This window comes from Lepidochelys kempii, chromosome 24, assembly GCF_965140265.1.
Source record: "Lepidochelys kempii isolate rLepKem1 chromosome 24, rLepKem1.hap2, whole genome shotgun sequence".
NCBI classification, from domain to species: Eukaryota; Metazoa; Chordata; order Testudines; family Cheloniidae; genus Lepidochelys; species Lepidochelys kempii.
Window position 1 is genome coordinate 16,620,260 of NC_133279.1, and position 69,106 is coordinate 16,689,365.

Consider the following 69,106-nt stretch of genomic DNA (forward strand, 5'->3'; position numbering starts at 1 on the left):
CTCTGGCACCTAAATACCTTTGAAAAGCCAGCCCTTAGCTCCTAAGGCACTTTTGAAATGTTCACTCCTGGTTCTTGTTCATTTGGATATTATCCAATTCCCCCAAACAGCTTCATCTCACCCTGCCGATATCCAAACGTAGAACCAATAGACTCCCAAAGGAGGGACAAAATAATACATCAGAAGCCAATAAATGTGTGAGGTAACACCACTTGCTAGCACTTTTGTGATTTCAGGATTTTGTGTTGTGAAATGCAAATATAATAAAAAAATCAAGAGACACTCTGTGTGTGTGTTGGGGGAAGAGAGCAGAATGCAGACACATTAGAGTCCAAAAAAAGGAACGTCCCTTATAAAAGAAGCTGCGAATCACCCATGAGTTCTGCACCTTTTGAATGATGAGGAACAGTTGGAAGCCCTGAGTTGAGCCATCCAAGTCCCGTGTGTTTATGTCATTCGGCAGCCTGCAGAGGGCAGTATTAGCTCTGAACACATGTTCCCACCCATTTCCCCTTCCAGAACAAACAGGAAACCCAAGCTCAGTAGCCGGCAAACATACAGAAAGCTGTAACTCTTTAACCGCTAGAGGTGCTCAAATAGGTCTGTTAAGCCCCCCACCCCGCCCCCTTGCAGCACAGCGCCCCCTAGTGCCGCCCCGGGGCACCGGCACCAGCCCTGACAGCCAGGGGAGAACCCCCACCCTGCCCCCTTGCAGCACAGCGCCCCCTAGCGCCGCCCCGGGGCATTGGGGCCAGCCCTGACAGCCAGGGGAGAGTCCCCACCCCGCCCCCTTGCAGCACAGCGCCCCCTAGTGCCGCCCTGGGGCACCGACACCAGCCCTGACAGCCAGGGGAGAACCCCCACCCCGCCCCCTTGCAGCACAGCGCCCCCTAGTGCCGCCCTGGGGCACCAGCACCAGCCCTGACAGCCAGGGGAGAGTCCCCACCCCGCCCCCTGGCAGCACAGCGCCCCCTAGCGCCGCCCCGGGGCATTGGGGCCAGCCCTGACAGCCAGGGGAGAGTCCCCACCCCGCCCCCTTGCAGCACAGCGCCCCCTAGTGTCGCCCTGGGGCACCGGCACCAGCCCTGACAGCCAGGGGAGAACCCCCACCCCGCCCCCTTGCAGCACAGCGCCCCCTAGCGCCGCCCCGGGGCATTGGGGCCAGCCCTGACAGCCAGGGGAGAGTCCCCACCCTGCCCCCTTGCAGCACAGCGCCCCCTAGTGCCGCCCTGGGGCATTGGGGCCAGCCCTGACAGCCAGGGGAGAGTCCCCACCCCGCCCCCTTGCAGCACAGCGCCCCCTAGTGCCGCCCCGGGGCACCGGCACCAGCCCTGACAGCCAGGGGAGAACCCCCACCCCGCCCCCATGCAGCACAGCGCCCCCTAGTGCCTTTCTGGGGCATTAGGGCCAGGCCTGCCTGCCGCAGGAGCGCGCCCCCCACAGCACAGCGCCTCTAGTGTTGCCCTGGTTCATTGCACTGACTGCAAGGGGAGAGCACCCCCTACTGAGTCACTGACCCCACACCCTGGAGCCACCTTAAATTTTCTGGTGTCCCACCCAAGCACTGAGCGCTGCCAGCTCTGCTTGTCTTGAGTCTGTGAGATCAAGGCTGCTGTGTGCCAGGGGAACATCGGGGCAACAACTTTACAGGGATGAAACAGAGCTGAAGTGGTTTAACTTTCACGTTTCTTTGTTAAAACGACTTAACTGATTGAGTGTAAACCCTTGCCTGGACCCTCTTATTTCTTCTTAAAGCAATTAAGAAGCAACTGAAATAAATCAGCTGAAGACATGTAACTTCTGTGTGTGTAGACAAGGCCTCGAGGTTCCTGTCCTGAATCCATAAAGCGCCATCTCCAAACATTAGGGCTTTATCCTTTTGTGGCGTTCGGGACGCGCGTTCCAGGTCTGTGCCTCCTTTAGCTACATTATCTGGCTGCTGCGTGAATTTTGTGCTGTTTCAATAAGCGGTTGCTTGTTTACTTTCACTTTCCCTGTTACTCAGAGGCTGCTCTCGTAGGGGGGAGAGATGGGGCGGGTGCCGGGGAACGAACAGGAATTATTCCCTTTCCCCCAGCACACCGAGAAGATCGGAGGGTTTGATGCCTTTGGGGTGGAAGGTAAGAGATTCCCCTGCCGCCTGGGCCTGATTTCTTGCTGGGATTTTCTCCAGAATACGTTTCGAAGGCCTGCTGAGTGGCACCTCGAAAATGGCTGCTAAACACGGAACTGCACGTTAATAGCTCTAGATCGAACCGACCTCTGCTGTTCTAACGGAGTCACGGCCGTAACAGCTGCACGTGGCCCGCGGATTTAGTCAGGGGGACCCCAGCCTTCGTGGGATGATGGTGCCGAGCAACATGTGGTGATGGGGGAAGACTTTTGTGGCTAGGCAGAAGGGAGGGGGAGAAGCCCTGAATCCCCAGTATGTGTCTAAACCAATGGTCCCCAAACTTTTCAGGGTCACATCCCCCACTTACCCCTGTCGCCCTCCCGCCCCGAATCAGGGCTGGGAACATGGCCACACTTCCGGGGTGGGGAGGATGTGGATGGGGTAAGGGGGCCGAGGCTGGGGCCCGGTAGCAGGCCCGCAGCCAGGGGCTGAGGGTGGGGGTGGGCCTGAAGCTGAGATGGGGGCAGAGCGGGGCTGGGTGTCGCTTCCTCCCCATCCCTGTGGGGGCTGGCCCTGGCCCACTGTGCCCCCCCCCGGGAACGTTCCTCCACACCAGCGGGTCAGTCGGTGTAACTGCGTGGCTCAGCCGGGGGGGGGGATATGTTTCACACCCCTGAGCGAGGTGGTTATAGCGATGTAAGTTTGTAGCCTAGACCTCGCTTCAGTCTCTATTAGTTTACCCTAGGTTTGTAGAGACCTTTCGCTAGGACCCTGCTGAGCCGAGCCGAGAACCAGGTCGTCAGCGTTCAAACAGGCATTTGGGGCAGGATCCAGCCGTTCAGAGCATGTTGCTCCTTCTCTTGCAGATGTCCGACAGCCTTCAGCGTAATGGGAACTGGCCCCACGTTATCACTTCACTCGCTCGCTCTGTGGACCCTCTACGGTAAGTCCCCGGTTCAGTACAGTTCTGATTGTAATGACGCAGGCTCGGACACGTGCGCCTCGGTCTTTGGATCACACCCGGGGAGAGGCTCAGTCCCAGATCTCCCGCACATCACACTCACCGCTCTCCCACGCGGCTCCAACTAGTCCCTCCACCATTCAGTGCAGCTACGCCCCACCCTTTGAAGGCAAGTAGCGCGCACACCGATCATTCTCTTGCTGTGCCAACTCCAGGGGGGCAGAGTTAAGGTTACAGGGGTGTTGACCTTATCTCAATACTTCCTGGTTTTCAGAAGCCTCAGTTTTGTTGAACTCGACATTCTGGTAAGACAGGAGCTATGACTGGGCGTCCTTAACTCTGCATTAACGAGGGTGACCATACGTCCCGCTTTGGTCGAGAGACTCCCATTTTTAAGTCCTGTCCTGGCTCAGTTGGCAAAAGCAAAATGCACAAATGCACAGTTGTGTCAAACAGGTGGGGAGCGACCCCTAGCAGGAGGCGGAGGAACGTGTGGGGAGGGGGGCGAGTGGCAAGGCCAGCCCTGCATGGGAGGGAGGGCTCGGGAGAGCGGCTTAGGCCAGGCCAGCCCCACATGAGCGGGTGACAGGGGGTCTTGGGCTGGCCCCGCGTGCAGGGGGTTGAGGGAGGCCTCAGGCTGGCCCCACGCAGGTGGGCGGTGGGGGCCTTGGGCCAGCCCCATGTGGTGTCCTGTTTTCCCTTTGGGAAAATATGGCCACCCTAGCATTAACAAAATGTTTTGACGTTTGTCCCATCTGGATTTGGAGACATTTTACCTCTGGCCTGGATGATTTTCTTCCCCTGCCCCTGTACTCCCCTGCTTCCAAATGATTTTGGTCCCTGTAACATGCTGCCTTTGTCACACTCGGGGAGAAACATTCATGCTAGCATATGAGGCACTGGGGAGACCTCATCTGGAAAACCGTGTCCAATTCTGCTCAGGGAAGATGAATCCGGACTGAGCCAGGTGCAGAGAAGGGCTGCTAGGATGATCAGAGGAATGGAGAGCTGATCTTATGAGAGGAGACTGAAAGGCTTGTTTAGCCTAGCAAAAGCAGGCCAGGAAATGAGTCTCTCTGGCCTGTGTTGTGCCAATGGTCATAATGGTCCATTCTGGCTTTAACATCTATGCTTCTGGTTCTTGGTTCGCCTGAGCCCCACACTGGCCCTGTAATTTTCACCCACTTTCAGATCCCTTCATGCAGTGAGAGTGGCACAAAGCAGCTTCAGTGTCAATGGGAATCAGGGCTGAAAAATGTACAGGCAGAGAGAGACTGGATCTGAAAGTGAAAGATGTTATATTGACATATTACAACTAGAGAAGTTAGAAACAAACTTCAAATCCACTTATGGAAAGATTATGACATAACACAAACTTATTTCTTAAGAATCCAGAACCCTAACACAGAAGAACCAAAACCAGAGAGAGACAAAGGGAGAGAGGTATAACTCAGCCCATCTTACTCTAGGCTGGCTCTTTGCAGACAGACTGATGATCGCACACTTCCCTGCAGACCCCCAGTTTTTGAGTGGGACCCGGAAACCTCTTACCCGTTAAAGAGATAGCTTGTCATTTTAACACTCTAATACCGACCCTTGCTTTCCTTTCAGGGGTCATTGTGGCACAGTCACCCATCACAGCTCAGTGCGGCAAGGACATTACCCTGAGCTGCACCTTTCCCACACTCGGCTTGGCAGCAAATCAACAAGTGAACGTCACCTGGAAGAAGCCAAGAGCCGAAGAACCAGACCTGCTGGTCCACAGCTACTCTTTGGGAACAGAGAAACAATCTGAGGCTTACAGGGGGCGGACGCAGCTGGATCCAGAAGGATTCGCCAAAGGGGACGCATCCCTGAGACTGAGGGATGTTCACATTCAGGACGAGGGGTTTTATAGCTGCTTCGTCAACTCTGAGCTGGGCCCGTGGTCTGAGGAGATGTCGCTGACAGTGCTGAGTATGTCGCCTCCTACAATGGGCTTTGCTGGCCTCTGAGGCTACAGCTGGTCGAAATGATGCTGTCCAAACGTTTGTTGGGTGGAAAACAGCTTTTCAACTAAATGCAAATTGTCACCCCCCCTAAAAAATGTTTTTCCCATTTTTTGTTGCTTAATTCCCATTGAAGTCAAGGGATTTAGGCACATAGAGGGATTCTCAAAAGCACCTCTCTGCAGCTGTAGGCACCTGAATCCCTTTGGAAATCCTCTCACCCTGTCTTGGTGCATCCATGGCCTTGATACCAAAGCTTCTCTGGCACCCTCCATCACTAACTCCAGTATTAACCACCATCTCCCCTTCTGCGAATCCACTCAGGTTTGGCAGTTACAGATTTTGGGGTGGAATGGAAGATGGGTGCAGGCTGTTTCCCTGAGGAAACACCAACAGAGAAGTGTTGTGTTGTGGTTACCTTTTAGACTACAGCGTATGCAAGTTGTGTGTGCATGAGCCACTGGTTGGTGTCTGAAAAATTCCACAAAAAAATATTGATTTTTCTCTTTAAGGGGCAAGACAACGAGAGTCACCCGTTGTAGTTCAGGAAGGGGAGGACGTCACCCTCAGCTGCTCCTTCGAACCTGAGCAAAACCTCCGGCTGTTGAACATCACCTGGAAGAAGGAAACAGCAGAGGGACGGGATCTCCTGGTTCACACGTACTATAATGGGAGGGACCAGATGCTGAGACAGAATAAGGCTTACTGGGGCCGGACCCAGCTGTATCCGGAGAGATTCCACGAAGGAATCGCGTCCCTGAGACTCGAGAACGTCCGGCTGTCAGATGGCGGGGTCTACACCTGCCACGTCAAACCCGAACTGGGCAGGTTTTCCATGCGGATGAGAGTTACCGTGGAGAAGGGTAGGGCTCCTCTTACAGGGTACCGCACAAGTCCCAGGGTCAGGGTAGCTGGGCCGCTAGGAACTGCTCCACGTGGCAGTGGGTTATCACATCACCATAACCCACTGGGGAGCAGAGTCAGACGGCTCAGCGAGATGGTACATGGGGGGCCAAGGCGATCGCTGGTGAATCTCAGTGGTAGCAAAGGGGAAGAGGTCAGAGGGCCCAAGCACAGGCAAATAGGGTTGCCAACGGTCTTGTTTTTACCCAGGTACTCTGGTTTTTGGCTTCTCTGTCTGGGTGGTTTTCTGGGACCTGGCAACCCTCAGTGGCACCCAAACCAAAAGTCCAGTTACCGCGGGGTGGAGGGAGGCACCGGGTCATTACCCCACCCCAGCCCCTGCTCAACCAAGGCCACCTCCTACCTGCTGGTGGGCCCCTTGAGACGATCCAGCGAGCAATGTGGGGAGAGGAGCAAGCAACGGGGTGGGGCCTTGGTGGGAAGAGATGAAGAAGGGGGCGTGGCTTCCTCGTGGGTCTGGTTACCAGCAGAAAGGTGGGAACCCTACGGGCAAATGGGAGGAGAAGTCTCCAAGAGATGATCTCTCTGTGCAGCTCTGACAATATTGGCCATCCCCCGGACTCGTGGCAGTGGGAAAGGTATCTGAAATTCCCAACCCCTCTTGGGGGGCGTTTCCTGGGACCCTGCTGTGCTCACAGAAGCATTCTGGGTTTTGTGGATTTTTCTTCCCTCCCACCCCCCATTTCTTACAGGCGCCAGTTGTGTCTGGTTCTTTTGGGCACCTCTTCTTCTTCTTCTTGCTCTTTCCCTGTTGGTAATGGTTATCATCATTAAAATGCATCGTCTTCCCGTCCGATGGAAACTGAGGCCATCCAAACACGCCTTCCAATTGGAGGCTGAACAGACAGATATCCGTCTGTCTGATGACTATGAGGAGAAAAATGACAACGTGGAGGGAAGAGCGCAGCCGGAAGCATATTTCTTGTGGGACATAAGAGTGGATACCACCAAACAGACTCGAGAGTCCTGGCAGGTGAGTTTCAAAACATTTTTCTTTCCTTGGTGTGTCTATTGGAAGGCATCTTCGTTACAGATGTGAGGAGGGTTTATGCCGCTTTGAGCATTTTTCTTTTACCTGTTTGAAATCCCTCTGTTTAATTACATTTGCACTCAGCAGTCTCCAGCCACAAAGAAAAAAATTCCCTGCCTCCCCTTCTCCACCAGAATTTTTAAGGCTGATAGTTTTCTGACACCAAATGTCATGGTGCAGGTACCCCGCACCTGGATGGACTGTGAGGAGTTTATAATTGCTCAGGAATGCATAGATTCCGGACAGAGCAGACAAATCTGATCTTCTGGTCTGACCTCCTGGATAACGCAGACCAGAGAACTGCCCCAATAAGATCCTTTAGAAAAACATCCAATCTTGATTTTAAAATTGCCAGTCATGGAGAATTCACCACAATCCCTGGTAATTTGTTCCAGTGATTAATTACTCTCACAGTTAAACCTTATTTCCAGTCTGAGTTTGTCTAGCTTCAATTTCCACCCATTGTATCATGTCAAACCTTTCTCTGCTTGACTGAAGAGCCCTCTGTTATCAATTTTCTATTCCCCATGTAGGTATTTATAGACTGTGATCTTATTCTTATTGCCTTAATTCTGGAGGCTGTACATTTCTCCTTGTGTCCATTTGCTTCCCTCATCAATTTTCTACAATGCCTAGCTTCTAATTTGTAGTCATTGCTATCAACTTCTCCTTTCTTCCAGTTGTTACATATTATTTTTTGAAGCTTTTTCACTTCATCTCTAAGCAGGCTGTTTTTTTAAACTCTTTCTCATCTGGGATTGTAGTTTTCTGGGCATCTAGTAAAATGTTCTTAAACCATTCCTAATTATCATTGACAGTTTTCTCTTTACATTCTTTCTCCCAGCTGATACATATTGTAATTGTTTTCAGAAACTGGCCCTGTTAAAACACCCTGTATCTATATTACCGCTTGGGACTTTATTCTGATTGCACATGACAAATGTGACCAAGTCATGACCACTTGCTTCTAAACAGCCACTCATTTTTAGTTCTGTGATCCATTCCTTTTGACCCGTCAAGATCAGTAGCGGATTAGCCACTGGGTTGATGGGGCCTGTGTGCAGGCGCCCTGGCCAATTGGGGAGCCCTGGAAAAATGGGGCCCCTGTGTTCTGACCCTGCTCCCCTGCAGGAGAAGCCGCAGTGCCTGGACCCCAGCTGCAGCCCCGGGCATAGGTGTAACTTAGGAGGGTGCGGGGGGGGGCGGGCGCATTTCCCTCCCAACAGAGGCAAGACATGTGGGGGGGGGTCACATGCAACTCCCCCACCAATTTCTGTGAACGCTCCCCCCCCTACCCCCCCACCCCGCATGTTTTGGCTCCCGGGGAGCGGAGGGGAAGGAAGCAGCGGAGGGCCCTGCCTTAGCAGCTGGATGCCGCCTCCTTAGTTCCCGTCTGTTTCCTCTACAACCCTGAGTGCCCACGGGGAAGGGGGGGGGCATAGCAAAGGGAGGTGGGGTGAGGGGAGGAGAAGGGGATAGGCGGGGGGAACCAGGAGCCCAGCATGTGGCATTCCCTGCGCAGCAGCAGCCCCAGCAAGGAGGTAACTGGAGCAGTCCCAGAGCAGTCCTGTCCCCTCCACAGCACCGGCAGCCCAGGTCCCACTGTAGGCTGGAGGAGAGAGCCAGTGAACCCAGGGGACTCGCTTCAGCCTGCATGGGCGCAAGTTGTCCCCCGAGATATAGCAGTCAAACTACGCCTAGGGCCCCCGGGACTCCAGCTCCCTGCTGCAGCCTCAGGGCTATGGCAGGGGAGGGGGACAGAGCTTCTCCAGTCTCGGGGCCATGGGGTGGGGGGGAGCAGAAAGGAGCAATGTTGTGTGGCCGCAGTGGGGGGGTAGGGGGAGAATGGGGCTGACTGTGTGTGGAACAGGGTGGGGCCGAAGGGGGTAGGGGCGGAACAGGGGGGGACTGCAAGTGGAAGAGCTCAGGGCCCCATGAAATCTTAATCCGCCTCTGGTCAAGGTGAAGTCTAATTAGAGCTGGTCAAAATGGTACCGTTGAAACATTCTTATGATGAAAAATGGCTTTTTGACCAAAGTTTTCCAGTTTTTAAAACTTTCCAGGTTAAAAAATAAGGGTTTTGGAAACTATATTTTTTTTGTGCTGAAAATGATTTTCAAAAACCACGTTTTTCCCATTTTTGGTTTTCCAGCCACTTTGCCCCCCCCCCTTTTCCAATTGGCAAAAGTTGGTAAACAGTGTGAATGCATCCGATGCAGTGAGCTGTAGCTCACGAAAGCTTATGCTCAAATAAATTTGTTAGTCTCTAAGGTGCCACAAGTCCTCCTTTTCTTTTAGTGTGGAAAAAATACATTTTCAATCCCTTTCTTACTGTTTTCCAGGTTCTAGCTGGAAAACACTAGAAAGGTGGGAGAAGCAGGTTGTCCTTCACTTTATCATACTTTTAAAAAACCTTTCCCCGCCTTTATCCAATGCCAAAAAGGGAAAAAAAACCACTTCCTGAAAATTAAAAAAAGGGAAACAAATCAACATTTTGAGAATGAACATAGTTGGTTTGAATTGAATTTGTTTTGTTTCGAAAATTACAGCAGAAAATTGAAATGTGATAATAAATAATAATAATAGACTCATAGACCCACAGGGTTAGAAGGGACCACAAAGGTCATCAAGTCTAACCCCTAATAATAAAAACCTATTGTTTATTAGGTGCATTACGGTAGCACCCCTAACCTGGCCTGGGACCCCACTGTGCTAGGCACTGTGATATTATTAGTGCCCTTTATTAGGTGTATTATGGTAGCACCCACGCGCCCCTATCCTGCTGCAGGACCCCACTGCACTGGGCGCTGTGCATTATTCGTGTCCTTTATTAGGTGTATCGCGGTAGTGCCCAGGCACCCCTATCCTGACCCAGGACCCCAGTGCACCAGGCGCTGCACAAACACAGAACAGAGTCCCTGCCGCAAAGAGCTTCTAGTCTATGTAGAAGCCAAGAGACGCCAGCTGGAGACGGCCAGATGGACGGGGGAGGGCAAGGAAACAATGAAAGACTATTGTCTAAATAGACACGGTCAGGGAAGGGGGAGAACGCACCAGCGGAGCGAGCAATGGGAGGGCTGGAAACGAGGCGCATTGCATTAGCACAGGGGAAGGGGCAAGGGGGGTACAGGGGGTGCCGAGGGGAACAGGGAGTCAGAGGAGTGAAGCTGAGGTGAAGGGGGGGGGGGGGGCTGCTGGCACGAAGAACCGGCCACCTTAGTCCTTACCGGCCCCACCCAGCCTGTGCCGAGACGGTAACGCACCCAGTAAACACCAGCCTGTGGATTAGGCCTCCCCAGCGCAGCCAGAAGCCATCTGCAGCCAGGCCCAAAGGAGGAGAAAAGGGGCTCCTGCTTCCCTCCCTGTTGAGATTTTGAAGAAACGGGGCACCAGGAGCTTGCTTCAGCTTATGGCTTGCCAGCCTTGCCTCGCTCACCTGCCCCAAGGATTTCGCCAAGGCCTTCAGGCGGAGGATACGGTTTTATGCCTTTCCTACCTTCACTCCTGTTAGCCCAGCAGAGGTGATGCAGAGCGTTCATCCACATTGCAGCTGGGACGTATCATTCCCAGCGTGGGCAGAGATGCACATGCCGGCTCCGATCCAGCTAGCCCCTCGCAGCGGGGCCGTGGAGACGCAAGCCGTAGCCCCCGGGTACAATCCCGTCCGAGATCCTAGACACGTCCTGGGGCAGCTAGCCTGAGACGCTGCCTGTACCCCTGCAGTCACGCCTCTATTTTAAACGAGCTAGTTCAATCAGAGTTGTGCCGATTGCAATGTAAACGCAGCCGTTCTATTCACTCCAATGTCAATCTTTTCTAGACACCAGCCTGGGATGAACGACGCGCATGGGAGAAGCCAAAACAGCCAAAATTCTCTCGTGGAAAGTCTCCTGCAAGGGAAAAGGTTCCCAGAAATATTGCCCGGAAGCCTAGCAAGAAAGGTAAAGTCCCACTTGTAAGCCGTGCTATTTTCACAGAAGAAGGAAAACTAATTCAAAAGAATGATTCTAAAAAACTAATTCAAAAAAACTAATTCAAAAGGTTTATGTCATAGACCTCCCATTATTTCTTAACTCTCTAGGTCTCTGTGGATTATTTCTCACACGTGTTTGCTGTCTTCCCAATTTCATATCTAGGCATGTCACTAACAAGTTGCTCCCTTCTTCCAGAGCAGAATGAAGATGTTAAAGAGATTGGGCGCTCTTAGGGGCAGGGGAATGTCTCTCTCTGGGTTTGTGCAGCGCCTGGCGCCGTGGGGCCCCAGATTTTGGTTGGCATCTGTGCAGCACCCAACAATATGCAGCCCTGATTTCGGTCAGGGTGTGCAGTGCCCAGTGCTACGGGGCCCCCGCTCTGTGTTTGGACTCTAATACAAAGTCAGGGGCTGGTTTGCGTGTGCGTTACTCCACGTCAGAAATCAGGAACTGGGGCTGCGGGTCGAGCCAGGTTACCTGGAGAGGAGCAAGGCAGAAGCAGGGCAGGATCATCACAGCCGTGGGCACATGCTTTGAGCAGCCCCCAAACTGCTGCTTCTCCAGAGCCGGTCTGCTGACTCTTTCAGCTCATCAGGCGGAGTAGCCAGTTAGGGAGCCCACTCCAGGCTGTGCTCGTTAGGTTGCCCAGAGACCAGCTCTGCTGCAGGCCCTGATTCCTGACCATCACAGCCAGCTGAATGGGCGGGAGCCGCCTGTAGACCAGGTTCTGGCTCTTGGTTCCGTTTGTAAGTTTCTTGTCCCCCCAGGAACGGGGGAAGGGCCCGCCCACCTCCCAGGATTTCCAATAAGGCCCCCAGGAACTGCAGCTGGGGGCGAGCTCCTCAGCCCAGGCAGACAGTCATGGGCGAGCTCAGAAGGCTGAAAATAGCTTTCCCCACAGAGCCTGGAGCAGAGATAAAAGCATCAACTGGGTCTGCTGGTGACTGGGACGGGAAATGCTGCTGTGTCCCCCACACACACATTCCAGCCACCCTCCCCCCCTGACCCCCCCCCCCCCACATGCTGTCTCCTGGCCACCCTGGGCTGTGGATGGGGTGTGATCTATGGTAAAATGTCACTTCCATTGTAAATCCAACTTGTGAGTGCGGAAGGCAAGAGGAGGAGACACTAAACAAGGCAGAGACACAGCTCAGTCCTGACCTGCAGCCCCCGCCACCCCAGCCCTGAGCTCCCCACCCCCTCAGCCCTGCCAGTGACCCTTGATCCTGACCTGCAGTCCCCTGCTATTCCAGCGATGGTCTCAGGCTCTCTGCAGACTCAGGCAAGCGCTGCATCAGTAACACTCGGGGAGTTCCTCCTCTCACATCTATTGCCCCAGGTTATCTGTAGACTCATCTCTGCATTTGTTACCCTCAACTCATCACTCTGAGATTCTCTCCACAAGCATAACACTTAGAGAGTTACTTTAAAAAAGGAAAGCCGTGATTCTGGAGAACAAGCGAGCAGCTTTCGGTAGGGGCAGCTACAGATATGGGCATGTACTGGATGTTTCCAAGCCCTGCCTAACGGATGCTGTAAATGACAGAGGCTGGCAATGACCCACAAGGGAATCACGAATGGGCAGCCCACAGCAGCGTCCCAGCCATGCGTGGGGAAGAGCCCTGCCAGCCCCCTATGGAACATCACTGGAGGCTGAAATCAGAGTTGAGAGTTTCATGTTTGACAGGGACTTTTAAAGCCAACTGCAATTGAAACGTTTCTTTTCCTTTTCCAAGGCCGGCGGCTGGGCTCGGATGGGGATAGTGCGGACTCCTGGAGCGACAAGTTCACTTCTGAAGCAAGTGATTTTTCTGAAGTGGACTCTGCGTGGCAGGAGGATGGGGGGTCATCACAAAAGACCAGGTGTAGGATCGCTCTCCTGGGGCAGACGGGCGCTGGGAAATCATCCTTTGTCAATGCCATTAGAGGCCTGGGTGATGAAGAGGAAGGTGCTGCTAAAACCGGGGTGGTGGAGACAACAATGGTACCAACTTCTTACCTGCTTCCCAAACAGCCCAATATTACTATATGGGACCTGCCGGGGTTCGGGCCGACAAAGCGTCAATCAGACACAGACCTTGATCTCTTCAGCTTGAGCCAATACGATGCGTTCCTTATCTTCTCCTCCCATCACTTCACAGCCACCCATGCTGGCTTGGCCCGGAAGATCCAGCGAGCGGGGAAGAAGGTTTATTTTGTGCGCTCCAAGGTGGACCAGGAGTTGCTTCCTGCCCGGAGGCATCAGCCTTCTACCTATAATGAAGAGCGAATTCTGCAGAAAATCAGAGACACCTGCATGACACACTTGCAGAGAGAAGGGGTGACTTCCCCGCAGGTTTTTCTCCTGTCTAGCTTTGAATATGGCCGGCACGACTTCCCTCTTCTAGAGGAAATATTACAGAGAGAATTTGGGAGTCGTTTCCCTGGCTGAGCTCTTGTTCCCCAAAAATCTTGCACAAGGAAAAAGCAGCCAGGCGGAGTCAGAAACCAGCCCTAACTTCAAGTTATAATACCGAAAATATTCATATAAATCTCTAAAAGGACATGGCAGAACTAGAGGGGGTTTAGAGAAGGACCATGAGAATGATCAAGGGCCCGTACCCAGCTGACTTTAATGTCGTTGCCCCTTTTGCCCCCACCCCCTTTCCCCTGGCCGCTGAGCTTCTGTCTTCCCTGTCCCCTAACACAAGAGCAAGGGGGCATTTAATAAAAGTGAAGGTTGGGAATTCAAATCGAAGAAAGGAGCTCCTTTTTCACACAGTGTGGGGAACTCACCACCCCATGATGTCATGAAGGCGAAGAGTTGAGCAAGGTTCAAAGAGGGGTTGGCCATTTATATAGCTAACGAGAACAGCCAGAGCGATCTTAGAAAATGACAACACAATGGTGTTGTTTGCAGTGTTGGTTCCAGGATATTAGCGAGACAAGGCGGGGAAGGGAATAGCTTTTATTGGACCCATTTCTGTTGGGGAGAGAGACAAGCTTTGGAGCTTACACAGACAGGGGTGGCGAGTTGGATGGGCCTGTGGTGCCCTTGCTCCACCAATATTCAGAGCACGGGGGCCCGGCTCCACCAAAGTTCAGGGCCAGGTCTCTCCCCCGGCCGTGCCGGCGGCTGCCTATGCACGCCTCCCGTGGCGCGTCCCCTGAGCCTGCATGCTGCCCCCGGCGCAGGGGGGCCCAGGTGGCTTCCTGCCCACCCACTCCACTCCAGATCCCTTTCCTGCGGCCCCTGGGCAGGGGGTGGGGGTACGGTCTCTCCATGCTGCCCCTGCGGCTACTGGGAGCTGTGGGGGTGGTGCCTGCAGGCAGCAGCGCATGGAGACCCCCTGCGCCCCCCGGTCTAAGAACTGCTGCCGGAAGGGGGTGCGGGTCACTTACAGGAGCTGCCCCAGGTAAGCGCCTCACCCCTCACCCCCTCCCGCACCCAAACTCCCTCCCAGAGCCTGACCCCTTTCCCCCCACACCCAAACTTCTCCCAGAGCCTGATCCCTCACCCCCTCCCGCACACAAACTCCCTCCCAGAGCCTGACCCCTTTCCCCCCACACCCAAACTTCTCCCAGAGCCTGATCCCTCACCCCCTCCCGCACGCAAACTCCCTCCAAGAGCCTGCACCCTGCACACCCTCCCGCACCCCAATCCCCTGCCCCAGCCTAGAGCCCGCACCCTGCACCCAAACTCCCTCCCAGAGCCTTAAGCAGGGGGGACGGGGACTTGGACCTGTTCTGGGCACCACCAAAACTTCTCCAACCTGCCCCCCTGTTAACACAGAGCTCTTCTTCAGGTCTGGGAAAGGTATCAGAATACCACAGCGAAATACAAGCGGGGACAGATCGTATAGCATATTGAGCAATAACAACTACATAGAATATCATAGAATATCAGGGTTGGAAGGGACCCCAGAAGGTCATCTAGTCCAACCCCCTGCTCGAAGCAGGACCAATTCCCAGTTAAATCATCCCAGCCAGGGCTTTGTCAAGCCTGACCTTAAAAACCTCTAAGGAAGGAGATTCTACCACCTCCCTAGGTAACGCATTCCAGTGTTTCACCACCCTCTTAGTGAAAAAGTTTTTCCTAATATCCAATCTAAACCTCCCGCACTGCAACTTGAGACCATTACTCCTCGTTCTGTCATCTGCTACCATTGAGAACAGTCTAGAGCCATCCTCTTTGGAACCCCCTTTCAGGTAGTTGAAAGCAGCTATCAAATCCCCCCTCATTCTTCTCTTCTGCAGGCTAAACAATCCCAGCTCCCTCAGCCTCTCCTCATAACTCATGTGTTCCAGACCCCTAATCATTTTTGTTGCCCTTTGCTGGACTCTCTCCAATTTATCCACATCCTTCTTGAAGTATGGGGCCCAAAACTGGACACAGTACTCCAGATGAGGCCTCACCAATGTCGAATAGATGGGCGAACCGAGACAGTCACTGCGCTCTTTGGACGGATACAAAACCACAATGGCGTTTATCCAATGCATCCCGCCAAAACACCAGAAACTTTTACTTGTACCCACCCCGAGTGGTAACGCTGACTGCAGGGGGGTGGTTTCTAAACCGCTCCGTCATGGGGTGCATTAATTTCTCTGTGTGGGCACGGCTGCTGCACACTAGAGGCTCACTAGTGTTTTTTGCCATAGTTTGAAACAGTCCTACAGTAAACGCGCACTGGGAAACGTTCCAGAGAGAGATTGTTCATTACAGGCATGGAAGGATTTGTTTTTATTGGTAAATGTCAGTAAGCATCAATTTCACCGGACATCCACAAAACATGAAGGAAAAAATATCTCCATTGATAATAACTGAAATGTACAGAAAGGCAGAGTCAGAGAAACACTGCTTGAGAACTTATCGAAGTTTGATTGAAGACTATTTACTTGGTGTATTTTGACGTGGGATATTGACAATTTGTGTTTTAATGGTTATAAAGCTTTTACTTTTTGAATCTCAGCATCTACCATCATTCAACACTTAGTATCTGATCCAGTGGCGTAGCCAGGTGGAGAAAACAGGTGAAGCTCCGGGTCTTCGGCGGGGGGGGGGGGGGGGGTGTCAGGCGGCGCTCCGGGTCTTCGGCAACACTTTGGCGGCAGGTCCTTCACTGGCTCTGGTCTTCAGCAGCCCTGAAGGACCCTCCGCCCACCCAATGCCGCCAAAGACCAGAGCGAGTGAAGGACCCGCCGCCGAAGACCCGGAGCTCTGCCTGACCTGACGGTCACTTCTGCTCGGTGGGAGAGCGGCCGCTGCCCCGCTCCCCGCCAGCCACGCTACTGATCTGATCCCCCTTCATACTTTCCCGCAACTGTGAAATTTAAATAGATACAAATGGAACAAAAGGCTTAAAAACAAACATCACTATTATTAGTTGAATTCTGCCAAGCCCAAGTATATACTATTGTAATGAGCAATGCATATAACGGACATTACTCTTTGGAGTGAGTATTTACAAAATCAAAGTCCAATTTTTGGACCTCTGCAGAGAACTGCAAAATTGCTAAAAATAAACCCTGAGAAATGAAATTAACCCCCCGCCAAAATAGAGGTCCTAGAAATAGCCTTTCCCATCCATCCACAGAGCTAAAACTCCTCCTGGCTCACATCTCGATTGCTGTGACATCCCCTTCTCCAGCCTTGATAAATGCAATCCTGCCCTGCTCAGATGCATAAGAACATAAGAACGGCCCTATTGGGTCAGAGCAAAGGTCCATCTAGCCCAGGATCCTGTCAGTGGCCAGTGCCAGGTGGCCCAGAGGGAATGAACAGAACAGGGAATCATCAAATGATCCTGTCACCCATTCCCAGCTTCTGGCAAAGAGAGGCTAGGGACACCATCCCTGCCCATCCTGGTATTCCGAGATCGCTCCCTGAGCCCACTGCTTTGTCTACGCCACCCCTCTCTTTGCTTTGCAGCCCTGCACTGGCTTCCCCTTCTCCAGCTCCTCAAATGTCAGCTGCTTCTCTTCACTCAGACAGGCCTTCAGGGCCAATCCCCACCCGACCTTTCCTTTCTCATTCGCACTCCCACCGTGGGTCAGCCCTTGCTGCCAGCCTCGATCTCCCGCTTGGTACATTTCCAGACAAGCCCCTCGGTGACACGACACCCCCGCGCTCTCCTTCACGCTTGGGGGGATCTCCCTGTAAACATCTTCTGGGCTACACTGCCTTGTGATTTCCTTGCCCTCCCCTTTCCGTTTGTCTGGCTCCAGCTGGCTTCTCTTCTCTTAGACTGGAAGGTCTTTGGGGCAAGGACTGACTTTATTCTGTGTCCGTGCAGCGCCTGGCGAAATGGGGATCCTGGCCCATGATTAGAGTGCCCTGGAGCTACCGTAATGCACCTAATAAATAAATGAAGTGAGACCCATACAGACCCCTCCAGGTTTAGCCCAAGATGCACCATTTCCTTCTGCCTTTGAGAGAGGCAGCATTGTGCCCAGGATCAGCTCACTAAACATGGCCAGACACCTGTAACCAGCAGCTAACAGGCAAAGGTGAAATCGCACATGTCTTGGGGTTATGAAACCATGACTCCTTGGGAGGAAGCGTGAGCGTCTCCCCATCGGCCCCCCAGGACTAGGGGACTGCCCCTATCCAGCCTTACTCCAGAGAGAGCTAAAGCCATGGCAAGAAGATGGAGGGCACACAAGTGTCCACCTGGTCTGCTAAGAGTGACAGTTCCCTGCCACCTCTCCTGGCCACCCACAAACGACACATCTAGCAAGGCCATCTAGCCCCAGTGGGGCTGGACGAACCCCAATCAGGGCAGGTCTGGGTTTACTTGGTCCTGCCTCGATGCAGGGGGCTGGACGGCATGATCCCATCCAGCCCGACATGGCCATGATTCTCTGGAAACACCACAGAAAGGAGATCGGTGACCCCTAGCGCCCCGCTGGGGCATCGGGGCCAGCCCTGAGTGCCAGGGGAGAGCCCCCTGACCCCACTCCCTGCAGCACAGCGCCCCCTAGCACTGGCCTGGGGCATTGGGGCCAGCCCTGACTGTCTGGGGAGAGTGCCCCTGAGCACTGGATCACTAACTCTGCTCCCTGCAGCGCTCTCTGGATTTTGGGAGCTTTCCTAGCCAAGCACTGAGTACGTGCAAGCCCTCTTAGCTTGAGACTGACCAGTTCCTGCCAAGCTAACCCAGCTCTCTGCCAGGGGACCCCATCAGGGCACGCGTCAACCCTCTGGCAAGAGTCAAAGAGCGTCCTCCCAGGAAATTTGGCAGCGTCACCTTCAGCTCTTTGGCCAGGGCTGCACTACACACTTACACTCAGGGGGGTTGGGAGGTGTGACAAATCCCCACACCCGCAGTGTAGACAGCTGTATGTGGATGGGAGAGTGTCTCTTACGGAGGTGGAGTTACGAAGCAGATGGGGAGAGCTCTCTCCCGTTGGCTTAGAGCGTCTCCCCAGATACTCTAGGGGGTACAGCCATGCCGATGTCCATTTCTAGTGCAGACCTGCCCCAATCTCCCACCGTCTGTGACATTCAGGATTCTTGGTGCAGGTCAGCTTCCCGGCTCGTTTGCTCACTGCTTTCAAAGCAAACAGGAAAAAAAAAACCCCTGCCGGTTGCTTTCACTTTCCAGATCATTCACCCTGCTCGGCGTCGGTGGCAGAGAGGCCATGAGAGCGATAGGAAACCGAACACAAATCACTCTAAGCTCTTTGCAGAGTCGGGGCACCAGAGGCTCCCGGGAGGGAAGCTGGTAAGTGGCCTTTCTTGGCTTTGGGCCTTGTTTTGTTGGCGACTGGTTATTTGAAGGCCAAAGAGGCACTGTACCAGCTGCTGAGGAGCAGCCATTTTAGGTGTCCTGAACGCCACATACCGATGAATAATGGCACAGAGCTGGGCTCTGCTCCTAATGCTCCACACGGGCCATCGAGTTAGCCAGGGTCAGGCCACTCGTTGCAGGACGCTGGGCAGCATGTGGCCATGGGGGAGGCTCTCCGGTCTGATCGGAAGTACACTTTCTCTGGGAGAGGCACAAGCCCTCAGTTCCCAGCACAGAAACATGCCCCCCCCCTCCATTTTCTATTTGTAATAGAAAACAATCCCCTTTCTCTAGGCCAGTGGTTCTCAAGCAGGGGTACGTGTATCCCTGGGGGTAACCAGAGGTCTTCCAGGGGGTACATCAACTCAGCTAGATATTTGCCTCGGTTTACAACAGGCTACATAAAAAATCCTGGCGAAGTCAGTGCAAACTAAAATTTCATACAGACCATGACTTGTTTACACTGCTCTATACACTGTCCACTGAAAATGTAAGTACAATATTTATATCCCAATCGATTTATTTTATAATTATATGGCAACAGCGAGAAAGGAAACACTTTGTCAGTAATAGTGTGGCTGGGACACTTGTACTTTTATGCCTGATTTTGTCAGCAAGTTGTTTTTAAGTGAGGTGAACCTTGGGGGTACACAAGACAAGTCAGACTCCTGAAAGGGGGACAGTAGTTTGGGAAGGCGGAGAGCTGCTGCTCTAGAGGGGTGGTGCTGCATTTCGGCTTCCCCTGGGATGCCGGAGAGAATTGGATTCCTGCTATGGAATTGCATTCAATGTCATTTACACCAGGGAAAAGGGGGGGTTAGCATTAATGAGAAACCAGGTCTGCATTTGTTAAAGGCATTTCCACAGCATCCTGCCAAATCCTTCCACCCCTTTGCTTTCCTGGCTATTAAATTACATAGGATATGAGAGATTGGAACCAGCCGGGAGTTACGCCTGAGCGCTACCGGGGTGAGCGAGAGGGGAATCGCACCCTGTGCCTTCGTTCCTGATGTTCAGCGGATCGCCTGGGGCAGGAGCCAGCCCTTCACAGACTGTCCTGCCTTCGCTGGTAGACGCAGGCTGCTCCATGCCATGGCGCGAGTCAGTCTTGTTTGCTCACTTCACGCGATTGTGCTGTGGACTCTCTGCGGTAAGTATTCCGGCTCTGCTCGCCTCTGTCTTATTGAGGAGTCATGATGCTGGTGATAACGACTTCAGTGCCCAGAAGCCCCCGTCACAACCCAGGACCCCACTTTGCTCGGTGCGGTACGTTCTGATGCTGTTTATTAGGTGTATCACGGTAACACACAAGAACCCCACTCCTGGCCCCTGGCCCCGTTGTGCTCAGTGCTGTGCATTATTACAGGAACTCCTCACTCAATGGCATCCTGTTAACGTTAAGTCGCTGGTCAATTAGGGAACATGCTCGTTTAAAGTTGCGGAATGCTCCCTTCTAACGTCGTTTGGCAGCCGCCTGCTTTGGCTACTGCTTGCAGGAAGAGCAGCCCCTTGGAGCGAGCTGGTGGGGGCTTGGAACCAGGATGGGCTGGCAGCCCCCCCATCAGCCCCCCTAAGCTCCCTGTCCAGCAGCCTCCCAGACTATCAATTGCCGGCAGTTCACCTGTCCCTCCCCCCGCCCCCGCTGCCGTGTGCTGCTCCTGCCCTCTGCCTTGGAGCTGCTCCCGGGAGCCTCCTGCTTGCTGTGCAAAGGGGGGTGGGGAGGGCTGCTAATGTCAGGGTATCCCCCTCTCCCCGCTCCTTTACCCCATCTGCAAAGAGCGGAGGAGGACATGACAGGGCTCGGGACAGAGGGAGCTTGCTGGCCGCAGCTTCTGGAATGCATCCGATGAAGTGAGCTGTAGCTCATGAAAGCTCATGCTCAAATAAATTGGTCCGTCTCTAAGGTGCCACAAGTCCTCCTGTTCTTTTTGCAAATACAGACTAACACGGCTGCTCCTCTGAAACCTGTCTCAACTTGCTGATCTACTTAAAAAGGCAATGGACTTAGAGTGGGGTCAGCGTACTTAAAGGGGCAATGCGCGTCTCTCTCTCTCACCCCCCCCCCCCCCAGCACTTTGGAAAGTGGAGGGAGTGGTGTGTTCCAGTGGGATAGCCTGGGTTCATCATCACGTTCAGTTTCCACAGTGAATGTTTGTAGCCACTGCCCTGCTGTGTCTCCTCCCTCCGTTCGTGCTGCTTTGTAGAGTGCAAGTCTACATTAACAACACCGTGTTAACCCTTGAGGGCTCAGCCCAGTGCTAATTCATCATTCAGCAGAAAGGCATTCCCGCGGAAATATCCCACCCTCTGACTCCACCACCTCAACCAAGCTTCACAATCATTGCTGTGTACAGTATTCAATCGTCTGTTTAAAACTTGTACTAATTATATATAAATACACAGTATACACACACACACACAGAGCTGTGGATGGTCTGCCCAACTCATCAGGTCTCATGCTAATCTTTTATAACTCGAGATTGGCTTAAGCGTGAGGTTCAGTCTCACTTCCAAAATGTATGTTAGCATTAAGTCCTCTAACTCTGAATCTCCTTGTTATCCAGCTAACCATCCAATCCCTGTTTAGATCTTGTCAAGCTCCTGGGCTCAATGACATCATGTGGCAGGGAGTTCCACATGTTCACTGTTCCATGAAAAAGTACATCTTTTAATCAGTTTGGAACATACCACCTTCTCATTTCTTTTTTTCCTCTATTTATTAGCCAATACATTGTTACAAAAGCATTCCTGTAACTAGCTTTACACCCTCCAAAAAGACAAGGTTTGGTGTACATACAAGATCTGGCCTTCAGAAAGCTGTAAGCCTAGGAGGTTGGCCAACTATTAAGGTAGCAGTTTAACACTTCTTTGCTCCCTCCTTAGTATTCAAAACATGTCGGCCCAACTTACAGGCTGGGGGGTCTCTCTCCTGGGGAGCAGCGAATCTGAAAAAGATTCGGGGGTCATGGTGGAGGTTGGAGGACGAAGGACTCTGATGCTGATCTTCACTTTCCTTTAAGGGGTTGCTGGAGAGGAGACAGCCATCACAGCTCAGTACGGGAAAGACGTCACCCTGACCTGCATCTTCCCTTCCAAATTTAAGATAAACTTCTATCGATTGAGCATCACCTGGACAAAGGAAGGTGCCCAGGGCCAGGATTTCCTGGTTCACAAATTCCATCTGAAGATGAACTGGCTGGAGGGACAGGAAGAGGCTTATAGGGGCCGAACGCAGCTATATCCACAGGAATTCCCCCAGGGAAACGCATCCCTGAGACTCAGTGACGTTCGCCTCCACGATGAGGGATCCTACCTCTGCAGCGTCACCTGTGAGCTGGGAAACTGGTCCCAGAAGATTTCACTTACAGTGCTAAGTACGGTTCCTCTTCCTGTACCCCGATCATAGCACCCGTGACAATCGCTCCAGGCCCGGTGTACCATGTGATCACCCAGCAGGGCAAATGGGTGCCTCATTGCAAAGCCAGTGTATCCACCAAAAATGCCACACTCGTCTGGCCTTCATCTTGTCTGCTTTCTGTTCTACCTGTCACCTCCCAGGCAGGGGAAGGAGAACTCCCCCTGCAGTGTGACTTAAAGCGCCATCTAGCCGTATGATTTTCCATGCAGGTTTTATGTGGTGAGGAGAAATGGGTAACATTCAGTGCAGCTCCTGCTTCTCAAAGAGATTGTTTCAGGCTCTCGGCAGATACCGGCAGCCATTGGTTCGTGGTCTGCCTGTCTCTGCTAGATTAACGAGCCCGTTAGTGCTTGGTATTTTCTCCCTGTGAAGGTGCTTATAGATGGTAATCATGCCACCTCTACTTTTGGATAAGTTTCACAACCATAAAGGCTAGAGTGTGACATGTTCTTAAAATGAGATTTTAGATTCTGGACCTGAACAAGGCTGGCACCAGGGGAAGTCTAAGGGGCCATGAGCCAGTTCAATCCAACCCCCATGGATATGTTCTGTGTACGTAATTTCTACATTTCAGGAAAAATGGGTGAAAAAAATTTGGGGGAAAAATGAGGATTTGATTGTAGGCACTTATCACTCTTCCATTTCCATAGGATCTAGCCGTTTCTCAAAGTTTAATGTACTCCTCCTCACAGGGCCTCTGTTTAGTAGGACAGGGCTGTTGTTCCCATTGTACAAATGCGGAAACCGAGGCACAGGGCGATTTAGTGTCTTGTCCAAGTTCACCCAGGGGTTTTGTGGTTGAGCAGGGAATTAAGTCAGGATTCTGGAGTCCCAGGCTCGGGCCCTAACTCCCCCCTTCTGTTTGGATGTTTGTTTCCCTCTCAGGTGACAGTGAAACAGAAAGGCCCATCATAGTTCAGACAGGGGAGGACATCATCCTGAATTGCTCCTTCCAATCCGAGTTAAACCACCAGCCACTGAACATCACCTGGAAGAGGGAAGAAGAGGAGGGACCGGATCTCCTGGTTCACAGCTACTGCTCTCAGCTGGACCCATTGGAAACACAGGATGAGGCTTACCGGGGCCGGACCCAGCTGTATCCAGAGAGATTCCATGAGGGAAACGCGTCCCTGAGACTCAAGAACGTCCAGCTGGAGGATGACGGGGTCTACACCTGCCACGTCAAGCCCGAACTGGGCAGGTTTTCCGTGCGGATGAGAGTGGCTGTGGAGAAGGGTAGGGCTCCTCTCTTAGGGCACCGCACAAGTCCCAGGGTCCGGGCAGCTGGGCCGCTAGGAACTGCTCCACTCGGCAGGGAGTGGAGCTGTGTGCAGAGGAGGGCGGGGGGGGGTCTAGGCGATAACCAGTGAGGTGGGAGGTGAGGTTGAGTGATGGCAAATGGGAAGGGGAGTGGGGTCTGTGGAAGGGCGGGTGTCCATGACACGCTCTCTCTAGGAAGCTGTGATCCACGCTAGGGAAATGCCTGAGAGCCTCCGGCTTCTGTTTGTTGGACATGTCTAACTCCCTCCTCATGTGCCCCTGGGGAATTTCAGGTATCTCATGCTGCATCCCATTGGGTTTATTTTGTGTTTTCCAGCTGCTGAGCTTGTCCAGAGCCCACCAACACTGTATGGTCTGTGGTTGATTGATCTGGGAGTATTACTGGTGATATTAGCATTTGCTCTCCTTCGAATGTATTATCCTTCCTTGCGGAAACTGCTGCTGAACAAAAAGTCGCCTCGCAGTGAGTCCCAACAGACTGTGTCTGACCATAAAAAAGACAAAGAGGAGAGAAGTCATCTACTCCGGGCATCCCCGTTGACCTCTGTGGAGCCAGGAGAGGCCAATCCCACGCACAGTCCACCTGCACATTCCTCCCCGGTATGGCTCCAGACATTTTGTGTCCCTTCTTCGTTTGTGTGTGAGGTTGTTAGTTCGAGGGGAGGAGGCTGGGTCACTAGGTCTCTCTCTTTGGATTTCACACGGCCGTGCTGCCCGTTTGAAATTATTCATTTGTCAGGCAAACGTGGAAAAAGGGATCAGGATTGTGGTTTTGAAGACTCTCATGTTTTCTTTCGTCACAACTCAAAGCCTCTTGGCACAGAGACTTCACATTTGCTTTATTTAAGGGCTTGTTTACACATGAAAGGTAATCCGGAATAAGGTAAAGTGTGAATTTAAAGCAGAGTAACTATTCCAGAACAACACCATAAGGGGATGTTCTTATTCCAGAATGAGAGTGCCTTTTTCTTTTGTCCAAAGTGGATTAAGGGCTTGCCTACACAGGGCATTATTTCTGACTAACCATTCCTGATTAACTCCCTGTGTGAACGCTCTTATTCTGGACAAAGAGTGCTTTATTTGGAGCTAGCCTAATCCACTTCCAAAGCCTCTTCTAACCTCCAGTATACATCTTCCCAGAGCACCATGCAGATGTCAGTGGCAGAGAGCCAGTTAGGCCAGCTTTACAGGACCCTTGTACCAGAAGCCAGCTCACTCCCACACCACCTGCTACCTTTCTAGGTCAGATTTCCAACCAGAGCAGGAGTTGAGGACCTGGCCCTGAAAGTTCTCATCACAGGTGCCCCAGCTAACAAATAGGGGCTGCATTTTCCTACTGGCCTTGCAAACTGCTCCTTAACCTGATTTTGCAAACTGTGTAACCAGCTCACAGACACTCGACTCAGAAAGTTTCTGCTCATACTTAACTCACACTTACTGAAGCCAGAAATATGAAACCTAACTTGTTTGGTAGATCCTTGGTGCTCTAAAGATCAAGCCAATTCTGAAGACAATTGCACCAGCTGTTTGAAAGTTGTGAAGGTGTATGTAGCAGATCGCAGACTCACCGGTGCTATGCCTCCTGCTGGTCATCTGGGAATTAGTTCATCAACCTCAGAGCACTCCCTGCTAGCTGGTGTCTTGCCTGCTTCAGGCCCCATGTCCCTCCCAGACCCCAGTGCCCTTTAACTTTGGGTTCTGCCCACAGCAGTACCCCCACACTCTAGGTCTCCCCTCCTAGGGGAACCCCCTCTCCCATGCCCACCTTGCCTCAGTGGCTCCTGCCAGTCGTCATCTAGCCCCCTTTCTCTGGGGCAAACTGCAGTCTGTAAAGGCCACTCATCACTGGCAAGGGTGTTGGACCTGCTGCCTTTCCCTGCAGCCCCAGTACTTCCCTAGGTCTTTTTGGCCGGCCTCAGCCTGGGAGGTTGCCAGGCCTGAGCTCCCCAGCTCAGCCTGCCCCTTCCCCAGCACTGCTCTGTCAAAGGTACCTTTCACTCCTTCAGGCAGCTAGCTCCACCTCTCTCCAAAGCTAGAGCAAGACTGCCTACCTCCTGCCCCTGCAGCTCTTTTATAGGGCCCAGACTGGCCCTGATTGGCTGCCTCTCCGACTTTTCTGATTGGCTCCCAGCCCTAGCCCTCTCCAAGGGCTGGCTTTTAACCCTTTCAGAGCCAGAGCAGGGTGACCACCCTGCTACAGTGTAACTTTGGTATGTCTTCTCCAAAACTGCCCTGGGTCCCCAAAACAGGCAGAGATTATCAGATTCCAGTTGTGCATCTGGGCTGCATGCTCAGAAAGGATCCTCTGCGAATGTTTCTCACACCTTCCTTGCAGAAAGGGGGCTGGACATACACCTTTATGATAGTGCTGCCACTTCTCACTGGTCCTGGTGAGGGACCTTTGAAGGTCTGATGTGTATAGGGGTGGGGGAAGAAGAAGGACAAAGTGTCCTCAGTCCCCTTCCCACCAGCGATTTGTTCAATTTAACTGCAGCTTGTTGCAAATACGCTTCCAGCCTGCTGTGGTTCTCCTGTGAGCTGATTACATTATAAATGTTGCCCTTGAGAATACATGATCAATATTTGGTCTGGGTTTTTGTGTTTTCAGGGACAGACTGCCAAAGACAGGGGAGAACCAAGGGCTGCTCCTGGAGTTCAAATAGTACCTACATTGATTTCTATAATGCAGCAGAAGGCTTTGGAGTACACCAAGTTAAACATCGCCATCATGGGAGAGCTAGGCTGTGGGAAACTGTCCTTCATTAATGCCATGCGGGGGCTATGTGATGAAGACGAAGGTGCTGCCCCACTCGGGGAGGAAGAAATGATGATGGAGCCAAAAGCTTATCAGCATCCCAAACACCCAAGTGTGACTTTCTGGAGACTGCCAATAGATTTTCAGCCATGTCTCCAGCCGGTGAAATTTGTCCACTACGACTTCTTCGTCATCATGGGTTTAGAGGGATTCACACGTAAGCATGCTGAGCTGGCCCGGGAGATCCAGAAGGCAGGGAAGATGTGTTACTTTGTGCGCTCCAAGGTGGATGCAGATTTGGATTCTGCCAAACGTAGCCGGCCCTCCACCTATGATGAGGAAAATATACTGCATGACATCCATAACCACTGCATCAGGTGCCTGGGAGAGGGAGAGATGATCAATCCTGAGGTTTTCCTCCTTTCCGCATTTGAATTAGACAAGTACGATTTTCCCCGCCTGCGAGACAGCATGGAGAAAGCACTCCCAGGTGCCAAGAAAAGGGCTTTGATACTAGCCCTGCCCAACACCTCTCCGCAAATCTTGCAAAAGAAAAAGGAAGCCCTGCAGAAGCAGATCTGGAAAATAGCCCTTGTGTCCTCTCTTATCACGGTTATTCACATACCCGGTATCTCCACCATTCTTGGCATAACCATCCTGCTGATAGTCATGAGATACCACTGCCTGGTCTTTGGCCTGGATGATGTCTCCTTCACGGCTCTCACAAGGCAATTTGGCAAACCAGCGGAAGAGCTGAAGGCCATTATGAAGCCCCAGCTGGCCAAGGAAATTAGAATTAATGTGGTCTTGCAGCTCCTGTCCTCGGTTGGGTGCGGCATATTCACAGGAGCTGGTTTGTCTCTGTGTCCTTTACAGGTGCTAGGATTCAAGCTGTCTGGAGGAGTTGCAGCAGTAGGATTCCTGGGGGCTGGTGGAATTTCATTGGCTACCACGTATATCCTGCTGAAAACCTCTCTCAACAGTGCTGCTGAAGATGCCCAAAGAATCCTACAGAAGCTCAGTCCATATGACAACAGGGAAAGCTAACGAGACAACTCAAATGAGGAAGGATTTCCAGGACCATAATTTTCAGGGCACACACTTCACGAGCACCATGTGCTTATTCTGCTGTTCTTGTCCCTGTTCTGGTCCTTCCTTTTGGAGCTCCCCTGGTGTAATCCTCCAGCACATAACTCCACCAGCTTCCACTGGACACTGGAACTGGGCTAAGATTGTCACACAAGACGGGCTTAGATTGGAAGAACCAGCATCATAAACCCGGGTCAACGGATGAATAGTGAAATGATTGAATTTAGGTGTGTGGGAAAGATGCTGGCAGAGAGCCTGAGTCCTTCGTGTATTCCCAGCCCAGGCAGCTGGCCCTGTTCTACTTTCCTGCTCACAGTTCTTTCGTTCTTGTATTGTTTCTTTTCCTGTCTATTTATATTACAGCAACACTTACTGGAGACCCCAGCTGGGATCAGGGTCCCGTCGGGCCGGGCGCTGCCCAGACACACAGCCAGAGACAGTCCCTGCCCCTAAGAGTTTACAAAGAGACACAAGGTGGGAGGGGAAATGGAGGCACAGAGCGAGACCCCAAGCAGGCCAGAAACACACCCTGCGTCTCCTCACTCCAAGGCTAGTGGGCTAAAAAAAAACCGCATGCCTCACTTCCTCTCAGTCTTTTAGCTCTGCTTCCTTGTTCACCACTCAGCAGCAGGCTCCGTGCCGCCTGGGACGGGGCGTTCCCGGGGGGCTGCCCAGGTCCTGGCATCTCAGCTCAGCGGCAGCGTTACGGGACGAGAAATCTGGGCCTGGCAGCTGAGCCACCTGTGTGGTCGCTGCGGGAGCTGCTGCTGCTTTCCCCGCAGCCTTAGGGACGCCTTTGCACAGTGGGGGCAGAGCCAGGGGCGTGCAAATTTCTGCACCCTCGTGCTGTTCTCCTCTGTCCCAAGCCTCCTGCCAGACTAGCCTGGGGACCTCGAGAAGACGGTTGCTGATAGAAACACCATGTGTATCGTTATTAATGCTGTAGGTCTCCCGGCTAGGAAATGGGTCTGAGTCCCTCACTCGCTGTTCGGTCTGTGTTACACCTCCCTCTGCACCCTGAGCCAGCCAGTCCCCACCTGGGGCCAGATTGGGGCTGGCGCCTCGTGGAGGGAAAAGGCCTCATTTCCCATTCCCCACTTCCCGAGCCAGTCATTTCAAGCAATAGCATTACAAACCGGGCGAGAGCTGATGGTTTATACCTTTAAAAGGTAATTGCTTAGCCTGCTCACCGTAGGTTAGCAAGACGCGAATACAGTGTGTCTGTTCACTAGCCTGTGTGTTCCCCTCGTCAGACTTGCTTTATACTCCACTAAACAGGCATCTTTCGGGACTGAGCGTTTGTGTTTCCGAACCTCGTCACTCACAGAAGACTGCATTAATTCAGGGCTGGTGGACGGGGCAGTGCTGGATCGCATGCACGGAAGTAAGTGTGTGGTGAGCAGAAAATCTTAGGCCTTGTCTACACTACAGACGTTTGCCATGCGCCGTACTGTCTGGTACCTCTCAAAGGCTTGAGATGCAGGTCTAGTCCACCTACAGCATTGTTTGCCAACCATGCTGACTGCTGCCCAGCATCCTCTGTGCTTCATCAGGTGTAACTTAGCCCCCAGCTGATTCTAAGTCAGCACATTTATCCTTAAGGTGAAAGCATAGCAGAGAAAACACATTCAACACAATAAAAGTGCCCGCGCTAATAATCTCCCCAGAGCTCACCCACAGTCTCAGCAGGGCCCTGGTAGCTGATCAGTCCTGCAACCCCCCATCGGGGGTTTTCTGTGGTTACAAGTTCATCACAGCTGTTAGCGCAGAACAGGAACCCCCAGGAATAGGCCAAGTCCTCCCAACCCTTCCCAGGAAGGACTAGAGCTCTCGGGAGATTGTGCAACCAGAGCGAATTCACCTAATAATCCTCCACCCCAATGTTCTTAGATCCCAAAGGCACTGTGGTTCCCCTCTTCCATGGAATTACATACAATCCCTGCATGGGCCGGGGGTGGAGCCCCCATTTCAGGGAGACTAGCCCCAGCTCCGCCCCTTCTACCTGCCCCCCCACCCCTCCCACGGCCAAAGACCCGAGACCCCCGTCCCCTCGGATGGAGGAGCCCTGATCCATCTGGGACCCCCTCCCGCCTCCCCACAGCCAGTGTAGTGCGAGAAATTGCTATCTCCAATACAATACACCCACACAGCGTATACAGCCTTTGATTCCCCCCATCCTGGAGTTGGTGTGAATTGGCCAGTTGCCAAGGGCAAGTGAGAATGTCTCATTACAGGGGGAGATTCCCAGCAAGACTTACAAGAACTTTGCTGTGCACAGTCTGGCAAAATACCTTGCTCGCCTCAGCAGGCTCCGTCCTTTTTAGCCTTGGAGGCTCAGGTTTGGGGCAAGGCAAATCCTTATAGGTGGCACAGGGTCCTGCTACTCCTCTCCTCAGTCAGTCCCTTGGGCCTGTTTTCCTTCCCTCCTGGGGAGTGAGTGCAGCCTCCCTACTGGGAAGGTCTGGTGTCTTGCTGCAAACAGCCTACTAGCCCTTCCCGGCTCCCCTCACTCTCCCCCTCCTTCCACCAGGGGAGGGGTTTAAAAGGTCCCAAGCAGTTGGAGTCAGCCGAACCGAATCGCTTCCCTAGCCACCCCTTTCCCAGCTGAACCTTATTGCCCCCTGGTTCTCTCTCCTCAGTGGATAGGGAGGGGCCTTTTAATCCCCTGGGACTAATTACTACCCCCCTTTTGTAGCTGTTTGTCCTGGGTTTACCCCGATAGCAACATTACAGCTTTCAGGTTAGCTTTGAGAGCATCAGGGTAATTCAGGCACCTGGCTTGGCAAGGATGTAAACAATATGGTCCCAATAAGGCAATAAAATCAACAAACTTAAACAGCTTAATGTATACATCTTACACACACCAGCCGAGTCTCTCTCTCACTCACACACACACACTAGTTCTATCCATCGTGCGCTTGGCTGGTGTCGATCTTCAGAATGCGTTCCCTTTTCTCCTTTCTTTCATGGGTTGAGCAGTGAAATAGTTCACAGTGTGGCCATTAAAAGCTTTATTTGCAGTTACACTAAAGCCTCTTGAAAGCCCCTTGACACTGGCAGAGCAACCGAAAGTGGGTGTATATTATAGACACCCCCTCTGAGGCCCTTCAGGATCATCCCAAGTGTTTGAGTTCGCGCCCACGGGAATGAACGGGGCAATTCACACCTCACAGCAAGCGTTTCAGGCTCTCTGCAACCTTAGGCTTGGTCTACACTTACAACTTAGCTATGTACAGCCGCGTCTGCACTACAAAATAAACTCAACCTCGCTTCGGTCGGCAAACAGCCGCTGCAGTAAGTTCATTGCTGGGGCATGTCTCCACTTCGCTCCTTGTGCCGGCTGTGTGCGTCCTTGCTACGGGCGTGTCTGTCGACTGCACTGTCAGAGTGGGTGTAGCGGGGCAGTTACCCTGCTCCGGGGGAAAAAGCTCGGCTGATTGGGGGAAGCAGCCACAGCTGGCCCTGATATAAGGGCTGAGGGAGGAGCTGGGTCAGTCTCCCTCCAGCCTTGGAGGGGGAAGGACCTGGCTGCCTGGGAGACAGGGTACCTTGGGCAGAGCAGGGCTGGGGAAGGGCAGGAAGAGGAGCTGGGGTGCTCCAGCCTGGCAACTCCCCAGGCTGAGGCCTAGTTAAAGGCCTAAGGTGGTTCTGGGGCTGCAGAGGGGCAGCCCGGGGACAGGCAGAGGCAGCTGGTCCAACCCCCTTGCCCGTGATGAGCGGCCATGACAGTCTGCAGCCTGCCCCGGTGAGCAGGGGCTAGATGAGGACTGGCAGTAGCCACTGAGGCGAGGTGGGTTTAGAGGGTTGGGGGTTCCCCTGGGAGGGAAGACCCAGAGCGTGGGGACTGCCGTGGGGCAGAACCCCAGGGTCAGGGGCACCGGGATCTGGGAGGGACGCTGAGCGGGAGAGACACCGGCCAGCAGGAGGCGGTGCGCCAGTGAGTCATCGATCTGCTACAGTGGGGCATGGTGGGACGGCTCCTGACAGCGGGTAACCGTGGATGTGAGCAACACAGTGTCTATCCTGTCACTGCATCTACCTAACTACAACGACCTTGACTCTGCACCGCTCGTGGAGGTGGAGTCATTACGTTGGGGTGGCAGGGATGTTATGTCGGCGGGCGTGAAATGTAAGTGTGGACGCTCCCGTGCTTAGGTGGACATAAGTTGCCTTGCGCCGACCTAATTCCGTAGCAGAGGCCCCGACCTTCTGGTTTCCCCAGAGGTGCTCGACCCCTGCTCTGCCCCAGGCCCTGCCCCCCACTCCACCCCTTCCCCCACGGCCCACCCCCACTCGGCCTCTTCCTGCTCCTTTCTGACCCCTCCCCCCAGCGTGCCCCACCCTCACTCCACCTCTTCCTGCCCTCTGCTCCTCCTCCTTTCCCCCAGAGCATCTTGCCTGCTGCTGAACAGCTGACCTGCAGTGGGCGAGCCGGGGGCACCGCGAGGGAGAGGAAGGAGCTGATCGGCAGGGCCCGCCGGTGGGTGCTGGGCCCTGGAGCACCCACGGAGTCGCACCTGTGCTCTGTAGCGAGGTCTCTGTAGTCAGAAGTTACCAGTGCAGCACTCAGCTCGTGTTGGGCGATGGTAACAGTCGGCTGCGTGCGCGTTCCCCCCGTGTGCTGCCCCGGCTCTGCGCAGATCGCTGACACAGCAGACCCCGAATGACCACAGGCTCTAGTAAGGTATGAAGGCACGTCGGCCAGGTTTATTGCTCAAACGAAGTGCAGGGATAGTTCCCCATAGACTCGACAGGGCATACTATGAATTTGTGCTCCCTGGCAATGGACACAGCTCAGTCAGCAGCGGGACTTTCCGCTGCCCCCTAGGCCGGACAGAGACACCCCCCCCTCAGGGATGTATCTTATACACAGGTACAAACAAGTTACACAACGTTCCTGGCGTATCGAGGTGCAACCCCTTTCCGTAACTATGCACCACCCTTCTACGCAGTGAGGTGCCGCCTCTCACCTTGTCCGTGTTGGTTCGAACAAAACAACTCTCTCCATCATACTAGCCTTTTGCCCCTGTCCTTGTTGTCTATGTGGATGGTATCAGAATGTTCTTGTATCATTTGTAGACCGTCCTGGTATCCAATACACTTTAGATCTATGTTTGTGCAACAGCATATCTTTATGCACCATCAGCCTTTTCCTTGCCAGCTTCTGCGAGCAGGGTCTGCCTCTGGCTCACAGCTTAACTTTGCTTTATGTTAGCAAAGTCTTGACCATTACTTTAGCTCAGGCCTTAGCTCTCATACCTGGCCTCTGATACCAAGGGTTTATGTTTCAGGGCCGCATCTTACTACCGTCTCAATCAGGGATGTGAAAAAGCCACCCCACCCCCCACAGCCAGCATTGCAATGTGTAGATGCAGCTGTGCCAATGGAAGAGCGCTTAGCTAACGTCGTTCGAGGAGGCAGTGTTCCTACAAAAACTCCTGTCAGCATCTACGCCTGGTCTATACTTAAGAGTGAGGTCGACACAGCAACTAGAGACTTAATTTTGTTAAAAAAAAGAGAGAGAGAGACTAAGAGGACAAATGAGAAGTCCTGAGAAAGCCCTGGCTGGGATGATTTAGTTGGGATTGGTCCTGCTTTGAGCAGGGGGTGGGACTAGATGACCTCCTGAGGTCCCTTCCAACCCTGAACTTCTAGGATTCTATGATTCTAAGTCTGCTCAAAAATTTTTATAAAACAATTTCTTTTGTAATATGCAGAATACAGGTTTTATCAGCAAGAGTTTGGAAGGACCTGGATAATTCACACATAGCTTTCCACTCATGCAAAGGAGCAGAGCTGAGACCTCTATGACACATGAATTAAGCTAAATGTAAGGCACCAGTTTAAGGTGTCCTCAGAGGTTTGCTCTAGTCTAACTAAATCAAATTAAAAAAGGGATTTTGGTTAAAGTGGTGCAACTTTTGCCTGTAGACCAGGCCTGAACTTGGTATCATGTTGTCACGCTGCCCGAAGAGACTCAAGGGCATGGGTACCAACCTCAGGGCAAACTGCCAGAAATAGGGCACAACCCCCCAAACTGGGTGTGAGGTCTGTTTCGATTTCACAAAAACCAAATATCAAGTGTAAACTCCTCAGGCACCATAACAGCCCAATCATGGAGTCACAGACAGTCGCCTGGGGTACCCTGCTCGATTTTGCCACCCAGGCAAGCCTGCCTTTGTGATGGATGGTCACTTACACCAAAAATCACAGCAATATTTAGCATCTGAAGAAGTGGGTATTCACCCATGAAAGCTTATGCTCCAATACGTCTGTTAGTCTATAAGGTGCCACAGGACCCTTTGCCGCTTTCACAGATCCAGACTAACACGGCCACCCCTCGGATACTTAGCAATATTTAGGTTTCTCCCAGTTCCAAAGGACCCGTCACTTATACCATGCCAATTGCACTTTAGATCTCGCACCAAAGATGACGCTTGTGGCCACTCCTATAATAAACTCACTAAGAATTGATTCATTAAGAAAAGGAAAGAAGAATTCCTTATTTACAAGATTAACGCAGGTAAACAGACATGCACACACGGGGTGGGAACCGTGGTAATAGGTCATCTCCATACGCTCCTTAGGGTAACCCAGGCTAACCTGGGATTCTTTTGCATGTGTTATGTAGCTCTTTTGCACTTTTAGAGTTCAAGCCACATAAAGATGATGATTTTTCTTGTCTGGCAGTTTTAGTCCCTCCCTTCCCCCAGAGTTTAAGCTGACAGGATGAGCGCTTCTGCCCCTCCCCTCTTCATGGGTGTGCAGGGGAACAACCAACAAAGTCTTTGGTTTATGACAGTGGCTCTCAACCTTTCCAGACGACTCTTCCCCTTTCAGGAGTTTGATTTGTCTTGTGTGCCCCCAAGTTTCCTCTCACTTAAAAATGACCTGCTTACAAAATCAGACCAAAAAATACAAAAGTATCACAGTGCTGTCAAAGCGCACTATTACCGAAAAATTGCTGTCTTTCTCATTTTTATCATACAATTATAAAATAAATCCATTGGGATACAAATATTGCACTTACATTTCAGTGGACAGTCTATAGAGCCGTGTAAACACGTCATGGTCTGTATGAACTTTTAGTTTGCACTGACTTCGCTCGTGCTTTTTATGTGGCCTGTTGTAAAACTAGAAAATGCCTAGATGAGTTGATGGACCCCCTGGAAGACCTCTGCGTATCCCCAGGGGTACATGTACCCCTGGTTGAGAATCACTGGTGTATGATGTCCCACAATGGCCTGTTTGGATCCAATAAGCCTTCCTGATGGGCAGGAGATAACCCTTCCCGGGGCAAACCAGTATTTCACTCTTGATGAGGTTTCTTTCCTGGCTGGGTTTACGGTTTCAGAGCAAACGTTTTACAAAGCCCTCAAGTAGTACCACTAGAGCAGGGGATACAGACATTACAAGTGAAATTAAGGCAGGCAGCAACTCACAAGCATTTCCTAAAGTCTGAACATATTTTTGTAAGCTTAACATCTATATTAACAACCCTCACACACAGACTGGTTTCCAGCTCTGAATTTGTCAGGGCTGAGGCCTAGAGTCTTGTTGCAGTGTAGATGTACCCACTGAGCCCTTGGCAACTGGTTAGCTGGCCAAGCAGCTTTAACCAACTCTGTAAGGGCAGGTCTACACTACAGGCTGGCACCGATGCAGCTGCACCACCGTAAGGCTTCTGGTGAAGATGCTCTCAGCTGACAGGAGAGATCTCCCATCAGCTTCATGGCTCCACCTCTGTGAGAGGCAGCAGCTATGTCAGGGCAGACGATTTCCTTGCTGTCTACACAGGGGGTCAGATTGGTATAAACCAGGTCTCTCAGGGGATTTTTTCACCCCCCCTCCCCGAGCACTGTTGTTAGACCAAAGTAAATGTGTGGTGTAGACAAAATCCAAGAACCAGTTGATGGCCCTATTAACACCTTCACAGCTCTCCAGTCTCTCCTTCCCCAGACCTGGAGAAGAGCCCTGGGTAGCTCCGGAGCTCGTCTCTCTCTCGGACAGAAGTTGGTCCAATAAAAGCTATTCCCTCCCCCACCTTGTCTCTCTAATATCCTGGGACCCACGTGGCTACAGCTACACCACAAACAACATTCTCCCAACAGAACGGAACATGTCGACATCTTAATGACTGATCTCACAGACAGAAAGAAAAGATATATTAATGGGAGGGGGATGGGAAGCATACAGAGCCCCTGGCTTGGGATAGGGAGTCTTTCAAATAGAGGGGGATGCGTGGGGGCACCCAGGAAGCTTGAGGAGAGACAGAAGGTCAGGTATGGCTGGAAGAAGACAAAGTGGGAAGAAATCTACCTTGAACCCAGACTGTAACTTGTTAAGTCTTAGCCGCTAGAAAGCATATTTATTTACTTTTATTTGCTTGTCATCATTTTTGTCTTTATCGCTTGTACCTGAATTCACTGAGCCTAACAAAAGAGAGGATTTCCGTCTACACTATGGCAGGTTTCCTCACACCACCACAGCTGTGCCGCTGCAGCCATGCTCTGTAAGGTACGCAGGAGAGAGCTCTCCTGCCCACGAAATAAAACCACCCCCAATGAAGGGTACTGGGCTGTGGGAGTGGGGGAGATCCATGCATGTTGGGGTCCTGGGCAGGGGGGTCTGCGTGGGGTACTGGGAAGTTGCAGTGGGGCTGAGGATGGGGGCGGGGCTGGATTCAGTGCATTTGTGTGGGAGGGTGCTGGGCATAGCGGGTCCAGGGAGGGCTGGGCAGGGGGGCTGCGTGGTGCGGCATGGACCCACCTCTACAGGGAAGGGGCACGCTGGCAGCACAGGGCTGGGCGGGGCAGTGTGCGTCTGGCGACTGCTGGTTTCTAAACAGTGCCCCCACATTGGGCGTGCCCGCCCCCGCCGTGCCTTGCCCCTGGCCAGCCCCTCGCTCCAAGGACCGACCTCCCTGCGCCATGTTCCATTGCTCCCATCGGGGCCCACAAAAAGTTTATCCAGCCCTGACTGGGTCAGAGCAATGGTTCATCTAGCCCAGTATCCTGTCTTCCAAGATTGGCCAATGCCAGGTGCCCCAGAGAGAATGAACAGAATAATCAGGGAAGCATCAAGTGACCCATCCCCTCTTGCTCTGTCCAGCTCATGGCAGTCAAAGCTTAGGGACACCATCCCTGCCCGTCCTGGCTCATAGACATTGATGAATCTACCCTCCATGAACGTATCTAATTCTGTTTTTAGCCTAATTATATTTTTGGCCTTCACAACATCCCCGGGCAAACAAGTTCCACAGGGTGCCTGTGTGTTAGGTGAAGAAGCACTGCCTTGTGTTTGTTTTAAACCCACTGCCTGTTAATTTGACTGGGTGACCCCTGCTGGTTGTGTTATGTGAAGGGGTAAATAACACTTCCTTCTTCACTCTCTCCTTCCATTCATAGAATCATGGAATTGCAGGACGGGAAGGGACCTCGAGAGGTCGTCTAGTCCAGTCCTAGGCACTCAAGGCAGGGTTACGTAATAACTAGACCATCCCTGACAGATGTTTGTCTAACCTGCTCTTAAAAACCTCTAATGATGGAGATTCCACAACCTCCCTAGGCAATTTGTTCTTGACAGTTAGGAAGATTTTCCTGATGTCCAACCTAAACCTCATGGTTGTACAGACTGACATTCTGGCATGGGTGGCTTTATTGCATCGGCGTAACGGGGCGCTTACGTTGTCCGGAGACAAATTAGCGTGTAGACACGTGCACAGAGAGGTGGACGCAAAGTGACTTATGTCAACCAAATTCTGTAGCACAGACCAGGCCTCAGGCTCTCCTGTTGAAGCTTTAGATCAATAGTTAAAGAGAGACTGGGCCAGACAGAGGGCACGTGAGAATGACTGTAGAGCCTGGTGGTGAGAGCACCCACCTGGAAAACACAGTGTGGAGTTCGCCCGCTCACTGACCCTTCAATTATCTATCCACCACGGAACAGCGTCACCAGGAGAGACTCAGGGAGCCGGCGTCAGCCAGTCACCTTATGCCAGGGGCTACCGCAGCTGCCACTGGCTGCCCCATTTGAGCAGTTCCGGGTTCACCACGGCGCTGGGCCCACACTCAGAAGGGGTCCCGGTGTCCGGACTTGCTGCTTCAGCCTCCAGCGACCAGCCCGATCCCCCGGCCGGCTGAGCTGGCCAGGAAAACTGCCCCTGCCGCCAGTGAGTGCTGGGGGCCAGTTCCCCCCTGCCCCCCAAGTCCCAAGGCAGGAGCCAGGGGAGTAGAGTGGAGCGGGCTGGGGCCAGTTCCCCCCTGCCCCCCAAGTCCCAAGGCAGGAGCCAGGGGAGTAGAGTGGAGCAGGCTGGGGCCGGGTCACTCCACTTCCTGCCGCCCTGTGGCTGCGTGCTGGGTGGAGCTCACAGAAATTAGACTTGAGCTCTGCTGCGTGTTTTTTCAGTAGATTGCGTGGTACTTTCAGTTTCCATATTGCTGCATCACAGACTTACAGGAAGAGAGAGACACAGAGAGAGAGAGAGAGATGGCTGAAACACAAAGGATTACCATATTTCTTTAACTTCCCGAGAAGGTCCCAGGAATGGAAGCACCCAGGGGTGGAAGGTAAGAGATTTTCTGCTCCAGGGTGGGTTGGTGAAATTGATTCCTGGTGTCATTTTAGCAGCTTCTTCATGTCTGTAAATTCAAGGCACAAGTGATTGAAAATGGTTGCTATGAAGGTCTCGCTGAAAATAGCTTCTAGATACTTCCGTATTTACCATTCGACACTCAGCTCCCCCCTGGTCACCCAGCCAAAGACAACTCCAGGGGCTTGTCGTCAAAACAGTTTTGCCCAAAACATTTGTGTGTGGGGGGGGCGGGGGGGCGGTGCAAAAAATGCAGGTTTGGTGATACTGAAATGTTTTGTGAATTTCAGTTGATTTTGCCAAGTTATTCGTTTGGGGGGAGGGGCACCCTAATTGCAGGAAAAAACAGAAATGTTTCCTAATGACATTTTGTAAATGAAAAGTTTTAGAGTGGCTTTTTGTGTCACAATTTCCTGATTTCTTTAATTCCACAATGACTAAAAAAATGGCAGAACTGAAATGAAATGTTTCCTTTGTCCCAAAACAAAACAGAAATTTAACTCGTTAATGAGCTGACAGGTTTAAAAAGTTCTGTTTTCAGCTCAACCCCAAATGCTTTTTATTCCCCTGACTTTTCAAAATTGCCAGCAAACTGTGAAATCCATTATTTTCCCAGCTCTAGATTCACAGAGTCATAGGACTGGAAGCGAGCTCAAGAGGGTTTTTAGTCCAGTTCCTAGCACTCATGAGAGGACAAAGTATTATTTACACCCAAGGCCACAGGTCGGGGGGGGTCATGCAGGTCAAGTGTCCCCCCAGCAACTGGCCCAGGTGGGGAGTGGACCAATGCCTCTTCCCTCTGCTGGGGTGTTGACTGTCACTAAAACCTGTTTGTGTTAATTTATGTAGCTTTGTATGCAAAAGCATAAAGGGGCCTATTCAAGGTGCTGCGTGCCCCTGCCATAAGTTACAAAATCAGAAATAAAATTAACCAGCTCACTAACCCCGGGCTATTTTCTGGGAGGGCCTGTGTGTTCCAGAGTGGACAGTCTTCAGCCCACTCCCTTTGCTATCAGAACTCAAATGCAGGGCCGGATTAACTTTTTGTGGGCCCAGCACCATACATATTTGTGGGCCCCCATGGGGCAAGGTGCAGGGGGGCGGGATGGTCAGTCTCGAGAGTGAAGGACGGGCTGGGGGCAATGAGGCTCAGCGCAGCGGGAGCAGCCCTGGTCCACACAGCCCAGCAGGAGGGCACGGTTTACAAATCTGCAGCTGCCAGACGCACACCGGCCTGCCCAGCCCTGTGCTGCCAGCATGACCCTTCCCCTTGAGGGTGGGCCCGCACCACACCGCCCCCCTGCCCAGTGCCCCACCCTTATGCCCAGCGCCCCCTGCCCATAGATCTCCCCACTGCCCCCCACTTTCCTCACAGCCCACCATCACAGCTGCACAGCACCCCATATTCCTGAGGGGATTCTGCACCAAAAAAAATAAAAATTCTGCGCGTAATAGTTTAAAATTCTGCAAATTTTATTTGTCCAATAAATAAATGTGGAGGCTCCAACATGGCAGTGAGGAGCACAGGCCACTGGTTGCATGGAGGTGGGAGATCCCTGCAGCCTCCCCCCACCCCACCCCGGGACAGGGACTCAGCAGTGAGGCTGCACCCGACCCTGACACAATGCAAGGGCCAGGCCTGTCCCAGCAACACCCTGGGGCCCTGCCCCCCTGTGCCAGGCGCACAAGGTGTGGGTGAGCAGGCTCAGCCCAGCAGCAGGATCCAAGTGCAGAGGGACTTAGTGTGGGGGGATCCAGGTGGGGGTAAGAGAGTTCGCTGTGGGGCAATCTGGGTGCGGGCGGCTCAGTGGGTGATCTGGATGCACAGAAGCTCATTGGGGGGTTCCAGGTGCAGGGGCAAATGGGACTCTGCAGGGGATCCAGGTGAAGGTGTCTGGGGTTCAGCAGGGGGGTCTAGTGCAGGGGAGGTGGGGTTCATTTGGGTGGGGGTCCAGTTGCAGGTGGTTGGGGCTCAGTGGGGAGGGTGTCAGGGGGGTTCATCGGGGTGGTACAGATGCAGGGGAGGTGGGGCTTATCAGGGTGAGGGTTCGATGGGCCTGCTGAACAGGGGAGCCCCAGCTTCTGCCAAGGGGATGCCACAGGCTGGGCTCCAGCTTCCTCCATCCCCTTCTCTTCCCCATCCCCTGCCCCTTCCCCACTGCCCCATCTCCTCCCCACCTCACCCTCTTCGTTCCCCACTGCCTCTTCCCCCTGCCTCCACTTCCCCCTCCCCTTCTCTTCCCCATCCCATGTCTCTTCCCCACCGCTCCATCCCTGCCCCAGCTCCCACTTCCCCCTCCCCTTCTCTTCCCCATCCCATGCCCCTTTCCCACTGCCCCATCTCCTCCCCACCCCACCCCCTTCATCCCCACTGCCTCTTTCCCCCATCCCCCACTTCCCCCATCCCCTTCTCTTCCCCATCCCATGTCCCTTCCCCACCGCTCCATCCCCGCCCCAGCTCCCACTTCCCCCTCCCCTTCTCTTCCCCATCCCATGCCCCTTTCCCACTGCCCCATCTCCTCCCCACCCCACCCCCTTCCTTCCCCACTGCCTCTTTCCCTGCTTCCCCTGCTTCCTTCTCTTCCTCATCTCATGCCCCTTCCCCACTGCCCCATCTCCTCCCCATCCCACCCCCCTTGTCCTCACTGCTTCTTTCCCCCAGCCCCTGCTTCCCCTGGCCCCTTTTCTTCCCTTCCCCATCCCAGGCCCCTTCCCCACTGCCCCATCTCTTTCCCATCCCACCCCCCTTGTCCTCACTGCCTCTTTCCCCCAGCCCCCGCTTCCCTGGCCCCCGCTTCCTTTGCCCCCTTCTCCTCCCCACCCCACCCACTTCCTTCCCCCCTGCCTCTTTCCCCCTAGCCCCAGCCTGCCCCTGCCCTTCCCCCCCATAGGCACTCACCATCGTAGGGAAAACAGGATGGCTCCCAGCACACAGAAGGGGAGCTCAACCAGCAACACTGCTGGGGCCAGTCAGGGACCCTGTGCCCCCCGGAAGCGGCACAACCAGCCAGGACCAGCAGGGCCATCCCTCGACATTGTGGTGCCCTATGCAGCGGAAGGAAGGGGTGTCCCCAGGCCTCCGCACGGCGGGGGGACGGTACCCAAGGTCTGTGGGGGGCAGGAGCAGGCAGGCCCGACCCCGCAGTCACGGGGCGACGGGAAGTGGAGTGACCCAGCCCCAGCCTGCTCCACTCTACTCCCCTGGCTCCTGCCTTGGGACTTGGGGGGCAGGGGGGAACTGGCCCCCGGCACTCACTGGCGGCAGGGGCAGTTTTCCTGGCCAGCTCAGCCGGCCGGGGAATCGGGCTGGTCGCTGGAGGCTGAAGCAGCAAGTCCGGACACCGGGGCCCCTTCTGAGTGTGGGCCCAGCGCCGTGGTGAACCCGGAACTGCTCAAATGGGGCAGCCAGTGGCAGCTGCGGTAGCCCCTGGCATAAGGTGACTGGCTGACGCCGGCTCCCCGAGTCTCTCCTGGTGACGCTGTTCCGTGGTGGATAGATAATTGAAGGGTCAGTGAGCGGGCGAACTCCACACTGTGTTTTCCAGGTGGGTGCTCTCACCACCAGGCTCTACAGTCCGTTCTGCTTGTCCAACGGACAGACAAACAAACAGAGAAATGCCATCAAGTTGCATGTAGGACCTCACTTTGCTTGGCCAAAATAGAAGAGTACTAATAACACAGTAATGAAGGGGCAGCTTGCCAGCTTGGGTCAAGGGGCCGTAGCTCCCCTGGGGTGATTGGGGACAGATTCCCAGCTGGGATAAAACAGCCGTAGCTCCAGGATCTGGCCCTAGGTCTTGAGGACTTATGGGAGATATAATGGCAGGGTCATAGGGGAGATTAATTCCATTTATTTTTAATAACTGAAATATTTGTTCTCTTTTTCAAAGACAGGCAGCTTAGGTCGATTGAGCGGCTCACAGGAAGTCTCAGTAAAAGTCCATTGACCCAGTAGTGGTTGGGAAAAAATCTCCCACTATGAGCGAAGAAGAATTCAAAGCTGCTGTCCAAGAAGGAAACCTTAAAAAAGCAGCTTCGATAGCACAGCGGATGATCAAGTCACCCAGATTATTCGAAATTGCTGTCATCGGGGAGTCGGGCTCTGGAAAGTCATCGTTTGTCAATGCCTTCCTGGGCTTAGCTGATGGTGATATAGGAGCCGCTGAGGTCGGGGTGGTGGAAACGACAGTGTGGTCAACCATGTATTCACATCCTGAATACCCTAATGTTTTCTTATGGGACCTTCCAGGAATCGGAACGCCAAATTTTCAGTCAATTGAACACAAGATGACTGATAAATACTTGTCAGGATATGATTTTTTCCTTATTGTCACTGCTACACGCTTCAGAGATATTCATGCCAACCTTGCAGAGAAGATCCAGGAGAACATGAAGAAGTTTTATTTTGTGCGCTCCAAAGTGGACCAAGACTTGGGGGCGGAAAAGAGAAAAATAAACTATAGTGAGGTGAGAACCCTGCGACAGATCAGAGAGGACTGCAAAGCCCATCTGCAAAGAGCAGGGGTGAATGACCCTCAGGTTTTTCTCCTCTCCAGCTGGGAATCTGACAAGCACGATTTTCCCCTCCTGAAGGAAACTCTGGATAAAGAACTCTGCCATGCTATGTTGCAAAAGCTGCTCGATACCTCATGCTCGACCCTGCAGGAGAAGAAAACAGCTATGCAGAAGACCACATGTAATCCAGCTACCTTGTCGGGCGGTCCTGGTGCTATTCCTCTTCCAGGTCTCTCTCTTGTTGCTGACATGTCTATCTTGGTGGGTTGCATGAGAGATTACTGCAAGAATTTTGGCCTGAATTCTGACTCCCTCACTGCACTCGCTGAACAGGTTGGGAAGCGGGAGGAAGATCTGAAGGCCGTGATAAGTTCTCCACTGGTTACCGAAATAACAACTGACCTTGTACTGAAGCTGCTGGAAAAGTCTGCAGGTGAGGGAGTGATGTATCTGACTTACTTTGCCTGGAGTATGCCAGTGGTCGGGTCACTGTTTTCTGCACAGGTTTCTTTTGGCACAACAAAGTTTATGCTGGATAACTTTATAAGCGACCTTGCTGAAGATACCCAAAGAGTCCTGGCAAAGGCTTTGGAGGGAGAAGAGAAAAAGTCAAAACAACATCACCAAGAAATCAATTTGCCTGTAATGCATGAAAAAACCCCAACCAATCCAATCTCAGCTGGAGGCAGGTGTGACGCTGGCCGACCAGGTGCCAGCTCATGCCAAGACTCTAGGCCTCAGCCCTGACAAATTCAGAGCTGGAAACCAGTCTGTGTGTGAGGGTTGTTAATATAGATGTTAAGCTTACAAAAATGTGTTCAGACTTTAGGAAATGCTTGTGAGTTGCTGCCTGCCTTAATTTCACTTGTAATGTCTGTATCCCCTGCTCTAGTGGTACTACTTGAGGGCTTTGTAAAACGTTTGCTCTGAAACCGTAAACCCAGCCAGGAAAGAAACCTCATCAAGAGTGAAATACTGGTTTGCCCCGGGAAGGGTTATCTCCTGCCCATCAGGAAGGCTTATTGGATCCAAACAGGCCATTGTGGGACATCATACACCAGTGATTCTCAACCAGGGGTACATGTACCCCTGGGGATACGCAGAGGTCTTCCAGGGGGTCCATCAACTCATCTAGGCATTTTCTAGTTTTACAACAGGCCACATAAAAAGCACGAGCGAAGTCAGTGCAAACTAAAAGTTCATACAGACCATGACGTGTTTACACGGCTCTATAGACTGTCCACTGAAATGTAAGTGCAATATTTGTATCCCAATGGATTTATTTTATAATTGTACGATAACAATGAGAAAGGCAGCAATTTTTCGGTAATAGTGCGCTTTGACAGCACTGTGATACTTTTGTATTTTTTGGTCTGATTTTGTAAGCAGGTCATTTTTAAGTGAGGGGAAACTTGGGGGCACACAAGACAAATCAAACTCCTGAAAGGGGAAGAGTCGTCTGGAAAGGTTGAGAGCCACTGTCATAAACCAAAGACTTTGTTGGTTGTTCCCCTGCACACCCATGAAGAGGGGAGGGGCAGAAGCGCTCATCCTGTCAGCTTAAACTCTGGGGGAAGGGAGGGACTAAAACTGCCAGACAAGAAAAATCATCATCTTTATGTGGCTTGAACTCTAAAAGTGCAAAAGAGCTACATAACACAGGCAAAAGAATCCCAGGTTAGCCTGGGTTACCCTAAGGAGCGTATGGAGATGACCTATTACCACGGTTCCCACCCCATGTGTGCATGTCTGTTTACCTGCGTTAATCTTGTAAATAAGGAATTCTTCTTTCCTTTTCTTAATGAATCAATTCTTAGTGAGTTTATTATAGGAGTGGCCACAAGCGTCATCTTTGGTGCGAGATCTAAAGTGCAATTGGCATGGTATAAGTGACTGGTCCTTTGGAACTGGGAGAAACCTAAATATTGCTAAGTATCCGAGGGGTGGCCATGTTAGTCTGGATCTGTGAAAGCGGCAAAGGGTCCTGTGGCACCTTATAGACTAACAGACGTATTAGAGCATAAGCTTTCATGGGTGAATACCCACTTCTTCGGATGCTAAATATTGCTGTGATTTTTGGTGTAAGTGACCATCCATCACAAAGGCAGGCTTGCCTGGGTGGCAAAATCGAGCAGGGTACCCCAGGCGACTGTCTGTGACTCCATGATTGGGCTGTTATGGTGCCTGAGGAGTTTACACTTGATATTTGGTTTTTGTGAAATCGAAACATAGACCTCACACCCAGTTTGGGGGTTTGTGCCCTATTTCTGGCAGTTTGCCCTGAGGTTGGTACCCATGCCCTTGAGTCTCTCCGGGCAGCGTGACAACATGATACCAAGTTCAGGCCTGGTCTACAGGCAAAAGTTGCACCACTTTAACCAAAATCCCTTTTTTAATTTGATTTAGTTAGACTAGAGCAAACCTCTGAGGACACCTTAAACTGGTGCCTTACATTTAGCTTAATTCATGTGTCATAGAGGTCTCAGCTCTGCTCCTTTGCATGAGTGGAAAGCTATGTGTGAATTATCCAGGTCCTTCCAAACTCTTGCTGATAAAACCTGTATTCTGCATATTACAAAAGAAATTGTTTTATAAAAATTTTTGAGCAGACTTAGAATCATAGAATCCTAGAAGTTCAGGGTTGGAAGGGACCTCAGGAGGTCATCTAGTCCCACCCCCTGCTCAAAGCAGGACCAATCCCAACTAAATCATCCCAGCCAGGGCTTTCTCAGGACTTCTCATTTGTCCTCTTAGTCTCTCTCTCTCTTTTTTTTAACAAAATTAAGTCTCTAGTTGCTGTGTCGACCTCACTCTTAAGTATAGACCAGGCGTAGATGCTGACAGGAGTTTTTGTAGGAACACTGCCTCCTCGAACGACGTTAGCTAAGCGCTCTTCCATTGGCACAGCTGCATCTACACATTGCAATGCTGGCTGTGGGGGGTGGGGTGGCTTTTTCACATCCCTGATTGAGACGGTAGTAAGATGCGGCCCTGAAACATAAACCCTTGGTATCAGAGGCCAGGTATGAGAGCTAAGGCCTGAGCTAAAGTAATGGTCAAGACTTTGCTAACATAAAGCAAAGTTAAGCTGTGAGCCAGAGGCAGACCCTGCTCGCAGAAGCTGGCAAGGAAAAGGCTGATGGTGCATAAAGATATGCTGTTGCACAAACATAGATCTAAAGTGTATTGGATACCAGGACGGTCTACAAATGGTACAAGAACATTCTGATACCATCCACATAGACAACAAGGACAGGGGCAAAAGGCTAGTATGATGGAGAGAGTTGTTTTGTTCGAACCAACACGGACAAGGTGAGAGGCGGCACCTCACTGCGTAGAAGGGTGGTGCATAGTTACGGAAAGGGGTTGCACCTCGATACGCCAGGAACGTTGTGTAACTTGTTTGCACCTGTGTATAAGATACATCCCTGGGGGCGGGGTGTCTCTGTCCGGCCTAGGGGGCAGCGGAAAGTCCCGCCGCTGACTGAGCTGTGTCCATTGCCAGGGAGCACAAATTCATAGTATGCCCTGTCGAGTCTATGGGGAACTATCCCTGCACTTCGTTTGAGCAATAAACCTGGCCGACGTGCCTTCGTACCTTACTAGAGCCTGTGGTCATTCGGGGTCTGCTGTGTCAGCGATTTGCGCAGAGCCGGGGCAGCACACGGGGGGAACGCGCACGCAGCCGACTGTTACCATCGCCCAACACGAGCTGAGTGCTGCACTGGTAACTTCTGACTACAGAGACCTCGCTACAGAGCACAGGTGCGACTCCGTGGGTGCTCCAGGGCCCAGCACCCACCGGCGGGCCCTGCCGATCAGCTCCTTCCTCTCCCTCGCGGTGCCCCCGGCTCGCCCACTGCAGGTCAGCTGTTCAGCAGCAGGCAAGATGCTCTGGGGGAAAGGAGGAGTCATTACGTTGGGGTGGCAGGGATGTTATGTCGGCAGGCGTGAAACCTTAACTAGGCCTCAGCCTGGGGAGTTGCCAGGCTGGAGCACCCCAGCTCCTCCTCCTGCCCTTCCCCAGCCCTGCTCTGCCCAAGGTACCCTGTCTCCCAGGCAGCCAGGTCCTTCCCCCTCCAAGGCTGGAGGGAGACTGACCCAGCTCCTCCCTCAGCCCTTATATCAGGGCCAGCTGTGGCTGCTTCCCCCAATCAGCCGAGCTTTTTCCCCCGGAGCAGGGTAACTGCCCCGCTACACCCACTCTGACAGTGCAGTCGACAGACACGCCCGTAGCAAGGACGCACACAGCCGGCACAAGGAGCGAAGTGGAGACATGCCCCAGCAATGAACTTACTGCAGCGGCTGTTTGCCGACCGAAGCGAGGTTGAGTTTATTTTGTAGTGCAGACGCGGCTGTACATAGCTAAGTTGTAAGTGTAGACCAAGCCTAAGGTTGCAGAGAGCCTGAAACGCTTGCTGTGAGGTGTGAATTGCCCCGTTCATTCCCGTGGGCGCGAACTCAAACACTTGGGATGATCCTGAAGGGCCTCAGAGGGGGTGTCTATAATATACACCCACTTTCGGTTGCTCTGCCAGTGTCAAGGGGCTTTCAAGAGGCTTTAGTGTAACTGCAAATAAAGCTTTTAATGGCCACACTGTGAACTATTTCACTGCTCAACCCATGAAAGAAAGGAGAAAAGGGAACGCATTCTGAAGATCGACACCAGCCAAGCGCACGATGGATAGAACTAGTGTGTGTGTGTGAGTGAGAGAGAGACTCGGCTGGTGTGTGTAAGATGTATACATTAAGCTGTTTAAGTTTGTTGATTTTATTGCCTTATTGGGACCATATTGTTTACATCCTTGCCAAGCCAGGTGCCTGAATTACCCTGATGCTCTCAAAGCTAACCTGAAAGCTGTAATGTTGCTATCGGGGTAAACCCAGGACAAACAGCTACAAAAGGGGGGTAGTAATTAGTCCCAGGGGATTAAAAGGCCCCTCCCTATCCACTGAGGAGAGAGAACCAGGGGGCAATAAGGTTCAGCTGGGAAAGGGGTGGCTAGGGAAGCGATTCGGTTCGGCTGACTCCAACTGCTTGGGACCTTTTAAACCCCTCCCCTGGTGGAAGGAGGGGGAGAGTGAGGGGAGCCGGGAAGGGCTAGTAGGCTGTTTGCAGCAAGACACCAGACCTTCCCAGTAGGGAGGCTGCACTCACTCCCCAGGAGGGAAGGAAAACAGGCCCAAGGGACTGACTGAGGAGAGGAGTAGCAGGACCCTGTGCCACCTATAAGGATTTGCCTTGCCCCAAACCTGAGCCTCCAAGGCTAAAAAGGACGGAGCCTGCTGAGGCGAGCAAGGTATTTTGCCAGACTGTGCACAGCAAAGTTCTTGTAAGTCTTGCTGGGAATCTCCCCCTGTAATGAGACATTCTCACTTGCCCTTGGCAACTGGCCAATTCACACCAACTCCAGGATGGGGGGAATCAAAGGCTGTATACGCTGTGTGGGTGTATTGTATTGGAGATAGCAATTTCTCGCACTACACTGGCTGTGGGGAGGCGGGAGGGGGTCCCAGATGGATCAGGGCTCCTCCATCCGAGGGGACGGGGGTCTCGGGTCTTTGGCCGTGGGAGGGGTGGGGGGGCAGGTAGAAGGGGCGGAGCTGGGGCTAGTCTCCCTGAAATGGGGGCTCCACCCCCGGCCCATGCAGGGATTGTATGTAATTCCATGGAAGAGGGGAACCACAGTGCCTTTGGGATCTAAGAACATTGGGGTGGAGGATTATTAGGTGAATTCGCTCTGGTTGCACAATCTCCCGAGAGCTCCAGTCCTTCCTGGGAAGGGTTGGGAGGACTTGGCCTATTCCTGGGGGTTCCTGTTCTGCGCTAACAGCTGTGATGAACTTGTAACCACAGAAAACCCCCGATGGGGAGTTGCAGGACTGATCAGCTACCAGGGCCCTGCTGGGATTGTGGGTGAGCTCTGGGAAGATTATTAGCGCGGGCACTTTTATTGTGTTGAATGTGTTTTCTCTGCCATGCTTTCACCTTAAGGATAAATGTGCTGACTTAGAATCAGCTGGGGGCTAAGTTACACCTGATGAAGCACAGAGGATGCTGGGCAGCAGTCAGCATGGTTAGCAAACAATGCTGTAGGTGGACTAGACCTGCATCTCAAGCCTTTGAGAGGTACCAGACTGTACGGCGCATGGCAAACGTCTGTAGTGTAGACAAGGCCTAAGATTTTCTGCTCACCACACACTTACTTCCGTGCATGCGATCCAGCACTGACCCGTCCACCAGCCCTGAATTAATGCAGTCTTCTGTGAGTGACGAGGTTCAGAAACACAAACGCTCAGTCCCGAAAGATGCCTGTTTAGTGGAGTATAAAGCAAGTCTGACGAGGGGATTACACAGGCTAGTGAACAGACACACTGTATTCGCGTCTTGCTAACCTACGGTGAGCAGGCTAAGCAATTACCTTTTAAAGGTATAAACCATCAGCTCTCGCCCGGTTTGTAATGCTATTGCTTGAAATGACTGGCTCGGGAAGTGGGGAATGGGAAATGAGGCCTTTTCCCTCCACGAGGCGCCAGCCCCAATCTGGCCCCAGGTGGGGACTGGCTGGCTCAGGGTGCAGAGGGAGGTGTAACACAGACCGAACAGCGAGTGAGGGACTCAGACCCATTTCCTAGCCGGGAGACCTACAGCATTAATAACGATACACATGGTGTTTCTATCAGCAACCGTCTTCTTGAGGTCCCCAGGCTAGTCTGGCAGGAGGCTTGGGACAGAGGAGAACAGCACGAGGGTGCAGAAATTTGCACGCCCCTGGCTCTGCCCCCACTGTGCAAAGGCGTCCCTAAGGCTGCGGGGAAAGCAGCAGCAGCTCCCGCAGCGACCACACAGGTGGCTCAGCTGCCAGTCCAGATTTCTCATCCCGTAACGCTGCCGCTGAGCTGAGATGCCAGGACCTGGGCAGCCCCCCGGGAACGCCCCGTCCCAGGCGGCACGGATCCTGCTGCTGAGTGGTGAACAAGGAAGCGGAGCTAAAAGACTGAGAGGAAGTGAGGCATGCGGTTTTTTTTTAGCCCACTAGCCTTGGAGTGGGGAGACGCAGGGTGTGTTTCTGGCCTGCTTGGGGTCTCGCTCTGTGCCTCCATTTCCCCTCCCACCTTTTGTCCGTTTCTGAACTCTTAGGGGAAGGAACTGTCTTTGGCTGTGTGTCTGGGCAGTGCCTGACATGACTGGGCCCAGATCTCGGCTGTCTCTGGCTGTGTGTCTGGCAGCAGTGCCATTTTAGATTGGGCGGGGGCAACTTTAACTTTGATTCGAGGAGCTACTCAGGCACCTGAAAACTCAAGTGTTTTTGGGAGATAACAACTTAGAAATTAGCTGACGGGAGCACTGCACCTAATTCCTATATAAAGAAAGGAAAAAAATATAAATACAAACACCAATTAAAGCCATATTTTATGTTTATATATACATTTAGAACAATCCGGAGATAATACAGCAAGATATTCCTAGCCAAGCCTGGAAATATCATAAGAACGGCCAGACTGGGTCAGACCAAAGGTCCATCTAGCCCAGTATCCTGTCTTCCCACAGTGGCCAGTGCCAGGTGCCCCAGAGGGAATAAAAAAAACAGTGCTGGCAAACAGAAGCTAGGGACACCATCTCTGTCCATCCTGGCTAATAACTGTAGATGGACCTGTCCTCCATGAATGCATCTAGTTCTTTTTTGAACCCTATCATAGTCTTGGCCTTCACAACATCCCCTGGCAAAGAGTTCCATGGGTTGACTGTGGGTTGTGTGAAGAAATACTTCCGTTTGTTTGTTTGTTTGTTCCTCCTGCTGCCTATTAATTTCACTGAGCGACCCCTAGTTCTCGTGTTATGTGAAGGAGTAAATAACACTGCCTTACTCACTGTCTCCACACCCATCAGGACTTTATAGAGCTCTATCATAACCCCCATTAATCGTCTCTTTTCCAAGCTGAAAAGTCCCAGTCCTGTGAATCTCTCCTCATACAGAAGCCGTTCCTTACCCCCAATCATTTTTGTTGCCCTTCTCTGTACATTTTCCAATTCCAATATATCTTTTTTCAGATGGGGTGACCAGACCTGCACATGGTATTCAAGATGTGGGTGTATCATGGATTTCTATAGAGGCATTATGATATTTTCTCTTTTATCTTTCCCTTTCCTAATCATTCCCAACATTCTGTTTGCTTTTTTGACAGCCGCTGCACCTTGAGTGGATGTTTTCAGAGAACTATCCACAATGACTCCAAGATCTTTCTTGCATGGTAACAGCTAATTTAGACCTCATAATTTTGTATGTATAGCTGGGATAATGTTTTCCGATGTGCATTACTTTGCAGTTACTTTCCTTTACCAGTTTTGGAGCCTTAATACAAGAACTAATAACTTTAACCAGCAAATAACATTCATGCAGAATATTTGCTCAATATCATTGTCATTACCACGTCACACCAATCTCCCACAAACACCCGCACACTTGTTTATTTTCATTTATATTACTTTTGCAAAAATTATAAGCAAGCAAATATATGCACTTTTAATTTGTGAATCTCATTTCTTATGAAAAAGTTATGAAGTCTAAAGTAGTTGTGTTTCTCCTCAAACATGCTTCTGAAACATGGAATGACTAACAAATTGAAGAACGAATTCGTTTTGGCACTATCTAAACAAAAAGGATAGTCAAAAAGCTTTTAAAGTGATAATTGGAAAGAAAATATTACAATAGATTGGCCAACACGGGTTTCCCATCAGCTCTGACACACCTGAAGGTGTATTTCCAATATATAAAAATATGACTTTTTCCAGTGGCCATGTGTTTTCTTTTCTTAAGTTACTCAGTAACTAGAAATAAAGTCTTAAACATTGTAATCTATTTCTACAATGCATTTGATATTTCTCCAGCGTAAAGGAAAATGAATTTAAAAATTGAACTTTTAGCCTCTGGAAACTCTTCAGTTCTATTACGTAATATAGGAATCCTAAGTATGTATCTACAGTGATGTTAGAGGGGTTTCCTTTCACCCCCTCCCCTGGTTCTTGTCTCGCATGCAAAAAGCAGAAGACCAGAAGTCCGAAGTGCAGCCAATGCAATGTTTATTGGCATTAGTTCCAAGCAAGCATATCCATAGCTCTACATGCCGGCAGAGTCTGTTTCCCCCTTCCCAGCTCTGACGCTGCAGAGCCGGACCTGTGTCCCTGTTCCCCATTCCCACCATCTCCTTCTTAGCAGCCCCAATATACCTGCTGTGCTCAACCCTAGTCACACCCCTTACAACTTATGGTCATGTTCCATTTTGGGGTGTCGTGAGTCTGGGATCTTCGTCCCACCTCTTTTGTATCCCATGGGAGGGGTAAGGAGTGAGGTTGTTTTCTGGCCAAGGCCAGGCTTTTAGTGTTTCTTATGTCTCCCGCATCCCTCTTGCCTCTCCTAACTAATTGCTTGACCTTGGCTTGAGAAATGAGCCAGGCAGCCTTTCAGTGTATGCGCATATATTACTCTCCCACCATGCCTTGTAACGATTTAGCTCTATCCCTTATCTCTTCCCGTTATACTGCCAAACCCATTTGTCCAGACAGAAGCGACACACATTGTCTTTGTTCGCACATATTAGTAAGGGTATAAAAGTATCAAAAATCAAACCCAAAATTCTCTCTCATGCTGACAAACCAGCTATATACTAACAATGACCCAACTGGATCATTCTTAACTGTGCCTTAATGAAAATACAATATGACACTAGACCTCTTAAATGTTAAGAAAATTTGCCCTCTAAACAATGTCCTTTCTAGCGCATACTCACATATTAAGGAAGTTAGGAAAGCAACCACTTCTAAGGCTGTAATAACCAGGGAGGATTAAGACCCCTACAGGAACCGTTTAAAAAAAAAAAAAAAGTCCCAGAGGTCCATAGAAGAATTTCAGAAAGAAACCATTTGTATTTGCTGATGGAGACGCCAAGGTACGGACAATAACGTCCTCTGATTTCCACCAGGAGTGACTGAACGTCTCAGGGCAGCACCGACGGTGACAGTGGAAATAAAACGGCCCAGCTTTGTGGGGGAGACTCGTGGAGATCAGCACGTACCAGGTCCCTTCTCTGGGCCAAGGCTGGACAGGACTTGCCCTCCCCTGGCTCCCATCCCACCAGTGGGGGAACGAGGAGCTATTTCCCCACAGGAAGGGCTTTGAGTGCCCTCTGGTGCCGGGTTGCTAGCGCTGATGCTGGCTGGGGGGGCTGATGGGCGCCCAGGCTCTCAGCCGCCCAGCCGGAGGGGGCATGTGGGGAACTCATTATACCCGCTCTGCTCCGGGTGGGGGTGCACAGAGCCATACGGACAGTTCTCAGCTGCGACGACAAAGCTGGGGAATTTACAGTTCCCACAGCCCGGAGTGGGAGAGGCGGGGTGGGGGTGGGGACAGCCTTGTGCCAGCAGCAACTTCTCAGCCCCCACCCACGGCCTTCGCAGTTCCTCTCCTGTTTGCACGCCATTGTGATACGGACCTGGGGTGGGGGGTGGGCAGGTGCCCGCCCTCTGTAAATAGTGCACTTGCCAAGCGGGCATGTCTATTCTTAGCCCTGCAGTGCACATCCAAGTCAATTGACCCGGGCACTAAGAGCTGGTGCCTTGGACCCTTTTTTTTTTTCCTTCCTTTGTATTTTCTCCCTTCCCTCTGGACAGGGACGATAAACCTGTTTTGTTTTGTTTTGTTCTCCCGTAGGCTGCAGCTCTTTAGCAGAGCTAGTGCGGACGAAGTGCCATGGCTGAACGTCAAGTGCCTTCCCGGCGTGTTCCGGCTGCGTGCACTGTTGGCAGAGGTGGATCTGGCTTTCTACGACAGGGTGATGCAATTTCATGCTCCACCCAGAATTCAGAAGGTCTGTAGACATCTTCCCAGACCATCACACCAACCCTCCAGAGGAGCGGGGAAGGAACTGTGACTCCCTGGCCAGTGGACTCCTAATAAAGCGTAGGCACTTGATTTTTCTGGCAGAAGGACACAAAAATGGGACATGGGTCAAATTCTCTGATGGCGTAAATTGGAGCTACCTGGGTAGAGTTTGGCCCCATGTTGGCTCCTACAATGTCACTTTTATCTTTTGCAAAATGGGTAAAGAACTCTTTGAGAGAGCCCGCTGCAAAGCACACGCCCTATGATTGTGGAATTCCTTGGCTAACGTTTGCTGCAGGTGTGGGAAATCAAACTTGTCAGGGTCCCAGCTGGATATAAGGAAAACATCTTTCTCTCCTCCCAGGCGCGATATACAGTCCTCTCTGATCATCTGCAGGGCGCTCGCCTCACGGCCGTTTCTTCTCTGTGCAGACAACACGTCCGAGTCCACTTTGGAACGGACAAAGTAAAACCTCTTGCCCAGCATCTGAATCTCCTCCACAAGTCTGGTGTCGGTATCTGTGAAGCGCTCACAGGAGATGACAATGAGCAAGTCGTACTGTCTGAAGTGACGCTGCGTAAGGAAAGTGTCTGAGGGACAATTCCTTGTCCCGATCCCTGGCAGGTCCCATAGCGTTACGTTGGGGTGTTTGGGATGTGAATAAGCCTTGGGCTCCACCATGATTCCTCCTATCACCCCAGTATCAGCAGCACCTGTATCCTGTTCTTTCAGACCCCGGGTGGCATTGACAAAAGATGACTTTCCAGATCCCGTCTCTCCGACTACAGCAACTTCGAGCTTTGCATTCTTGATGGCCTCACTGACTTCTTGCAGCGCGGAAGCCAGCCCTGACGGGTTATTTGTTGCAACAGCAGCTTTCAGTTCTGCAATGTCTCCTTCAGAGAGCATGTCGAAATCTTCCCAAACCACATCTGTAGCAGCTCTTTCCTGTTGTTCATGCTCCTTTGGCTGCCGGTCTTAAGGAAAGGGAATGACACATTTCAGTTATGGATCGATTCGTTTCCACAGGCAGTATACAATCAGAACCAACAGCTACACTCAATATGATCTCTAGTCAATAGGCAACAAGATTCTGATGACATTTAAGGAAGGCTGCTTTTGTCACATGCGAAAGCTCCAGCTCATTATGACCTTGATTCAGCAAAGCACTCGAATCTTTACTGAATTCTCTAGAAGCTCTGGATTTGTGGGGCCTGGTTGTTCTTTCACCAGGCCTGGCACATTTGTCCCCCTTCCCACCCCACAAAGAAAAACAATTTTCAAGGGCCCCCAACCCATCGTCAGGACGGCCCTTTTATGTACAAAGTTACCCAGTGCTAAGCAGTGGAATTACGGCAGATTGAAGAGGCTTCACCCTTTACATAAATCACAGCAAAATACCAACACTGAGGCCAAATTTTACTTTTTTAAATTCTTAATTTCTAAGATTTCCCAGGGATTGAGTTAGCCTCTGGACTCCTGGAAAGTGGTTTGTTTTTTAAAAATAGCAATATCCCGGGGGGCCCAAATTACTCAATTCTCCCCCTCCCCAATAATTGGATGGTAGAACTAGTCCTGCCTGTCACTTAAATCAGTTCTGCTTTCCCTGAGAATCATGGGGAATTAGGTTCCAAAGTGCCGCAGTCATCCTACAAAATGGGACTCAAGCGCCTAAGTCACTTTGGCACATTTGAAAATTTTAATCGTGATCTCCTGACTTGCTCTCCCGAGCATACTGAAGTGCCCAGGGTCAGATCCTGAGCTGGTTTAAATCAATGTAGTTCCAGATCTGGCACATTGTCCTCTATCTTCTACCAGCTTGAACAATTCCTCATCCTAATAAACGAGTGGCTTTGTCCCGTCTTAATTCAGCTAACTATCAAGTCCTGCTAGGGCCAGAGGCTGATTTGGGTATAAACCCCCAAAGCATGAAAAACACAGTATTTTACCCAAGGAGCTGGAAGACTGTGTGTCACCATGTTCCATTACTCGAGAGCCTCCAGGGCATCTGGTGGTAACCTCTCCATAGGGCTGTGAGTTCAAGTCTGTTGCCTAGAAAAGATTCACATTTGGGGAGAGGAAAGAAAATCTGTGTTAGGAGCTATGGATCCCCAGCTGTGCTGTGCATGACATGTGGCTTGTTTGGAATCATAGCAAGGGGACTTTCTATGAAACTAACACCTTGTTACAGCACCAGACTTCCCTCCTGGCTATCTTTGTGTATTTCTCTCTTCCCCGATGACCTAAATGCATCACATGTGATGCAGCTGCTCTGGGTACATGGGTGGTCTATCTGTTCTGTGCCAAATAGGGCAACTACATAGCCCTCCTTCTCAGTAGCAGCTGAGCATCTCCCAGTCATTCACGAAATTACCCTTGCAACCTCTTGTGAGATACGGTCCACGTTATTAATGGAGTTGAAGGGCAGGATTTCCAAAAGCATCTTAAGGACTGAGGAACACAATTCCTATTGAAAGGCCCTTTTGAAAAGCCTTTCCAGAGGGGTTTGCTCTGTGTGGCAGAACTGGGAACCCCCAACATATGCAAACAGGAAGGAAACAAACATGTCTTGTGCCTCACCTGTAAGGAGTAGCCAGGTGGTGGCAGGAGTGTGTTTGGCTTTTCTGACTCACTGGCTGTCAACAAGTTTGACTCAGGCTGGTCTCTGCCCTCCTGCTGTTTCTGTTGGGGCCAAAACTGAAAAGTCCTTAATTTCCGCAGCAGGGAGGGATGGTGCTTCTTAATAATAATACATGTTATAATTGCTAACGGAAGTAAACACAAGAAGACCCAGTACACAACTGATGATGGCTGGTCACTCACAATGCCTGTAAAAGACAAACAGAAAACAAAATAAAAACTTTTGGATGCTATTGGCATAATCTTAGTATTTTCCTTCCCATCTCTTGTGCAGCCTAGCGTCTGGTTCGTTTTTCCCCTGCCACTGCATGTTAAGCAGCAGCTTTAGTTGAGGTATCCGCAAGGCCTCTTGCTTGTGTGGCTATGGCGGGGTTCAGAAGCCAGCAATGCGCATATGGCTCATATTAACCCTATGGGGAAGCAGGGACAGCCTGGACCAGATCTATGGAGCTAGAACCTGACAAGGCTGGGGAAAAGGTTAAGGTTACATCGAGGTAGCTAACCTCAAGCACTTTTCTCAAGTGTAGGAAAACCCCTCAGGGCTTGTACTATACACTGTCCCGTACCTTCGACTGTAACTTGCATCCGCACAGAAAACCGTCCCAGTTCCGGCTTGACATGGCAGATGTAGAATCCCTCATCCTGGCTGCGAACTCTCCTTAACGTCAGGGACGCATTTCCCTCAGGGAATCTCTCCGGGTGGAGCTGTGTTCTGTTCCTGTAAGTGACCTCTTGTCTCTGCAACGTGTCCATCCCGTTATAATAGCTGTGAACCAGGAGATCCGGCCCCTCGGCTTCTTCCTTCTTCCAGGTGATGTTCAACAACTGGCGGTTTAATCCAACTTCAAAGGAGCAGTTCAGGGTGACGTCCTGCCCCAGCTGAGCCACGATAGGGGACTTCATTTCACGCTTCCCTTATGGAGAAACCAGGCTCAGAATTATTTACCCCAGCTCCAGAGGCAATTGTCGGTCACGTTTTCCGTTCTATTTTATAGAAACCAACCAGCCATAGTAACCCATACGAACATGCCACACTCGTAACATGCACACAACACAACAGACACCCCGCACACCCACTACACACAGTCACGCCGCCGTCACAACTCTCCAAGCCCACCACACTTACATGACACACACGCACAATGCTCACACAGCACACGCCGAACAACACACACAGACCTCCCACGTTACCAAGAAGACCAACAGGGTTATACACCTTCGCGTTTTCTCTGCAGTAAAGCGTATGCACCCACGTACCATTTCCTTCAAAATTCACACCCACAGAAAGGCCTAGAACATTACCAGTGCTCCGCCTGGGCTGTGAGGGGGATTTGAACCCGTGACCTTTGGAACCAAAAGCACGCACCGCTGTCACATGAACTGAAGGAACAACTCCAACAGTGGATACCGCTAGGAGGCTATTGTCTCTTTAGGTGATAGGGCCGCTGGCGGGGGACAAAGGCAAGCACTGCGCTTGTGTGGGCTAAACCTATGGGGAAGAACACAAGGCTACACAGTGGCTGAAAGTCAAGGCCAAACGCTGCTACCACAGACATGGCCTGTGTCTGCACTGTGGGGTTGTGGGGCGTTAACCAGACCTGGCTCTGCTGGGGATCACATTGTACACAGCGAGTGAGTGGGTCTCAGATGACACAGGCAGAGGAAACCTACTTAGCACTGCCAGTGAAATCTCCTGGGACCAGGCTCCCAGCTCAGAGGTGATGTAGCAGAAGTAGGAGCCCTCGTCCTGGACGCGCACGGCCCTGAGTCGCAGGGACGCGTTTCCTTTCTGGATTCCCTTCGGGTACAGCTGTGTCCGGCCCCCGTAAGCTTTGTCCTGTCCCTGCCACAGGTCCGTCTTCCCATAGTAGCTGTGAACCAGGAGATCTGCTCCCTCGGCTCTTTGCATCTTCCAGGTGATGTTCAGTCGATGGAGTTTTACCTCCAGTATGTGGTCGAAGGTGCAGTCTAGGGTGATGTCCTCGCCATCCTGAGCTGTGATGGATGGCCGTGCTCCAGTGACTCCTTAAAGGGAAGCAAAGGTAGGTGTGGGAGCCTTTCACCTTGAACCCCCATTTCCAAGCCCTCCCCAAATATCGGCATTGACTAGCCTGCCACCATCGGACACGTGCATCCGTGGAAGGTGGTCCCCATTCCCAGAGACACATGGCCAGTGCACAGTTACTAGTTGGTAACAAAAAGCATCAGAGCACCGCCAGGTACAATTCCTCTGTTAACCCAGCTGGGCTGGAGGAAGTCCCTTGTGGACACAGCTATCCCAGCCAATCGGGGTATGGATCTGGCTTGTTGCGCTCACAGGGGATGGTTTTACTGCACTATGCTGTGGGCCGGGCCACACGAGGAGTGCTCTGCTGGGATTGTATCCTGGCCAAGTGCTCCTAGTGCAGACCGAGCCTGCGTCTACACTCGCGGGTTGTAGACGTTAACTAGACCCAGTGTAGGGGGTATAAATAAGCTGCAGGGCCACGGCAGGACAAGTGACGGCAGCAGAGACCCGGCTTAGCCAGGCTGAGTATGTGCCCACTGGCTGCAGCTCTTGCTGTCTGTATGACTGCACGTACCCTGCTTTCTATACTCGCCCCAGCTGTCACTTAACTGCCGCGAGCTGGGGAATGGGACGCCCAGTTCACAGTGTAGACAGAGCCTGTGCGGGCACAAGTGTGTAGTGTAGACATGGCTGCAGTAGTATAAAGGGGTTTCAAACCAGTGTAGCTAGTTCCTGTATGTGAAGGGGAATACCCTAGACCAGTGGTTTTAAACCTATTTTTCTGGGGACCCAGCTGAAGAAAATTGTTGATGCCCACGACTCAACGGAGCTGGGCATGAGGGGTTTGGGGTGTTGGAGGGGCTCAGGGGTGGGGCTGGAGATGAGGGGTTTGGGGTGTGAGAGAGGCTCATCCCCAGCAGAGGGTTGGGGTGTGGGGTGAGGGCTGTGGGGTGGGGCCGGGGATGAGGGGTTTGGGGTGTGGGAGAGGCTCAGGGCTACGGCAGAGGGTTGGGGTGTGGGGTGAGGGCTGTGGGGTGGGGCCGGGGATGAGGGGTGCAGGAAGGGGATCCCGGTTTTGCACGGGCTCAGGGCTGGGAATTGGAGCGTGGGGTTCGGGCGTGGGCTTACCTCCGGCGGCTCCCGGTCAGTGGCGCAGCGGGGGGCTAAGGCAGGCTTCCCGCCTGTCCTGGCACCACGGACCGCGCTGCACCCTGGAAGTGGCCAGCAGCAGGTCCGGCTCCTAGGTGGAGGCACCCAAGAGGCTCCGCACTGTTCTTGCCCGCAGTCACTGCCCTCCCCACCGCAGCTCCCATTGGCCAGTTCCCAGCCAATGGGAGTGCAGAGCCGGTGCTCACGGCAGGGGCAGCGCGTGGAGCCCCGTGGCCCCACTCCCTAGAAGTCGGACCAGCTGCCGGGCGCAGCGTGGTGTCAGAACAGGTAGGGACTAGCCTGCCTTAGCCGGGCAGCACCGCCCACGGGACCTTTAACAGCCTGATTGGCAGGGCTGAGCAGAGCCGCATGGGTCCCTGGGTGCTGGGCAAGGCAACCCAGGGCCTGACACGCTGCGACCCAGTAACGCTGCACGAGACTGGTATTTGGCAGCTTTACATCGTAGTCGGGGCACGCGCTCTAGGGGCTGTCCCAGTATAACTGTATCAATGGAACAGCACATACATAACCGACATACAGCGTGGCCCTGGCGGGGGAGGTTTTCAGGGGCTATAGCTACCCCAAAATTTGCGTTAGCCCCCCCCATCGCCACCTCTCCCAGACCTGGGCACCCTGCCAGGAGCTGCCAGCTGCTCTCTGGCCGCCCAGCCCCCACCGCTGCGGCAGTCTCCCCTTCTTTGGGAAGCAGTTCAGTGGCTCGCCCGATGCCAGAGGTGGCTGTGCCCACGTGGATCTCCGCTGAGCCGGGGCGGGGGGGCAGAGACCCTGTCTGGGCCGGTGCCCCGGGCTCAGGAGTGGGAGCTGCAGCTGCTGCGGGACTGAAAAGTGTTCAGCTCCTGGGTGCTGGTCTTAAGGAGACTTAAAGCACGTGGACGCACTCACGCGGGGCACACACCGCCTCCCTCCCACACTCCCCAACCCACAGTCTCACACACACACTTGTGTTGTTGTTGCAGTTACTTCCTGGTACTTCCTGTCGAAATGCTCAAGGCAGATATATTCTCTGGAATTCTATTCTTCCAAAGTTTAAGGATTACCGTCCTGCGATTTTCGCTGTTTGGCTGCTCTGTGCGGTTCATCATTTTATTTCTCTCTTATGCTTAAATGTAATTCTTTCAGTAGTGAGGTCTGAAATGTCTAACCTGTCCTGGCTGGAGCAATTATCATTATTACTTTTATTACCCTATTGTGCTTTGTCATCCATTGTTCAGTGGGGTACAATCAAATAATAGTTTCCATGGGAGGCACATGCACCCCCCATTCGGGGAGGCTAGCCCCCTTCCCCACCCCTTTCACCCAAGGCCTTGCCCCTTCTGCCCAATGCCCCGCCCCCACTCCGCCCCTTCCACACACACCCCCTCTCACGGAGGAGCCCTGAGCCCAGGCTGCTAGGGGAGCTCTGAGCCCCGCCGCGGCTTGGTCCTGGGGCTATGGCAGTGAGCATTAGTGGGGGTTTGGGGAGGCACCTCCATTACCCACCGCCCATGACAGGACCCTTCTAGAACGTAAATTTAGCTTGTGCTCACCTTTGCCGTGCCAATTTAAAAAAATTAGCTAAACACGTAATTTTAGACACTGTGCAGATTGTACAATTATTTGCAAATTGTATTTTTAATTATATCTGTAAAATAACTTAAAATTCATATGCAAATAAAATCTGTATTGTCTCCTGATTGTTCTAAACTTATATATAAACTTAAGATATGGCTTTAATTGGTGTTGGTAGCTATATTTTTCTTTCTTGTAGAAAGACTTAGATACAGGGCTCCTGTCAGCGAATTTCTAACTTATTATCTGCAAAAAAACTAAATTGGTTAGTCTCTAAGGTGCCACAAGTCCTCCTTTTCTTTTTGCAAAAAACCTAGTTTTCAGGTGCCTACGTAGCCCCTTGAAATCACCATTAAAGTTGGCCCCCGGGGCCCCCCCATTGGAAACGGCGCCATTGGCACAAACTGGGACCAGCTAAAAAAAAGGGGCGGGGGGCAAACCCAGTAGGGAAATGGACAATTAAAGCGATCCCAGATCGCACAAAAGAGGCAGGAGAGTGAAGCAGGAAGTACCTACCATAGAGAGTCCACAGAGCCGTCAAAAGCAATGACCAGCCAGGGCTCATTCCCACTCTGCTTCTGACCATTTTGCATCTGCAAGAAAAGGAGATAAAATGCTCTGATGAGCTGCATTCCAGACACCAGCCCCTCGGGACACGGACACAGACACTGCAGCCCTGGGTTCCCATCCTGCTCACCCCAGCCGGGGCGGAGGGTCCCACGCGGCTCCCAGAAGCAGTGGTATGGCCCCCCTCCAGCTCCTATGCGCTCCAATGGCCCTGCTCCAATGGGAGCTGCAGGGGCGCTGCCTGCAGACGGGGCAGCATGCAGAGCTGTCTGGCCGCGCCTCCGCCTAGGAGCTGGAGGGGGGACATGCCGCTGCTTCCGGGAGCCGCTTGCAGTAAGCGCCGCTCAGAGCCTGCACCCCTGAGCCTCTCCCCACGTCCCAACCCCCTGCCCCAGCCCTGATCCCTCTTCCGACCACCAAACCCCTCAATCCCAGCCCAGAGCACCCTCCTGCACACCAAACTCCTCATCCCCAGCCCCACCCCAGAGCCTGCAACCCCCAGCCGGAGCCCTCACCTCCCCCCCGCATCCCACTCCCCAACCCCAGCCCGGAGCCCCTTCCCACACCCTGAACTCCTCATTTCTGGCCCCACCCTGGAGCCCGCACCACCAGCCAGAGCCCCCACCCCCCCCATGCCTCAACTCCAATTTTGTGAGCATTTGTGGCCCGCCATAGAATTTCTCTTCCCAGATATGGCCCTCGGCCCAAAAAGTTTGCTCACCCCGATCTAGAAGCTGTTTTCAGGGAGCCCTTCATAGCAGCCATTTTCAGTCAGTTGTGCCGTCAACTTACAGACACGAAGAAGCTGCTAAAATGACACCAGCAATCAATTTCACCAACCCACCCTGGAGCAGAAAATCTCTTACCTTCCACCCTTCCTTCCACTCCTGGGACCATCACGAAGAAGTTAAAGAAATATGGTAATCCTCTGTGTTTCAGCCATCTCTCTCTGTGTGTGTGTCTCTCTCTCTCTTCCTGTAAGTCTGCGATGCAGTAATACGGAAACTGAAAGTACCACGCAGTCTATTGCAAGCTCAAGTCTAATTTCTGTGAGCTCCACCCAGCCACTTTTCAATTGATTTTAGGCGTGCCCGATCAGTGTCTGTGAGTCCCGCATCGCCCCCGGGAGCAGAACACGATGGGGCTGCCCCTTCGCCTCCTGCCTCATGCTGCCCTTACCCCCAACCCCCGCCCTCACACCGCCTCTTCCCTGCAAGACCACACGCCCCCCCGCTAGCCCCTGTGAGCCGGCTGGCTGAAGCGGGTGTTGATGCGGGTCACGGGTCGGATGCACGTTGTTTCTGGCACCCGCGGATCCATAATTTTGTGTCCATGCAGGGCTCTGAATATACAGATCACCCCGCCTGCTGTGGGTGCCCGGTCAGGCACATGCCCCTCCACGCCTGCTCCCAGGCAGTCCAGAGCAGAGGTGATCCTACCCCCCTTGCCATGGGGACCCTCGCTGGGAAACCGCCCACAGGACACATTTCCACCCCACACCAGCTCTCCCCCCGCAGAGACGAGACTTACAGGGCAGCTGCAGCCTGCTCATCCCCCCCCAGAGGCGACATGTAGCTGTGTCTAGTGAGGGGACATATTCCCCCCCCACGCACACACACACCATTTCTCCGGACACCTCTTGAAGGGCTAAAATCCATATGCTGTTTATGTTACAACCTGATATATAGACTGTGTCAGCTCTTTTAACAGGCCCAAAATCCAGAGTTTGGTCAAGAAGACAGAGGCCTAGCAAATAGTGAACAATATTAGCTAAGAAGCAGAACAAAGGACAACCTTGCTTTTCGCTAAGATAAGCTTGGTCAGCAAGAAGCCAGGTGGAAATTATAATTGGGGGCTTTATCTCAAAGTTGCGAACAGACCATGGGATTGAAAGGGGCCCTGTTTCTTCTGTAGAAGAGGTGCCTTCCTACACACCAGTCTTGAGTTTATGGAAGAGGTTCAGACATATCAGTATGAGATATGATATCCTCCCTCTCACAGACGTGCACCTCTCCTCCAAGTCATTGCCAGTACCTGCCTTAGAAACACAAATGAATAATTAAAAGACAACCTTTATTGCTAGTTACTTTTCATTTGTCCTTTTGCTTTAACTTCTAGGTGTGTACCTGTTGGACAATCATAGAATCATAGAATATCAGGGTTGGAAGGGACCCCTGAAGGTCATCTAGTCCAACCCCCCGCTCGAAGCAGGACCAATTCCCAGTTAAATCATCCCAGCCAGGGCTTTGTCAAGCCTGACCTTAAAAACCTCTAAGGAAGGAGATTCTACCACCTCCCTAGGTAACGCATTCCAGTGTTTCACCACCCTCTTAGTGAAAAAGTTTTTCCTAATATCCAACCTAAACCTCCCACACTGCAACTTGAGACCATTACTCCTCGTTCTGTCATCTGCTACCATTGAGAACAGTCTAGAGCCATCCTCTTTGGAACCCCCTTTCAGGTAGTTGAAAGCAGCTATCAAATCCCCCCTCATTCTTCTCTTCTGCAGGCTAAACAATCCCAGCTCCCTCAGCCTCTCCTCATAACTCATGTGTTCTAGACCCCTAATCATTTTTGTTGCCCTTCGCTGGACTCTCTCCAATTTATCCACATCCTTCTTGTAGTGTGGGGCCCAAAACTGGACACAGTACTCTAGATGAGGCCTCACCAATGTCGAATAGAGGGGAATGATCACATCCCTCGATCTGCTCGCTATGCCCCTACTTATACATCCCAAAATGCCATTGGCCTTCTTGGCAACAAGGGCACACTGCTGACTCATATCCAGCTTCTCGTCCACTGTCACCCCTAGGTCCTTTTCCGCAGAACTGCTGCCTAGCCATTCAGTCCCTAGTCTGTAGCTGTGCATTGGGTTCTTCCGTCCTAAGTGCAGGACCCTGCACTTATCCTTATTGAACCTCATCAGATTTCTTTTGGCCCAATCCTCTAATTTGTCTAGGTCCTTCTGTATCCTATCCCTCCCCTCCAGCGTATCTACCACTCCTCCCAGTTTAGTATCATCCGCAAATTTGCTGAGAGTGCAATCCACACCATCCTCCAGATCATTTATGAAGATATTGAACAAAACCAGCCCCAGGACCGACCCTTGGGGCACTCCACTTGATACCGGCTTCATTATCTATGGATTCCAAATCAGAATTCAACATATATATATATTTTCTACTAACACACTTTATATGTTGTTTAATGGAAAACACCTGTGTACTAATTAAGTGTCATGTGTTAACCTGAAACCATGGGCGGAGACATTATGTAACCTTTTAGACCATTGGCCACTGTGCTTATCTTCTCTTGCTGCTAGACCTACCCAGGGGTTTGGGACTGCCTACCCCGTCATTTCCCTCCGCCCATGGAAAATCCATATAATCCATTGTAATCAATTGTTTGGCGGTGTCTCTGAGCCTAATAAGCGAGGTGACTCTCCGTCAGCGCTGTGCGTAATAAACCCACGTGCTTGATTCTACACGGTGTCCATATTTGTTCCTTCACCTCTGGCTCGGACGCACAGAAGCGAGGAGCTAACGCTTCCCCAGCGGTGGCACTCACAGTCATCCCCTTCTCCTCTCCCTGCCCCTCTCCCACTCCTCCATCCCCTCCCGCTTCTCTTCCCCCTGCCCCATCCCACTCCCCCATTCCTTCCCCCTTTCCCTTCCTCCCACCCTATCCCCTTTCCTCTCCACACTGTCACCTGCCCCATTCATAGAATCATAGAATCATAGAATATCAGGGTTGGAAGGGACCCCAGAAGGTCATCTAGTCCAACCCCCTGCTCAAAGCAGGACCAATTCCCAGTTAAATCATCCCAGCCAGGGCTTTGTCAAGCCTGACCTTAAAAACCTCTAAGGAAGGAGATTCTACCACCTCCCTAGGTAACGCATTCCAGTGTTTCACCACCCTCTTAGTGAAAAAGTTTTTCCTAATATCCAATCTAAACCTCCCCCACTGCAACTTGAGACCATTACTCCTCGTTCTGTCATCTGCTACCATTGAGAACAGTCTAGAGCCATCCTCTTTGGAACCCCCTTTCAGGTAGTTGAAAGCAGCTATCAAATCCCCCCTCATTCTTCTCTTCTGCAGGCTAAACAATCCCAGCTCCCTCAGCCTCTCCTCATAACTCATGTGTTCCAGTCCCCTAATCATTTTTGTTGCCCTTCGCTGGACTCTCTCCAATTTATCCACATCCTTCTTGAAGTGTGGGGCCCAAAACTGGACACAGTACTCCAGATGAGGCCTCACCAATGTCGAATAGAGGGGAACGATCACGTCCCTCGATCTGCTCGCTATGCCCCTACTTATACATCCCAAAATGCCATTGGCCTTCTTGGCAACAAGGGCACACTGCTGACTCATATCCAGCTTCTCGTCCACTGTCACCCCTAGGTCCTTTTCCGCAGAACTGCTGCCTAGCCATTCGGTCCCTAGTCTGTAGCTGTGCATTGGGTTCTTCCGTCCTAAGTGCAGGACCCTGCACTTATCCTTATTGAACCTCATCAGATTCCTTTTGGCCCAATCTTCCAATTGGTCTAGGTCCTTCTGTATCCTATCCCTCCCCTCCAGCGTATCTACCACTCCTCCCAGTTTAGTATCATCTGCAAATTTGCTGAGAGTGCAATCCACACCATCCTCCAGATCATTTATGAAGATATTGAATAAAACCGGCCCCAGGACCGACCCTTGGGGCACTCCACTTGATACCGGCTGCCAGCTAGACATGGAGCCATTGATCACTACCCGTTGAGCCCGACAATCTAGCCAGCTTTCTACCCACCTTATAGTGCATTCATCCAGCCCATACTTCCTTAACTTGGTGACAAGAATACTATGGGAGACCGTGTCATTCCCCCATCCCCTTCTCCTCCCCCTGCCCCATCCCACTCCCCCATCTCCTCCCCTTCTCTCCCCCACCCCTCTCCCACTCCTCCATCCCCTCCCGCTTCTCTTCCCCCTGCCCCATCCCACTCCCCCATTCCTTCCCCCTTTCCCTTCCTCCCACCCTATCCCCTTTCCTCTCCACACTGTCACCTGCCCCATTCCCCCATCCCCTTCTCCTCCCCCTGCCCCATCCCACTCCCCCATCTCCTCCCCTTCTCTCCCCCGCCCCTCTCCCACTCCCACATCCCCTCACCTTCTCTTCCCCCTGCCCCTCTCCCACTCCTCCATTCCCTCCCTGCTTCTCCTCCCCCTGCCCCATCCCACTCCCCCATTGTTATACCAATAAAATAAAAACCAGCAGGATTTTATTAAAGGGAAAAAGGCAAAATACCACATTTATTGTGAATACAGAAAGAATCCTAGTAAGCAGTTAGTTACAGCTATAACATTCCATTCAGTCTCATATTTATTCACACATTCATTCACACACACACACACACAGGTTCTGCAAGGTTGTTCTCATAGTTACCAGCCTTAGAGTTGCTCATGCCAAGCCACTGGCCAGGTGGCCTGGACATGAGGAGGGAGCAGGGCCTTGTCAGATGCTCATCTGATGCTCCTGGAAGTTGGTTTGCAGAATCAGACCCCAAAGTTCTCACTTTCCAGAGTCCATTTTTATAGGAATTTCTTCCTAGGCCAGTCTATGGAGGTGGCTTCATCATGCTGTTGCTGAATCAGTCAGCAGATGGCACATTCCTGATGGCTCTGTTGCCAGGTGTTATCTTGTTCTTTGGGTCTCCCATAGAATCATAGAATATCAGGGTTGGAAGGGACCCCAGAAGGTCATCTAGTCCAACCCCCTGCTCGAAGCAGGACCAATTCCCAGTTAAATCATCCCAGCCAGGGCTTTGTCAAGCCTGACCTTAAAAACCTCTAAGGAAGGAGATTCTACCACCTCCCTAGGTAACGCATTCCAGTGTTTCACCACCCTCTTAGTGAAAAAGTTTTTCCTAATATCCAATCTAAACCTCCCCCACTGCAACTTGAGACCATTACTCCTCGTTCTGTCATCTGCTACCATTGAGAACAGTCTAGAGCCATCCTCTTTGGAACCCCCTTTCAGGTAGTTGAAAGCAGCTATCAAATCCCCCCTCATTCTTCTCTTCTGCAGGCTAAACAATCCCAGCTCCCTCAGCCTCTCCTCATAACTCATGTGTTCCAGTCCCCTAATCATTTTTGTTGCCCTTCGCTGGACTCTCTCCAATTTATCCACATCCTTCTTGAAGTGTGGGGCCCAAAACTGGACACAGTACTCCAGATGAGGCCTCACCAATGTCGAATAGAGGGGAACGATCACGTCCCTCGATCTGCTCGCTATGCCCCTACTTATACATCCCAAAATGCCATTGGCCTTCTTGGCAACAAGGGCACACTGCTGACTCATATCCAGCTTCTCGTCCACTGTCACCCCTAGGTCCTTTTCCGCAGAACTGCTGCCTAGCCATTCGGTCCCTAGTCTGTAGCTGTGCATTGGGTTCTTCCGTCCTAAGTGCAGGACCCTGCACTTATCCTTATTGAACCTCATCAGATTCCTTTTGGACCAATCTTCCAATTGGTCTAGGTCCTTCTGTATCCTATCCCTCCCCTCCAGCGTATCTACCACTCCTCCCAGTTTAGTATCATCCGCAAATTTGCTGAGAGTGCAATCCACACCATCCTCCAGATCATTTATGAAGATATTGAATAAAACCGGCCCCAGGACCGACCCCTGGGGCACTCCACTTGATACCGGCTGCCAACTAGACATGGAGCCATTGATCACTACCCGTTGAGCCCGACAATTTAGCCAGCTTTCTACCCACCTTATGGTGCATTCATCCAGCCCATACTTCCTTAACTTGCTGACAAGAATACTATGGGAGACCGTGTCAAAAGCTTTGCTAAAGTCAAGAAACAATACATCCACTGCTTTCCCTTCATCCACAGAACCAGTAATCTCATCATAAAAGGCGATTAGATTAGTCAGGCATGACCTTCCCTTGGTGAATCCATGCTGGCTGTTCCTGATCACTTTCCTCTCATGCAAGTGCTTCAGGATTGATTCTTTGAGGACCTGCTCCATGATTTTTCCAGGGACTGAGGTGAGGCTGACTGGCCTGTAGTTCCCAGGATCTTCCTTCTTCCCTTTTTTAAAGATTGGCACTACATTAGCCTTTTTCCAGTCATCCGGGACTTCCCCGGTTCGCCACGAGTTTTCAAAGATAATGGCCAGTGGCTCTGCAATCACAGCCGCCAATTCCTTCAGCACTCTCGGATGCAACTCGTCCGGCCCCATGGACTTGTGCACGTCCAGCTTTTCTAAATAGTCCCTAACCGCCTCTATCTCCACAGAGGGCTGGCCATCTCTTCCGCATTTTGTGATGCCCAGCGCAGCAGTCTGGGAGCTGACCTTGTTAGTGAAAACAGAGGCAAAAAAAGCATTGAGTACATTAGCTTTTTCCACATCCTCTGTCACTAGGTTGCCTCCCTCATTCAGTAAGGGGCCCACACATTCCTTGGCTTTCTTCTTGTTGCCAACATACCTGAAGAAACCCTTCTTGTTACTCTTGACATCTCTGGCTAGCTGCAGCTCCAGGTGCGATTTGGCCCTCCTGATAACATTCCTACATGCCCGAGCAATATTTTTATACTCTTCCCTGGTCATATGTCCAACCTTCCACTTCTTGTAAGCTTCTTTTTTATGTTTAAGATCCGCTAGGATTTCACCATTAAGCCAAGTTGGTCGCCTGCCATATTTACTATTCTTTCGACTCATCGGGATGGTTTGTCCCTGTAACCTCAACAGGGATTCCTTGAAATACAGCCAGCTCTCCTGGACTCCTTTCCCCTTCAAGTTAGTCCCCCAGGGGATCCTGGCCATCCGTTCCCTGAGGGAGTCGAAGTCTGCTTTCCTGAAGTCCAGGGTCCGTATCCTGCTGCTTACCTTTGTTC

General features: G+C 52.0%; 4 protein-coding genes across 7 annotated transcripts; 3 read left to right on the plus strand and 1 right to left on the minus strand.

Moving 5' to 3' along the window:
- The first annotated feature begins 1,970 nt into the window (after positions 1-1,970).
- LOC140902458 (uncharacterized) lies at positions 1,971-15,933 on the plus strand. Its single transcript, XM_073322550.1, has 7 exons — positions 1,971-2,120; positions 2,980-3,056; positions 4,686-5,030; positions 5,575-5,925; positions 6,679-6,959; positions 10,837-10,957; positions 12,727-15,933. Exons 2-7 carry the CDS (start codon positions 3,002-3,004, stop codon positions 13,419-13,421), a joined length of 1,848 nt encoding a protein of 615 aa, XP_073178651.1. The 5' UTR covers positions 1,971-2,120; positions 2,980-3,001; the 3' UTR covers positions 13,422-15,933.
- Positions 15,934-18,348: 2,415 nt separating this feature from the next.
- Positions 18,349-31,094, plus strand: LOC140902444 (interferon-inducible GTPase 5-like). Of its 4 annotated transcripts, none has more exons than XM_073322523.1 (6): positions 18,349-18,693; positions 19,054-19,909; positions 21,780-22,133; positions 23,063-23,413; positions 23,775-24,058; positions 26,067-31,094. In XM_073322523.1, the coding sequence occupies exons 2-6, from the start codon at positions 19,852-19,854 to the stop codon at positions 27,258-27,260; spliced, it is 2,241 nt and encodes a 746-aa protein (XP_073178624.1). In that variant the 5' UTR covers positions 18,349-18,693; positions 19,054-19,851; the 3' UTR covers positions 27,261-31,094. The 4 variants fall into 4 exon arrangements, with proteins under 4 accessions (XP_073178624.1, XP_073178625.1, XP_073178626.1 ...); XM_073322524.1 differs by having other exon boundaries at positions 19,680-19,909; XM_073322525.1 differs by lacking the exon at positions 18,349-18,693 and having other exon boundaries at positions 18,726-19,249; positions 19,680-19,909.
- Positions 31,095-37,589: 6,495 nt separating this feature from the next.
- Positions 37,590-47,003, plus strand: LOC140902843 (interferon-inducible GTPase 5-like). The gene is made up of 2 exons (XM_073323411.1): positions 37,590-37,870; positions 41,784-47,003. The coding sequence occupies exon 2, from the start codon at positions 41,872-41,874 to the stop codon at positions 43,153-43,155; it is 1,284 nt and encodes a 427-aa protein (XP_073179512.1). The 5' UTR covers positions 37,590-37,870; positions 41,784-41,871; the 3' UTR covers positions 43,156-47,003.
- A 3,662-nt stretch (positions 47,004-50,665) lies between these two features.
- LOC140902842 (uncharacterized) lies at positions 50,666-62,420 on the minus strand. The gene is made up of 7 exons (XM_073323410.1): positions 62,089-62,420; positions 61,172-61,248; positions 57,601-57,954; positions 56,496-56,843; positions 55,870-56,117; positions 55,239-55,341; positions 50,666-54,266 (listed from the first exon to the last, which is right to left on the minus strand). Exons 2-7 carry the CDS (start codon positions 61,239-61,241, stop codon positions 53,476-53,478), a joined length of 1,914 nt encoding a protein of 637 aa, XP_073179511.1. The 5' UTR covers positions 61,242-61,248; positions 62,089-62,420; the 3' UTR covers positions 50,666-53,475.
- Between the last annotated feature and the right edge of the window lie 6,686 nt (positions 62,421-69,106).

Excerpts from the sequence above, each read along its gene's own strand:
- LOC140902843 (XM_073323411.1), top strand. The coding sequence starts at position 41,872 with ATGAGCGAAGAAGAATTCAAAGCTGCTGTCCAAGAAGGAAACCTTAAA.
- LOC140902458 (XM_073322550.1), top strand. The coding sequence starts at position 3,002 with ATGGGAACTGGCCCCACGTTATCACTTCACTCGCTCGCTCTGTGGACC. Across the intron at positions 3,057-4,685 it reads CGCTCTGTGGACCCTCTACG|GGGTCATTGTGGCACAGTCA; the intron begins GTAAGTCCCCGG and ends CTTTCCTTTCAG. Across the intron at positions 6,960-10,836 it reads AGACTCGAGAGTCCTGGCAG|ACACCAGCCTGGGATGAACG; the intron begins GTGAGTTTCAAA and ends AATCTTTTCTAG.
- LOC140902842 (XM_073323410.1), bottom strand. The coding sequence starts at position 61,241 with ATGGTCAGAAGCAGAGTGGGAATGAGCCCTGGCTGGTCATTGCTTTTG. Across the intron at positions 56,844-57,600 it reads GATTTCACTGGCAGTGCTAA|GGAAGCGTGAAATGAAGTCC; the intron begins GTAGGTTTCCTC and ends TTTCTCCATAAG. Across the intron at positions 56,118-56,495 it reads GATGCAAGTTACAGTCGAAG|GCATTGTGAGTGACCAGCCA; the intron begins GTACGGGACAGT and ends TGTCTTTTACAG.
- LOC140902444 (XM_073322523.1), top strand. The coding sequence starts at position 19,852 with ATGGCGCGAGTCAGTCTTGTTTGCTCACTTCACGCGATTGTGCTGTGG. Across the intron at positions 22,134-23,062 it reads GATTTCACTTACAGTGCTAA|GTGACAGTGAAACAGAAAGG; the intron begins GTACGGTTCCTC and ends TTTCCCTCTCAG. Across the intron at positions 24,059-26,066 it reads CACCTGCACATTCCTCCCCG|GGACAGACTGCCAAAGACAG; the intron begins GTATGGCTCCAG and ends TTGTGTTTTCAG.